Here is a 72089-nt window from a genome sequence, read left to right on the forward strand (position 1 = left end):
TCACTATCATAAGCTTCCACTTCAATTGGTGTAGGTGCCACAGGAACAACTTCCTGTGCCCTGCTACACACTAGTTGAAGTCATGGTTCAATAAACTCATCAAGTCTCCACCATCCTCCCACTCAATTCTTTCGAGAGAAACTTTTCCTCGAGAAAGGACCCGTTTCTAGAAACAATCACTTTTGCTTCCAGATCTGAAATAGGAGGTATACCCAACTGTTTTGGGTGTCCTATGAAGATGCATTTATCCGCTTTGGGTTCGAGCTTATCAGGCTAAACCCTTTTCACATAAGCGTCGCAGCCCCAAACTTTTAAGAAATGACAGCTTAGGTTTCTCTAAACCATAGTTCATACGGTATCATCTCAACGGAATTACGTGGTGCCCTATTTAAAGTGAATGCAGTTGTCTCTAATGCCTAACCCATAAAAAATAGTGGTAATTCGATAAGACACATCATGGTATGCACCATATTCAATAGGGTGCAGTTATGATGTTCGGACACACCATCACACTATGGTGTTCCAGGCGGTATTAGTTGTGAAACAATTTCCACAATTTCTTAATTGTGTGCCAAACTCGTAACTCAGATATTCATCTCTATGATCATATCATAGACATTTTTATCCTCTTGTCACGACGATCTTCAACTTCACTCTGAAATTACTTGAACCTTTCAATAATTCAGACTTGTGTTTCATCAAGTAAATATACTTAGCATCTACTCAAATCATCTGTGAAGTAAGAACATAATGATATCCACTGCATGCCTCAGCACTCATTGGACTGCACACATCAAAATGTATTACTTCCAACAAGTTGCTTTCTTGTTCCATCTTACTGAAAACGAGGCCTTTCAGTCATCTTGCCCATGTGGTATGATTTGCATGTCTCAAGTGATTCAAAATAAAGTGAGTCCAAACGATCCATCCGTATGGACTTTCTTCATGCATATATACTAATAGACATGGTTCGCATGTCTCAATCTTTTCAAAAATGAGTGAGTCCAAAGATCCATCAACATGGAGCTTCTTCATGCGTTTTATACCAATATGACTCAAGTGGCAGTGCCACAAGTATGTGGTACTATCATTACTATCTTATATCTTTTGGCATGAACATGTGTATCACTACGATCGAGATTCAATAAACCATTCATTTTAGGTGCAAGACCATTGAAGGTATTATTCAAATAGACAGAGTAACCATTATTCTCCTTAAATGAATAACCATATTGCGATAAACATAATCCAATCATGTCTATGCTCAACGTAAACACCAAATAACAATTATTCAGGTTTAACCCCAATCTCGATGGTAGAGGGAGCATGCGATGCTTGATCACATCAACCTTGGAAACACTTCCAACACATATCGTCATCTCACCTTTAGCTAGTCTCCGTTTATTCCGCAGCTTTTATTTCGAGTTACTAACACTTGGCAACCGAACCGGTATCTAATACCCTGGTGCTACTAGGAGTACTAGTAAAGTACACATTAATATAATGTATATCCAATATACTTCTGTCGACCTTGTCAGCCTTCTCATCTACGAAGTATCTAGGGTAGTTCTGCTTCAGTGACCGTTCCCATCATTTCAGAAGCACTTAGTCTCGGGTTTGGGTTCAACCTTGGGTTTCTTCACTAGAGCAGCAACTGATTTGTCGTTTCATGAAGTATCCCTTCTTGCCCTTGCCTTTCTTGAAACTAGTGGTTTTACTAACCATCAACAATTGATGCTCCTACTTGATTTCTACTTTCGCGGTGTCAAACATCGCGAATTGCTCAAGGATCATCATGTCTATCCCTGATATGTTATAGTTCATCACGAAGCTCTAATAGCTTGGTGGCAGTGACTATGGAGAACCATCACTATATCATCTGGAAGACAACTCCCACTCGATTCAAGCGATTGTAGTACTCAGACAATCTGAGCACATGCTCAACGATTGAGATTTTTCTCCCTTAGTTTGTAGGCTTAAGAAACTTGTCAGAGGTCTCATACCTCTTGACATGGGCACTAGTCTGAAATCCCAATTTCAGTCTTTGGAACATCTCATATGTTCTGCGATGTTTCAAAAACGTCTTCGGTGCCTCAATTCTATACCGTTTTAACATTACGCACTAAACTATAACATTGTCATCAAAACGTGTATGTCAGATGTTCGCAACATCCACAAACGACGCTCAAGGTTCAGCACACCGAGCGGTGCATTAAGGACATAAGCCTTCTGTACAACAATGAGGACAATCCTCCGTTTACGGACCAAGTCCGCATAATTGCTACTATCAACTTTTAACTAAATTTTCTCTAGGAACATATCTTAAACAGTAGAACTAAAGCGCAAGCTACGACATTATTTGCAAAGACCTTTTGACTATGTTCATGATAATTAAGTTCATCTAATTATTTAATGAACTCCCACTTAGATAGACATCCCTCTAGTCATCTAAGTGATACATGATCCGAATCGACTAGGCCATGTCCGGTCATCACGTGAGACGGACTAGTCATCATCGGTGAACATCTCCATGTTGATCGTATCTACTATACGACTCATGTTCGACCTTTCGGTCTCTTGTGTACCGAGGCCATGTCTGTACATGCTAGCCTCGTCAAGTCAACCTAAGTGTTTCGCATGTGTAAATCTGGCTTACACCCGTTGTATGCGAACGTTAGAATCTATCACACCCGATCATCACGTGGTGCTTCGAAACAACGAACCTTCACAACGGTGAATAGTTAGGAGGAACACATCTCTTGAAATTTTAGTGAGGGATCATCTTATTTATGCTACCGTCGTTCTAAGCAAATAAGATGTAAACATGACAAACATCACATGCAAATCATAAAGTGACATGATATGGCCAATATCATCTTGCGCCTTTTGATCTCCATCTTCGAGGCGCGGCATGATCACCTTCATCACCGGCATAACACCATGATCTCCATCATCGTGTCTTCATGAAGTTGTCTCGCCAACTATTACTTCTACTACTATGGCTAACGGTTAGCAATAAAGTAAAGTAATTACATGGCGTTTTCATTGACACGCACGTCATACAATAAATTAAGACAACTCCTATGGCTCCTGTCGTTGTCATACTCAAGAACATGATCAATCTCATACATCACATATATCATTCATCACATCCTTTTGGCCATATCACATCACATAGCATACCCTGCAAAAACAAGTTAGACGTCCTCTAATTGTTGTTGCATGTTTTACGTGGCTGCTATGGGTTTCTAGCAAGAACGTTTCTTACCTACGTAAAAGCCACAACGGTGATATGCCAATTGCTATTTACCCTTCATAAGGACCCTTTTCATCAAATCTGATCCAACTAAAGTGGGAGAGACAGACACCCGCTAGCCACCTTATGCATCAAGTGCATGTCAGTCGGTGGAACCTGTCTCACATAAGAGTACGTGTAAGGTCGGTCCGGGCCGCTTCATCCCACAATGCCGCCGAATCAAGATAAGACTAGTAACGGCAAGCAAATTGAACAAATCATCGCCCACAACTACTTTGTGTTCTACTCGTGCATAGAATCTACGCATAGACCTAGCTCATGATGCCACTGTTGGGGAACGTAGCAATAATTCAAAATTTTCCTACGTGTCACCAAGATCAATCTAGGAGATGCTAGCAATGAGAGAGAGGGAGTGCATCTTCATACCCTTGAAGATCGCTAAGCGGAAGCGTTACAAGAACGCGGTTGATGGAGTCGTACTCGCGGCGATTCAAATCGCGGAAGATCCGATATAGCGCCGAACGGACGGCGCCTCCGCGTTCAACACACGTATAGCCCGGGGACGTCTCCTCCTTCTTGATCCAACAAGGGGAGAGGAGAAGTTGAGGGAGAACTCCAGCAGCACGACGGCGTGGTGGCAATGGAGCTCGTGGTTCTCCGACAGAGCTTCGCTAAGCACTACGGAGGAGAAGGAGGAGGTGTATGAGGAGGGAGGGCTGCGCCAGGTAAGGGGTGCGGCTGCCCTCCCACCCCTCCACTATATATAAGGGCAAGGGAGAGGGGGGACGGCCCCTTAGATCCCATCTGGTGGGAGGGGCGGTGGCCAGGGAGGGTGGCTTGCCCCCCAAGTCAAGGGGGGCGCCCCCTCCAGGGTTTCCCCCAACCCTAGGCGCATGGGCCCTAGGGGGAGGTTGGTGCCCAGCCCACTCAGGGGCTGGTTCCCTTCCACTTACAGCCCATAAGGCCCTCCAGGGCAGGTGGACCCCCGGAACCCCTTCGGTGGCCCCGGTACAATACCGGCATACCCCCGAATACTTCCCGTGACCGTATGATGATTTCCCATATATAAATCTTTACCTCCGGACCATTCCGGAACTCCTCGTGACGTCCGGGATCCTATCCGGGACTCCGAACAACCTTCAGTAACCACATACTATTTCCCATAACAACTCTAGCGTCACCGAACCTTAAGTGTGTAGACCCTACGGGTTCGGGAACCATGCAGACATGACCGAGACATCTCTCCGGCCAATAACCAATAGCGGGATCTGGATACCCATATTGGCTCCCACATGTTCCACGATGATCTCATCGGATGAACCACGATGTCGGGGTTCAATCAATCCCGTATACAATTCCCTTTGTCAATCGGTATGTTACTTGCCCGAGATTCGATCGTCGGTATCCCAATACCTCGTTCCATCTCGTTACCGGCAAGTCACTTTACTCGTTCCGTAATGCATGATCCCATGACTAACTACTTAGTCACATTGAGCTCATTATGATGATGCATTACCGAGTGGGCCCAGAGATACCTCTCCGTCATACGGAGTGACAAATCCCAGTCTCGATTCGTGCCAACCCAACAGACACTTTCGGAGATACCTGTAATGCACCTTTATAGCCACCCAGTTACGTTGTGACGTTTGGTACACCCAAAGCATTCCTATGGTATCCGGGAGTTGCACAATCTCATGGTCTAAGGAAACGATACTTGACATTAGAAAAGCTCTTAGAAAATGAACTACACGATCTTGTGCTATGCTTAGGTTTGGGTCTTGTCTATCACATCATTCTCCTAATGATGTGATCCCGTTATCAATGACATCCAATGTCCATGGTCAGGAAACCATAACCATCTATTGATCAACGAGCTAGTCAACTAGAGGCTTACTAGGGACATGTTGTGGTCTATGTATTCACACATGTATTACGGTTTCCAGTTAATACAATTATAGCATGAACAATAGACAATTATCATGAACAAGGAAATACAATAATAACCATTTTATTATTGCCTCTAGGGCATATTTCCAACATCGTCTTGGGCCAACTCATGTCGTAGCCCTCCGAAGGTGTGTGAAGCCACCATGTGGACGCGTAGTCGTGGAAGTTCCTTGTGGCGTACTTCACTTGATCTTCGGGAGGTACTTGATGTAGCTTGAGGTAGTCGTGCATTAAGCACTCCCACTCGAGATACTCCTCGGGTTCTTGAGTCCCATAGAAAGGAATCGCATGGTCGGTGTCGAGGTCGTAGTAGCTCGTGGAGGTCGCAGACTTGAGCTTGGGGAGCTTCTCTTGAGCGTGGTCTTGAGGTGCTTGTTGGCGAAGATGTCGTATGTCCGTAGGTGAAGATGCCTTGAAGTCGCTTGGCGAAGATGCCAAGGGAGATGGTGAAGTCGTTGAGCGGTAGTTGGTGTTGAGCTCATGACCTTCACGTTCTTGTCGGTGGTGGTGTCGATGCCGATGTGATCTTGCCGGAGATGGTAGCTCGGAAGCATGTGCTCTTGAGCGTCTTCTCGAATATGAGGAAGATCTCTTGTAGGACTTGATGAGGGCCTTGATCTCCTCCATTTGAGCTTGCATCTTGGCAACGTTGGAGTTGTTCGTGGCATTGAACTTGTCGTTGTTGTTGTAGACCGAAGGTGAAATGCCTTGCCTATCCATCACAAGACTCGAGTAGAGGTGAGTAGGAAATGAGATAAACAATACCAAGTTACCTTTTCCCAAAGTTGAGGATGTATCCCGTTTCACTCAATGTGATATGAAAGAATAGTGGAATTGGTACCGGACTTGTTCACTCACACCTATCAAGTAAAGCTTATGGAGTAGCTCGGTGAGGATAGTGGCACAAAAATTTAATGCAAAATGTTAGCAAGAGTCAATAATGTTGAAAGAGATTCACAAATTCGCAAGTGAAACAAGTAGATCAATAGCAATATGTGGCACACGGAAACACACACATGGATACATAAATGGGGTCGTGCAACCAAGGAATAAGCACAAAATGTGGAATCCACGGAAAACGCTCGTGTTGCACAACTCAAGAGAGACGCTAGCACGATTGCTCAATAGGCGGATACGACACTTGTGCACAACCTATGATATGCAAAATGGATAAACTTTCTATCCCAAGTATGCTATATGTGTATGATGTTCCGGTGTTCCTCTTAAGATGATCCAAGATGATCGGATATGACAATCTTATGCAATGTGGTAAGATGCTATGGCTCTTGCTTACAAGCTTCTTTGCTCTCTCTTTTTGCTTAAAAGCTTATTCTTTTTTTGTATGGCCACTTTTGCACAATGCACAAACCAAGATAGCAAATGTGTATATGCGGGAACAATCTTGTGACACAAGAGATGGTATGATGATACCAAGATGATATGGTATGTATGCAATGGAAGGTGTAGATCAATGATCACTAATGTGCGCAAGTAACCTTGCCGACAATACTCAAATGGCTAGTCTCGATAGGAAAGTGACGCAAAATGGGCTAGGGGTTATCAATGCAATTGCAAGGGGAATGTACAATGGTGTCGTCGAGGTTACCGTCCTTGGCGATGATGAGTGGCATTGTTCTTGATGTCGTCCCGTCCCTAATTAGCCGAAACACCTTAGGAAACGAAAAAACCACAACTCAAAATCTCAAGGACAAGAGTCAAATGGTGGTAGCGGAAAGCGGTGGTAGTTTTGCACTTGGCAATGCGGAATGATGGGTTATGTGAGTCAATGTTGAAGTGACCGTCCCTAAGTAGCCGAAACACCTTAGGAGACGCAAGCCACAACTCAAACAAGCTCAAACAAATTCGGGTTAAGTTGGGGTGGAAGTGTATGGTGGGTAAGCCTATGCGGAAGTGGTGGTGGTGGTTGATGAAGAAGCAACCGTCCCTAAGTAGCCTAAACACCTTAGGAGACTCGAATCACTACTCAAGCAACCACTAATGCTATGGGGATCAAAATGGGTTAGGTTACGAAAGGTTAAGGTGGTTATGCGGATAATATGGTGGAGGGCCTAGGCAAACTTGCCAAGTTTCGGAAAATTTAATGGAGTCAAATGATTATGGTGGTATTTTTGTGGGAAGGAGGATGTCAGGAGCTTCAAAACAAGCTAAAGAACGTCAAAATCGGAGTTCGGATGAATTAGTTATGGCCGAAACAAAAATCAACCGAAGGTGATATCTACACGTGTCGGGCGTCCGGTCGGGCTAGGAAATCCGCTAATTTCGTTCTGTTGGCCGGTTCCGGTCGTCCGGTGGATGACGGACATCCGGTGCTTCGTGGGGGTCCAGACGTCCGTAAAAATGCCGGTCGTCAGTGGGTCGGGGTCAACCCAAAATTTCAGATCCGAGACGCGATTTTGGGCGGAAAATAGGGGATTTGGGGGTCAAAATTGACGAGATTTTGTGGATGAAAGATGGGGAAATTTGGGTAAATACTAGATCCACTCGAAACCAAACAAATCCATGGATCAAAATCAACAAAACTTCATCATACCAACAAATCACAAAAAAAATTGGGGCTATTTTTGGTGGGGATTTTCGAAATTTAGGACGAAGTCAAGCAAAAGAAGGCTAGAAAATGATGAGAGGGACTCCAAATACGTGATCAACGTGGCTCATGATACCATATGATACGGGGCTAACCCAGTGTAGGCCGATCTTTCACGATTGGAGTGGGATCCCTCTAAGAACACGAAGAACACGGGGAAGAACGGAGAGAAATCACAAGGGAAAACACTCAAGAACAAGTCCAATCACACATCTAGTAGACAATCAAACACACAAGATCCACAAGGTACATGAAAAACAAAGGGAAAGATACAAGGTAGAGTTCATCTCCGTGAGGAGGTCTTGAAGGGGGTCCTCCCGTGAGGGGGTCTTGATGATATCCCGCAGGATCTTCTCCTAGATGGAGGTCTTGGCCTCCAATGGAGTAGTAGTCTCTCTTTCTCTCAAGCGTAGAGGAAGGTAGGAGCAAAGCTCACATACAAATGAGCTATCACTTTGCTAACCCTAGAAAGGATGAGGGGGAGGCCTATTTATAGTCTAAGCCACGAAGGGGTAAGTGGGAGAGGGATACAAGGCCAAAGGCCCGGCTGCGCACAGGCAGTGTCGGACGTCCGGTCGGGGTCGGATGTCCGGTCGGGGTCGGACGTCCGGTCGCTCGCGGGGGTCCGAACGTCCGGAGGACGTCGGACTTCCGACGATTCTTCTCTGGTCCGGTGGCACCGGTTGTTCGGTCGGCGTCGGTCGTCCGGTCGCTGGTACTTGTCGGTCGTTTGGAGGTTGTCGGTCGTCCGACCGCTGTAGATCTCCTGGCTGGTCCTAGCGTGGTCGCGTCGGACGTCCGGTGGATGTCGGTCGTCCGGGCGCTGTAGAGTGTCGGACGTCCGGTGGCACGTCGGACGTCCGGCCGCTGTAGATTCTGCAGCTCCGTCTTCTTCCATCTTCGCTTCCACGCTTCCCTTGCGGATGGTGTAGTTGTACACTTGCGCTCGCACTCCTCCTCGTCGTCCGTACCATTCTGACAATACCTATGCATGCACGCGAGTGGAGTGTCAAATAGTATACCATCCTTGAAGGGGTCAAGTGGGCACGTATAAAGGAGATGATTCACCTTTATGTATGTGAAGTAGATGTTGCACGTGTCACTTGCCAAACGGACTCTTGACATGGTGATGTCCATAGGATGCTCCGCATCATCTACCCATTGGAGGAAGGAAAAAGTCCCATATAATCAAAGCCCCAAACATCAAGTGGTTCAATAACAAGTGAATAATTCATAGGCATTTCCTGGCGTCTACTAATATTATCAATTCTTTGACATTCATCACAAGATAAGACAAACTTAGGAGCATCCTTGAAGAGAGTAGGCCAATAAAAACCGGATTGTAATACCTTGTGTGCAGTTCTATCTCCAGCGTGGTGTCCTCCGTAGGCCTCGGAGTGACACTTTGCGTAGGATCTGTTCCTGTTCATGCTCAGGTACACAACGTCTAATAACACCATCTACTCCTTCTTTATAAAGGTGTGGGCCATCCCAAAAGTAATGTCTTCAATCATAGAATTTTTTTTTCTTTTGCTGATATGTGAAACTAGGTGGTATAAATTTAGCAACAATGTAATTAGCATAATCAACATACCATGGAGTATTACGAGAACCATTTATGACAACTAATTGCTCAACAGGAAAGCTATCATCAATAGGCAGTGGGTCATCAAGAACATTTTCTAACCCAGACAAGTTGTCTGCAATGGGGTTCTCAGCTCCCTTTCTATCAATAATATGCAAATCAAATTCTTGCAGCAAGAGAACCCATCTAATAAGTCTAGGTTTAGCATCTTTCTTTTCCATAAGATATTTAATAGCAGCATGATCAGTGTGAACAGTTACTTAGGAATCAACACTATAAGATCTGAACTTGTCACAAGCAAAAACAACTGCTAAAAAATTCTTTTTCAGTAGTAGCATAATTTCTTTGGGCACTGTCTAGAGTTTTTCTTGCATAATGAATAACATTCAATTTCTTATCAACTCTTTGCCCTGGAACAGCACCAACAACATAATCACCAGCATCACACATAATTTCAAAGGGTAAATTCCAATCAGGTGGTTGAACAATAGGTGCAGAAATCAAGGCTTTCTTAAGTATTTCAAATGCTTGTACACAATCATCATCAAAAACAAAAGGAACATCTTTTTGCAAGAGATTAGTGAGAGGCCTAGAAATTTTAGAGAAGTCTTTAATAAACCTCCTATAGAAACAGCGCGACCAAGGAAACTTCTTATACCTTTGATATCTTTAGTGTTGGGAATCGTAGCATAATTTTAAAATTTTCCTACGCTCACCAAGATCCATCTATGGAGTATACTAGCAATGAGGGGAAAGGAGTGCATCCACATACCCTTGTAGATCGCGAGCGGAAGCGTTCCAATGAACGTGGATGACGGAGTCGTACTCGCCGTGATCCAAATCACCGATGACCGAGTGCCGAACGGACGGCACCTCCGCGTTCAACACACGTACGGTGCAGCAACGTATCCTCCTTCTTGATCCAGCAAGGGGGAAGGAGAGGTTGATGGAGATCCAGCAGCACGACGGCGTGGTGGTGGATGTAGCGGGATGTCGGCAGGGCTTCGCCGAGCTTCTGCGAGAGAGAGAGAGGTGTAGCAGGGGAGGAGGGAGGCGCCCAAGGCTGTAATACTACTGCCCTCCCTCCCCCCCCCCTTTATATAGGCCCCCCCGGAAGGGGGGGGCGCCGGCCAGAACCCATCTGGATGGGGGGGCGGCGGCCAGGGGGGTAACTTACCCCCCAAGTCAAGTGGGGCGCCCCCCCACCCTAGGGTTTCCAACCCTAGGCGCAGGGGGGAGGCCCATGGGGGGCGCCCCAGCCCACTATGGGTTGGTTCCCTTCCTACTTCAGCCCATGGGGCCCTCCGGGACAGGTGGCCCCACCCGGTGGACCCCCGGGACCCTTCCGGTGGTCCCGGTACAATACCGATAACCCCCGAAACTTTCCCGGTGGCCGAAACTGGACTTCCTATATATAATTCTTCACCTCCGGACCATTCCGGAACTCCTCGTGACGTCCGGGATCTCATCCGGGACTCTGAACAACTTTCGGGTTTCCGCATACTCATATCTCTACAACCCTAGCGTCACCGAACCTTAAGTGTGTAGACCCTACGGGTTCGGGAGACATGCAGACATGACCGAGACGCCTCTCTGGTCAATAACCAACAGCGGGATCTGGATACCCATGTTGGCTCCCACATGTTCCACGATGATCTCATCGGATGAACCACGATGTCGAGGATTCAATCAATCCCGTATACAATTCCCTTTGTCAATCGGTATGTTACTTGCCCGAGATTCGATCGTCGGTATCCCAATACCTTGTTCAATCTCGTTACCGGCAAGTCTCTTTACTCGTACCGCAATGCATGATCCCGTGACTAACGCCTTAGTCACATTGAGCTCATTATGATGATGCATTACCGAGTGGGCCCAGAGATACCTCTCCGTCATACGGAGTGACAAATCCCAGTCTCGATCCGTGCCAACCCAACAGACACTTTCGGAGATACCCGTAGTGTACCTTTATAGTCACCCAGTTACGTTGTGACGTTTGGCACACCCAAAGCACTCCTACGGTATCCGGGAGTTGCACGATCTCATGGTCTAAGGAAAAGATACTTGACATTGGAAAAGCTCTAGCAAACGAAACTACACGATCTTTTATGCTATGCTTAGGATTGGGTCTTGTCCATCACATCATTCTCCTAATGATGTGATCCCGTTATCAATGACATCCAATGTCCATAGTCAGGAAACCGTGACTATCTGTTGATCAACGAGCTAGTCAACTAGAGGCTTACTAGGGACACGTTGTGGTCTATGTATTCACACATGTATTACGATTTCCGGATAACACAATTATAGCATGAACAATAGACAATTACCATGAACAAAGAAATATAATAATAACCATTTATTATTGCCTCTAGGGCATATTTCCAACAGTCTCCCACTTGCACTAGAGTCAATAATCTAGTTACATTGTGATGAATCGAACACCCATTGCGTCCTGGTGTTGATCATGTTTTGCTCTAGGGAGAGGTTTAGTCAACGGATCTGCTACATTCAGGTCCGTATGTACTTTACAAATATCTATGTCTCCATTTTGAACACTTTCACGAATGGAGTTGAAGCGACGCTTGATATGCCTGGTCTTCCTGTGAAACCTGGGCTCCTTCGCAAGGGCAATAGCTCCAGTGTTGTCACAGAAGAGAGTCATCGGGCCCGACGCATTGGGAATCACCCCTAGGTCGGTAATGAACTCCTTCATCCAGACTGCTTCCTGTGCTGCCTCCGAGGCTGCCATGTACTCCGCTTCACATGTAGATCCCGCCACGACGCTTTGCTTGCAACTGCACCAGCTTACTGCTCCTCCATTCAAAATATACACGTATCCGGTTTGTGACTTCGAGTCATCCAGATCTGTGTCGAAGCTAGCGTCGACGTAACCCTTTACGACGAGCTCTTCGTCACCTCCATAAACGAGAAACATATCCTTAGTCCTCTTCAGGTACTTCAGGATATTCTTGACCGCTGTCCAGTGTTCCATGCCGGGATTACTTTGGTACCTTCCTACCAAACTTACGGCAAGGTTTACATCAGGTCTGGTACACAGCATGGCATACATAATAGACCCTATGGCCGAGGCATAGGGGATGACACTCATCTTTTCTATATCTTCTGCCGTGGTCGGGCATTGAGCCGTGCTCAATTGCACACCTTGCAATACAGGCAAGAACCCCTTCTTGGACTGATCCATATTGAACTTCTTCAATATCTTGTCAAGGTATGTACTCTGTGAAAGACCAATGAGGCGTCTCGATCTATCTCTATAGATCTTGATGCCTAATATATAAGCAGCTTCTCCAAGGTCCTTCATTGAAAAACACTTATTCAAATAGGCCTTTATACTTTCCAAGAATTCTATATCATTTCCCATCAATAGTATGTCATCCACATATAATATGAGAAATGCTACAGAGCTCCCACTCACTTTCTTGTAAACACAGGCTTCTCCATAAGTCTGTGTAAACCCAAACGCTTTGATCATCTCATCAAAGCGAATATTCCAACTCCGAGATGCTTGCACCAGCCCATAGATTGAGCACTGGAGCTTGCATACTTTGTTAGCATTCTTAGGATCGACAAAACCTTTCGGCTGCATCATATACAACTCTTCCTTAAGGAAGCCGTTAAGGAATGCCGTTTTGACGTCCATCTGCCATATCTCATAATCATAGTATGCGGCAATTGCTAACATGATTCGGACGGACTTCAGCTTCGCTACGGGTGAGAAAGTCTCATCGTAGTCAACCCCTTGAACTTGTCGATAACCCTTAGCGACAAGTCGAGCTTTGTAGATGGTCACATTACCATCCATGTCCGTCTTTTTCTTAAAGATCCATTTGTTTTCTATGGCTCGCCGATCATCGGGCAAGTCAGTCAAAGTCCATACTTCGTTTTCATACATGGATCCTATCTCGGATTTCATGGCTTCTAGCCATTTGTCGAAATCCGGGCCCGCCATCACTTCTTCATAGTTCGAAGGTTCACCGTTGTCTAACAACATGATTTCCAGGACAGGGTTGCCGTACCACTCTGGTGCGGAACGTGTCCTTGTGGACCTACGAAGTTCAGTGGTAACTTGATCCGAAGCTTCATGATCATCATCATTAACTTCCTCCCCAGTCAGTGTAGGCACCACAGGAACATTTTCCCGCGCTGCGCTACTTTCCGGTTCGGAAGGGGTGACTATCACCTCATCAAGTTCCACTTTCCTCCCACTCAATTCTTTCGAGAGAAACTCCTTCTCCAGAAAGGACCCGTTCTTGGCAACGAAGATCTTGCCTTCGGATCTGAGGTAGAAGGTATACCCAATAGTTTCCTTAGGGTATCCTATGAAGACGCATTTCTCCGACTTGGGTTCGAGCTTTTCAGGTTGAAGTTTCTTGACATAAGCATCGCATCCCCAAACTTTTAGAAACGACAGCTTAGGTTTCTTCCCAAACCATAATTCATACGGTGTCGTCTCAACGGATTTCGACGGAGCCCTATTTAAAGTGAATGCGGCAGTCTCTAAAGCATAGCCCCAAAATGAGAGCGGTAAACCGGTAAGAGACATCATAGATCGCACCATATCCAATAGAGTGCGATTACGACGTTCGGACACACCGTTTCACTGAGGTGTTCCAGGCAGCGTGAGTTGTGAAACGATTCCACATTTCCTTAAGTGTGTACCAAACTCGTGACTTAAATATTCTCCACCATGATCTGATCGTAAGAATTTTATTTTTCCTGTCACGTTGATTCTCAACCTCACTCTGAAATTCCTTGAACTTTTCAAAGGTTTCAGACTTGTGTTTCATTAGGTAGACATACCCATATCTACTTAAATCATCAGTGAGAGTGAGAACATAACGATATCCTCCGCGAGCCTCAACACTCATTGGACCGCACACATCGGTATGTATGATTTCCAATAAGTTGGTTGCTCGCTCCATTGTTCCGGAGAACGGAGTCTTGGTCATCTTACCCATGAGGCATGGTTCGCACGTGTCAAATGATTCGTAATCAAGAGACTCCAAAAGTCCATCTGCATGGAGCTTCTTCATGCGCTTGACACCAATGTGACCAAGGCGGCAGTGCCACAAGTATGTGGGACTATCGTTATCAACTTTACATCTTTTGGTATTCACACTATGAATATGTGTAACATCACGTTCGAGATTCATCAAAATAAACCATTGACCAGCGGGGCATGACCATAAAACATATCTCTCATATAAATAGAACAACCATTATTCTCGGATTTAAATGAGTAGCCATCTCGAATTAAACGAGATCCAGATACAATGTTCATGCTCAAAGCTGGCACTAAATAACAATTATTGAGGTTTAAAACTAATCCCGTAGGTAGATGCAGAGGTAGCGTGCCGACGGCGATCACATCGACCTTGGAACCATTCCCGACGCGCATCGTCACCTCGTCCTTCGCCAGTCTCCGTTTATTCCGTAGTTCCTGTTTTGAGTTACAAATATGAGCAACCGCACCGGTATCAAATACCCAGGAGCTACTACGAGTACTGGTAAGGTACACATCAATTACATGTATATCACATATACCTTTGGTGTTGCCGGCCTTCTTGTCCGCTAAGTATTTGGGGCAGTTCCGCTTCCAGTGACCACTTCCCTTGCAATAAAAGCACTCAGTTTCAGGCTTGGGTCCATTCTTTGACTTCTTCCCGGCAACTGGCTTACCGGGCGCGGCAACTCCCTTGCCGTCCTTCTTGAAGTTCTTCTTACCCTTGCCCTTCTTGAACTTAGTGGTTTTATTCACCATCAACACTTGATGTTCTTTTCTGATCTCCACCTCCGCTGATTTCAGCATTGAATATACCTCAGGAATGGTCTTTTCCATCCCTTGCATATTGAAGTTCATCACAAAGCTCTTGTAGCTTGGTGGAAGCGACTGAAGGATTCTGTCAATGACCGCGTCATCCGGGAGATTAACTCCCAGCTGAGACAAGCGGTTGTGCAACCCAGACATTCTGAGTATGTGCTCACTAACAGAACTATTCTCCTCCATTTTACAGCTGAAGAACTTGTCGGAGACTTCATATCTCTCGACCCGGGCATGAGCTTGGAAAACCATTTTCAGCTCCTCGAACATCTCATATGCTCCATGTTTCTCAAAACGCTTTTGGAGACCCGGTTCTAGGCTGTAAAGCATGCCGCACTGAACGAGGGAGTAATCATCAGCACGCTGCTGCCAAGCGTTCATAACGTCTTGGTTCTCTGGGATTGGTGCTTCACCTAGCGGTGCTTCTAAGACATAATCTTTCTTGGCTGCTATGAGGATGATCCTCAGGTTCCGGACCCAGTCCGTATAGTTGCTGCCATCATCTTTCAGCTTGGTTTTCTCTAGGAACGCGTTGAAATTGAGGACAACGTGGGCCATTTGATCTACAAGACATAGTGTAAAGATTTTAGACTAAGTTCATGATAATTAAGTTCATCTAATCAAATTACTCAATGAACTCCCACTCAGATAGACATCCCTCTAGTCATCTAAGTGAAACATGATCCGAGTTAACTAGGCCGTGTCCGATCATCACGTGAGACGGACTAGTCAAGATCGGTGAACATCTCCATGTTGATCGTATCTTCTATACGACTCATGCTCGACCTTTCGGTCCTCCGTGTTCCGAGGCCATGTCTGTACATGCTAGGCTCGTCAAGTCAACCTAAGTGTATTGCGTGTGTTCCGAGGCCATGTCTGTACATGCTAGGCTCGTCAACACCCGTTGTATGCGAACGTTAGAATCTATCACACCCGATCATCACGTGGTGCTTCGAAACAACGAACCTTCGCAACGGTGCACAGTTAGGGGGAACACTTTCTTGAAATTATCATAAGGGATCATCTTACTTACTACCGTCGTTCTAAGCAAATAAGATGCAAAAACATGATAAACATCACATGCAATCAAATAGTGACATGATATGGCCAATATCATTTTGCTCCTTTGATCTCCATCTTCGGGGCACCATGATCATCTTCGTCACCGGCATGACACCATGATCTCCATCATCATGATCTCCATCATTGTGTCTTCATGAAGTCGTCACGCCAACGATTACTTCTACTTCTATGGCTAACGCGTTTAGCAACAAAGTAAAGTAATTTACATGGCGTTATTCAATGACACGCAGGTCATACAAAATAATAAAGACAACTCCTATGGCTCCTGCCGGTTGTCATACTCATCGACATGCAAGTCGTGATTCCTATTACAAGAATATGATCAATCTCATACATCACATATATCATTCATCACATCTTCTGGCCATATCACATCACATAGCACATGCTGCAAAAACAAGTTAGACGTCCTCTAATTGTTGTTGCAAGTTTTTACGTGGCTTGTAGGTTTCTAGCAAGAACGTTTCTTACCTACGTATGACCACAACGTGATTTGCCAATTTCTATTTACCCTTCATAAGGACCCTTTTCATCGAATCCGTTCCGACTAAAGTAGGAGAGACAGACACCCGCTAGCCACCTTATGCAACTAGTGCATGTCAGTCGGTGGAACCTGTCTCACGTAAGCGTACGTGTAAGGTCGGTCCGGGCCGCTTCATCCTCACAATACCGCCGAAACAAGATAAGACTAGTAGCGGCAAGAAGAATTGGCAACATCAACGCCCACAACTACTTTGTGTTCTACTCGTGCATAGTAACTACGCATAGGCCTGGCTCATGATGCCACTGTTGGGAATCGTAGCATAATTTTAAAATTTTCCTACGCTCACCAAGATCCATCTATGGAGTATACTAGCAACGAGGGGAAAGGAGTGCATCTACATACCCTTGTAGATCGCGAGCGGGAGCGTTCCAATGAACGTGGATGACGGAGTCGTACTCGCCGTGATCCAAATCACCGATGACCGAGTGCCGAACGGACGGCACCTCCGCGTTCAACACACGTACGGTGCAGCGACGTCTCCTCCTTCTTGATCCAGCAAGGGGGAAGGAGAGGTTGATGGAGATCCAGCAGCACGACGGCGTGGTGGTGGATGTAGCGGGATGTCGGCAGGGCTTCGCCGAGCTTCTGCGAGAGAGAGAGGTGTAGCAGGGGAGGAGGGAGGCGCCCAAGGCTGTAATACTACTGCCCTCCCTCCCCCCCCTTTATATAGGCCCCCTGAGAAGGGGGCGCCGGCCAGAACCCATCTGGATGGGGGGGGCGGCGGCCAGGGGGGTAACTTACCCCCCAAGTCAAGTGGGGCGCCCCCCCACCCTAGGGTTTCCAACCCTAGGCGCAGGGGGGAGGCCCATGGGGGGTGCCCCAGCCCACTATGGGCTGGTTCCCTTCCCACTTCAGCCCATGGGGCCCTCCGGGATAGGTGGCCCCACCCGGTGGACCCCCGGGACCCTTCCGGTGGTCCCGGTACAATACCGATAACCCCCGAACCTTTCCCGGTGGCCGAAACTGGACTTCCTATATATAATTCTTCACCTCCGGACCATTCCGGAACTCCTCGTGACGTCCGGGATCTCATCCGGGACTCCGAACAACTTTCGGGTTTCCGCATACTCATATCTCTACAACCCTAGCGTCACCGAACCTTAAGTGTGTAGACCCTACGGGTTCGGGAGACATGCAGACATGACCGAGACGCCTCTTCGGTCAATAACCAACAGTGGGATCTGGATACCCATGTTGGCTCCCACATGTTCCACGATGATCTCATCGGATGAACCACGATGTCGAGGATTCAATCAATCCCGTATACAATTCCCTTTGTCAATCGGTATGTTACTTGCCCGAGATTCGATCGTCGGTATCCCAATACCTTGTTCAATCTCGTTACCGGCAAGTCTCTTTACTCGTACCGCAATGCATGATCCCGTGACTAACGCCTTAGTCACATTGAGCTCATTATGATGATGCATTACCGAGTGGGCCCAGAGATACCTCTCCGTCATACGGAGTGACAAATCCCAGTCTCGATCCGTGCCAACCCAACAGACACTTTCGGAGATACCCGTAGTGTACCTTTATAGTCACCCAGTTACGTTGTGACGTTTGGCACACCCAAAGCACTCCTACGGTATCCGGGAGTTGCACGATCTCATGGTCTAAGGAAAAGATACTTGACATTGGAAAAGCTCTAGCAAACGAAACTACACGATCTTTTATGCTATGCTTAGGATTGGGTCTTGTCCATCACATCATTCTCCTAATGATGTGATCCCGTTACCAATGACATCCAATGTCCATAGTCAGGAAACCATGACTATCTGTTGATCAACGAGCTAGTCAACTAGAGGCTTACTAGGGACACGTTGTGGTCTATGTATTCACACATGTATTACGATTTCCGGATAGCACAATTATAGCATGAACAATAGACAATTACCATGAACAAAGAAATATAATAATAACCATTTATTATTGCCTCTAGGGCATATTTCCAACATTTAGGACACGACATCTTTTCAATAGCATCTATTTTAGCTTTGTCCACTTCAATACCTCTTTCAGAAATTTTATGCCTCAAGACAATACCTTCATTAACCATAAAGTGGCACTTCTCCCAATTTAAAAAAGATTAGTTTCTTCACATATCTGCAAAACTCGATCAAGGTTGCTTAAGCAATCATCAAAAGAAGTTCTGTAAGCGGAGAAATCATCCATAAAGACCTCAACAATCTTTTTACAAAAGTCAGAGAATATAGCAGTCATACATCTTTGAAAGGTAGCAGGTGCATTGCATAAACCAAAAGGCATACGTCTATAAGCAAAAGTACCGAAAGGGCAAGTAAAAGTGGTTTTTTCTTGATCCTCTTTCGACACGGGTATTTGAGAAAAACCAGAATAACCATCTAGAAAGCAAAAATGTGTATGTTTGGACAGTCTTTCTAGCATTTGATCAATAAAAGTTAGAGGGTAGTGATCTTTTCTAGTAGCTTTGTTTAATTTGCGAAAACCAATTACCATTCTATAACCTGTAACAATTCTTTGCAGAATCAATTCATTCTTATCATTAGGAACAACAGTAATACCTCCCTTCTTAGGGACACAATGAACGGGACTTACCCATCTACTATCAGCAATATGATAAATTATACCTGCTTCCATAAGCTTTAATATTTCATTTCTTACCACTTCTTTCATCTTGGGATTTAACCGTCATTGATGATCAACAACTGGTTTAGCATCAGGATCCATATTGATTTTGTGCTGACATAGAGTGAGACTAATGCCCTTAAGATCATCAAGAGTATATCCGATAGCGGCACGGTGCTTCTTCAGAGTTTTCAATAATTTATTTTCTTCATGCTCTAAAAGGTTAGCACTTATAATAACAGGATATATCTTCTTCTCATCAAGATAAGCATATTTCAAAGTATCAGGTAATTGTTTAAGCTCAAACACAGGGTCACCCTTGGGTGGAGGAGGATCCCCAAGGATTTCAACAGGCAAGTTGTGTTTCAAAACAGGCATTTGGTAAAACAATATTTCATCTAATTCCTTTCTTTGATTCATAAACATATCATTCTCATGGTCTAGCAAATATTGTTCTAAAGGATCGGTGGGATGTACGGCAATAGAAGCAAGACCAATAATTCCATCCTTACTAGGCAATTCTTTATCATGGGGTTGTCTACGAAATTTAGAGAAATGAAAATCATGAGACACGTCCCCAAAACTTACAGTAACAATTTCTTTCTCACAGTCTATCTTAGCATTGACAGTGTTCAAGAAAGGTCTACCAAATATAATGGGACAAAAATCATCTTGTGGGGAACCAAGAACAGGAAAATCAGTAGGGTATTTTATTTTCCCACACAAGACTTCAACATTTCTAACAATCCCAATTGGTGATACAATATCTCTATTGGTAAGCTTAATAGTAACATGAGTATCTTCTATCTCAGCAGGTGCAATATCATTCATAATTCTTGATATAAAGTAAAAGGAATTGCACTCACACTAGCACCCACATCACATAAGCCATGATAACAATGATCTCCTATTTTACCAGAAACAACAGGCATGCCAACAATAGGTCTATGTTTATCTTTAGTATCAGGTCTAGCAATTCTAACAGCTTCATCACAGAAATAAATAACATGCCCATCAATATTATCGACCAAGAGATCTTTAACCATAGCAACACTAGGTTCAAATTTAATTTGTTCAGGGGGTGTAGGTGTTCTAGTATAACTCTTGCGTACCACAGTTGAAGCTTTAGCATGATCCTTTATCTATCAGGAAAAGGTGGTTTCTCAATATAAGCAGTAGGAACAATAGGATCAACATTATAAGTAATAGTTTCTTCTTCAACTTTAATAGGTTCCACTACTTTTACTTTAGTGGGAGGATGATATTTAAACCACTTATCCTTGGGGAGATCAACATGAGTAGCAAATGATTCACAGAAAGAAGCTACTATCTCAGAGTCAAGTCCATATTTAGTGCTAAATTCACGAAAAGCATCGGTATCCATAAAAGATTTAACACAATCAAACTTGAGGTTTGTACCTGACTCCTTACCTTCGTCGAGTTCCCAATCTTCAGAGTTGATTTTAATTCTTTCCAATAAATCCCATTTGAATTCAATAGTCTTCTTCGTAAAAGAACCAGTACAAGAATTATCGAGCATGGATTGATCATTACGAGAAAGCCGAGCATAAAAATTCTGAATAATAATTTTCCTTGAGAGCTCACTATTGGGGCATGAATATAACATTGACTTAAGCCTCCCCCAAGCTTGAGCGATACTTTCTCCTTCACGCGGCCAAAAATTATATATATAATTCCGATCATGATGAACCAGATGCATAGGATAAAACTTCAGTTGAAATTCCAATTTTAATCGGTTGTAGTTCCATGATCCAATATCATCACATAGCCTATACCATGTCAATGCCTTTCCCTTCAAAGATAAAGGGAATACCTTCTTCTTGACTTCATCCTCGGGCAAACCTACAAGCTTAAATAATCTACAAACTTCATCCACATAGATTAGATGCATATCAGGATGTAATGTTCCATCTCCAGCGTAAGGATTAGCCAGCAGTTTCTCTATCATACCCGAAGGAATTTCATAATAAATATTTTCAGTAGGTTGAGGAGCAACTCTTTGCTCTACCGGTCGAGGTGAAGATACCCCGAACAAGCCCCTCAAAGAATTATTTTCCATAGCAACAAGTGACAGTAAATTTCAGCACACTATATAAATGTTTTCTTACCAAATTCCACTTACCAAAAGCGCTTCACTCCCCGGCAATGACGCTAGAAAAGAGTCTTGATGACCCACAAGTATAGGGGATCTATCGTAGTCCTTTAGATAAGTAAGAGTGTCGAACCCAATGAGGAGCAGAAGGAAATGACAAGCGGTTTTCAGCAAGGTATTCTCTGCAAGCACTGAAATTATCGGTAACAGATAGTTTTGTGATAAGATAATTCGTAACGGGTAACAAGCAACAAAAGTAACTAAGGTGCAGCAACGTGGCCCAATCCTTTTTGTAGCAAAGGACAAGCCTGGACAAACTCTTATATAATGCAAAGCGCTCCCAAGGACACATGGGAATTACTGTCAAGTTAGTTTTCATCATGCTCATATGATTCGCGTTCGTTACTTTGATAATTTGATATGTCGGTGGACTGGTGCTTGGGTGTTGTCCTTACTTAGACAAACCTCCCACTTATGATTAACCCCTCTCGCAAGCATCCGCAACTACGAAAGAAGAATTAGGATAAATCTAACCATAGCATGAAACATATGGATCCAAATCAACCTCTTACGAAGCAACGCATAAACTAGGGTTTAAGCTTCTGTCACTCTAGCAACCCATCATCTACTTATTACTTCCCAATGCCTTCCCCTAGGCCCAAATCATGGTGAAGTGTCATGTAGTCGACGTTCACATAACACCACTAGAGGAGAGACAACATACATCTCATCAAAATATCGAACGAATACCAAATTCACATGATTACTTATAACAAGACTTCTCCCATGTCCTCGAGAACAAACGTAACTACTCACAAAGCATATTCATATTCATAATCAGAGGAGTATTGATTATCATTAAGGATCCGAACATACGATCTTCCACCAAATAAACCAACTAGCATCAACTACAAGGAGTAATCAACACTACTAGCAACCGACAGGTACCAATCTGAGGTTTTGAGACAAAGATCGGATACAAGAGATGAACTAGCGTTTGAGAGGAGATAGTGCTGGTGAATATGTTGATGGAGATTGACACCCTCTCGATGAGAGGATCGTTGGTGATGACGATGGCTTCAATTTTCCCCTCCCGGAGGGAAGTTTCCCCGGCAGAACAGCTCCGCCGGAGCCCTAGATTGCTTCTGCCCAGGTTCCGCCTCGAGACAGTGGCGCTTCATCCCGAAAGATTGCTCTTTATTTTTTCCAGGTCAAAACACATCATATAGCAGAAGATGGGCACTGGAGGTCTGCCAGGAGGCCCACAAGGCAGGGGGCGCGCCCAGGGGGGTAGGGCGCGCCCCCACCCTTGTGGCTTCCTGGTGGGGCCCCTCTGGTATTTTCTTGCCCAATATTTTTTATTAATTCCAAAATAATTCTCCGTAAATTTTTAGGACTTTTGGAGTTGTGCAGAATAGGTCTCTCAGATTTGCTCCTTTTCCAGTTCAGAATTCCAGCTGCCGCCATTCTCCCTCTTCATTTAAACCTTGTAAAATAAGAGAGAAAAGGTATAAGTATTGTGCTATAATGTGTAATAACATCCAATAATACAATAAATATCAATATAAAAAGCATGATGCAAAATGGACGTATCAGTCGGCGGGGGCTGGGGTAATGGCGAAGAGGCCGGAACTGGGTGGCGACGACGAGGGCGATGAGGCCAGGGTGTTTGGGGGGGGGGGCAATGGTCGTTGTACCATGGACGGGCGGTCAGGGAGAACAAGGGAGGGCGTCGCGTTGTGTCCGCGCGGACGCAAACTCGACCCAAATTAGGGCCGAAAATGGATTGAGGTGGACAAAAAATGGACATATGTCTGTTTAATCAGCGCATTAGACCGTGTTTTTTTATCAGCGCAGATCCAAATAGACATGGGCAGACGAAATGCATCCTTAGGTTGGAGTTCGCCTTAGCTCCTGCACACTTTCCTGAGTTGCTCTCGTTATGTGATGCATCCAAATCCAACTGAAATCCCTGTTTTTACCGTTTTCGGTAACTTTAGCACAAAATGAACTATTTCAAATTTTATTTCATGATCTGACCCTTTTGATAAATGATAATGCTAAAATTATGGTATTTATGTCCTACCTAGACACGTCAAACTTACCACTGTTTCTTCTTTGACTAGATAAGTGATCGTGGGCACGCGTTAAACGCCACAAGACGTGACGTTTGTTCTTACTGCAGAAACGCCATTGGCTATAGTGTTTTCGACCTAAACTAGGGATTAAAAGTTGCTTTTTGGAACTAAATGAAGAAGATTCTCAAAGAGTCTTTTTTGGGACTTTTTCAACAATGCCCCTCCCTGCACCCATTGCCCCGCCGCCTCATGGTGTTGTTTGGTTGTTATTTTTCTGTATACTAAAGGTAACATGGTCTTTTACATGTTATTTAATAACCTTAGGAAGGAACTAGAGACGTTTTAGTCTCTGAAAACCAATAAGGAGGGACCTTTTAAAGACTAGGGACTTTTTAATTAGGAATAGGAAAAATCATAGGACTTGAACCAAACAGAGCCTTACCTGCGTTGCGTTGTGTGGCACAAACGCCCTGACGTTTGGCGTTTAAAAAAAAGGTTAAATTGTGCTAAAGTTACCATATTTGATTAGATTTGATTTTTACCGCCGGCTTTCCCTTCCTACGCCGCCGGCCTCCTCTCGCCGGCTTCCGGCTAGCATATGTGGACGGGCTCCCCGTACTCCTTCGCCGTCCTCGAACGCCTCCTCCAAGATCACTTCTCCGCCCCTCGCCGCCTCCTCCAGGTCCATGCCCTCCTCCTCACCTCCGGCGCGCTCTCCACCTCCCACGCCGCCGCCACCTTCCCCTACAATTGCCTCATCCATGCCCACCTCCGCCTCCCCGCTTCCACCATTACCCCGCTATGCGCCCCCCTCCGCCTCTTCTCGGCCATGCTCGCCGCTGGCGCGCGCCCCAACGGCCACACGTTCCCTTCCCTCCTCAGGTCCGCCTCCGCCTCCGGACCAGCCACCAGGGCTCTCCACACGCAGTGCCTCCGCCGCGGGCTTACGGCCGATCGCTTCGTTGCATGCTCGCTCGTCAGCTCCTATGGCCAAGCTGGCCGTCTCGCGTGTGACGCTTCTAAGGTGTTTGATGAAATGGCCAGCCCGGATCTGGCCTCCTCTAACGCCATGCTTGATGTGCTGTGCCTCGCCGGGGACGTGGCTGCGGCTAGAGAATTCTTTGAGCGGATGGTGGTGAGGGATGTGGTGTCATGGACGACACTCATCTCTGGGTCATCGAGGAATGGGTGCCACTGGGATGCTGTCGAGATCTTCAGGGGATTTTTGGTACACAACAGGGGACTGCTCGGGGAGGCCACACTGGTCAGCGTGCTCTCGGCTTGTGCCAACTTGGATGGTGCCGAGGGGCTTGCTGTCGGGACGGCCGTTCACGCGTATGTCATTCGGCATGAGGTTGTCTTCACAGCGTTCTTGGGCACGGCATTGATCGACATGTATGGGAAGTATGGGAAGCTTGCCTGTTGCAGGAGAGCTTTTGAGATTGTATGCGAGAAGGAGGTCTGTACGTGGAATTCACTGCTCTCTGCACTGGCTAATCATGGGAAAGAGACTGAAGCACTGGTTAAGTTCAACATGATGATAGTTGGAGGGTTCTTGCCGAATCAGATCACATTTCTTGCTCTACTGACAGGTTGTGCTCGAGCAGGATTGGTGGAGATTGGGTTATACTGGTTCGAGACGATGGTGACTGAATACAAGGTGACTCCGATGATGGCCCATTATGGATGTGTTGTGGACCTGTTAAGCCGTGCTGGCCGTTTTATGGAGGCCATCGAGAAGATAGAGCGGATGCCCTTTTTGCCTGATGCTTCTGTGTGGGGCGCGCTTCTTGGTGCTTGCAAGCTCCATGGAAATGTGGAGCTTGTTGCTGAGATTGGGCGAAAACTAGTGGCTCTTGGTCCTCAGCAATCCGACCGGTATGTGACTATCAGGAATATTTATCTAGAAAATGGGAATTGGTGTGCTGCGACGAGAATGGGTGAGGTGATGCATGAGGCCGGGATCAAGAAGACAGCAGGGCAAAGTAGTGTTGTGTTTCACAGCTCTGCCATTACTTGACTAGAGTTTGTCTGTTGCAAATATTGCTCTTCTGGGACTACCGTTTGTTTCTGATGACTTGTACCTTTAGGAAAATACTAAACCACATCTTGTTGTTCAAGCTTATAACAAATATTTGACGTAATGAAGAATCAGATTTTTATTCACTGAATCGGGCGGGTTACCTTTGATTTGCAAGATTGCAAAAAGGCAGTATTAGGAAAATCACAGAATTGTAGTGGCATGTCTACTCAAAATCTATAGAATTTTGTTTGCACCAAAGTAGTGTATTTGATTATACCACTGGTAAAACAAAAAGATTCTTTGCAAGAGGTTTGAGTGAATGAAAAATCCCTAAAAACTCTAAGCTCCCGGGAATTGGAGGTCTGGGAGCACTCCGTGTATTTTTCGCTGGCGGGTCCCGGTTGTAAGGGGGAGATGTGTGTGTGGGACACGGGTGTCAGGGAGGGCATGGGGTGTCTCCCGGTTGAACCGACGTTCAGTGTAGCGTGTTCGTTTCATGGTGGTTTGGGTTGCGGTCGTGTCTTCTTTCCGCCGGCCCTTGTGAGTCTGGTCAAAGGGGATTCTTCATTCAGAGAGGGGGTGAAGTGGTTGGCGGCTGTAGTTTCGGCAGGGTTGTATGAGCGGCTGGAAGACGAGGGTGGGGTCACTGGGTGATTGGCGGCGGAGGTTCTCACCGCTCCCTGCGGACGGCTGCTACGATAGGGTGGACGGTGCGGTCGTCGTCGCTCTTTGATTCGGCCGCGTTGGGGTTTGTTTTGTTTCGGCTGCTGCGGGTGTTTCCCCATGGATTGATGCGTGTATTTGCTCCCTTCTTCGCTATTATTTCTTTCTTTCTTTGTGCCTTTGTGGTGTTGTTTCCTTGCCGGTGCCGATTGATATTTGACAGGCTTGTTTCGGCTGCGGTGGGTGTCCTCCCCGTTTTTTTCTTTCTCCCCATGGATTACATGGTAGGGGCCGTAGTGGTGGATGCTTCCTGTGTATCATCACGTGTTGCTGTTGGTGCGGTCCATTGGGGGTTTGGATTAAGTGCTTTGTGGCTGCCGGGATGTGGTGCTGTCGATGGGTTTGTTTTTTTAGAAGAAAAGGGCTCCCGCCCCGGCTCCATTTGATTGAATAAAATGAAGCCAAATTTCTGTCGATGGGTTTGTTTGGTGTGGGTTAGTGTCTCAGTGTGGTGTTCATTGCTTTCGTGGGTGTTTTGTTTTATAGGATGTACCATCGTTTGATTTTTGCTGTAGGTTTGGTTGAGGTGTTTACTAATCTGGTACATTGTTGTCTGCTGGCTGCTTATGTATAGGATCTGTACCTATAATCTTCACGACCGGCCAGATAGCTTCTTTGCTAATTAAGAAGCCTGTTAAATATCCGCGAACCTCTGACTTGTTTAAGCTCTCTTTGACATGGATCAATCAATAAATACCTGTATGTCTAGCATCTTCACGGGGCCAAATCAACTTCTTATCTAGGCACACTATTGTAAATTCCATTCACAGTTGTAGATTTGATAGAATCATTCTGAATTGGTTTGTTTAAGTACAAAACAGCAAAAGATGTCGTTTTAAATTTCGAAGAAACTGTTGTCAATTTGTCTTCTGAATACAAAAGGGCATAGGGGAAGGTAAAATTAAGAATCGCTGATCACATAGGTGCACTGGCACAATAAAGGGATTTGCCTTGATTTCTATCTATTCTCGGTTCTTAATTTGTCTAAAAGATGTGTTGAGAAATGGAGATGTAGGCACATGAAAAGAAGGGACATGGAGCCTTAGCTAATGTAATTATTTATTGTAGGGATGCTTCTGTTATAACATAATTATGTATCCCGTGATGCTCATGTTTTAGGATTTTTAATTACTTCATGTTCCATTGATTTGACTGGCAACCTCTATATGTCATCTCTGATGCATCGAGTGGGCTCCGTGGATTTGGATACTGAGTTCTAATTTGATGACTTGTTTTGGCAATTTCAGGTTACTGTTGCTCCCACGCTCCGTGGTATTATTTGATTTGATGTACAAATTTTATTGGGCAATACTCACATGTGAAATTAGGATATTCCTTCAACTCATCCCATTTTTAATCTGAAACTGAACATCATTTTCCTTATATTTTGGCCGATGTAGGCTAGATGATGGTAAGTTGGTATTTATCTGCTGTCTGCCTTGCTGGACGAATTAACATCTACTATTTTATTTCAGCTATGTAAGAGCATCCGAATTTACTATACATTCCGAAGAACTTAGTAATTGGTTTGCCTGCAGAGTCCGTCAGCAGGACACGATTGTAAACATAGGTCCTAGGCTCAGATATATGGATTCAGAATTTACATGCCGAGTTGAGTGCTGAGGATTTGAAGTTGTGATGCATTAAGGTAAGGATCCTTATTTTTCATTTGTCAGCCATTCCTGTGCTATTTCCGTATTTTTTTTCTTGCAATTTTCTCATCTAGATAATTTGCTCAGATCTCATGAGTTTTGGAAATTAGCATCTTTCCATAGCTTAGTACAGAAGCGTTTTTTATGGCTGAATAAATCTTGGTACTTCTAGGTTTGCTGAGCGGTTTGAGGCATCCTCTTTGAGGCCAATGCTGGTAGTGCCGTTTGTGTTTAGGTGTGCGGTTGTGTCAAATTTGGTCTTTCGATTTGCTATTGTTTTTTTTTGCGGGCGTTCGATTTGCTATTGTCACTGTCTTTGTGTCACCTAGGCAGAGTTCGTCCTATGGCCCCGCTGATTTTTATTTTAGTTGGTCTTGCTGTCGTGTGGTCATGTCGTTGTGTTTGGTTGAGCTCTAGGCTAGATGGAGAGCAGTGCGGCTGGTCATGTCTGGCACTGTCAGAAGCGTGCTGGTATACTTGATTGTGGCCATAAGGCCTTTTATGTTTCATCACTTTTGTATTCCTGTCAATAAAAAAGGTGGAGCCACACCTTAAATTGTCATGGTGATGTCGGATGGCAGTTGGCCAGCCAGTCAGGTTGATTATTTGAGAAATCAATGTTTGTATATCTGACAAAGTGATAATCACAGTAAACTAAAAAGCTTAGAAGTTGAGTTTAAAAGAAAGTTCATAAGGACTGGAGGCTCATGCTTCTACGGTCATATTTAAAGCTCCAGTTCTGAGTGGTGTTTCTAGAAAAGAGAATATCGACATCTGCATATATATCGTGTGTTCATAATAGCATTCATGTCTCATTCTTTGTTTGTCATATTATTTTTCTCTCTATATATTTTAGAGCTCCGGTTCAAATTACTGATATTTTCATATAAATTTTATAACTTACTCCCTCCGTCTCATAATATAAGAGCGTTTATGACACTAGTGTAGTGTCAAAAATGCTCTTATATTATGGGACTGAGGGAGTAGCAAAAAAGGTCCTAATAAAGTAGAGCCACAAGTTTCAGAAGTAAGATGTTTATAACTACGCAGACAAGGTTCTGAACTTCTGATAAATAAGATCCAAAAGTTTCAGAAATAAAGGTAGGGAAATCAAAGGTAAAATATGCAGGCAAATGACTTTGCATATCAAAGAACAAGAACTATGAATATGAGTAACTTATACATGCACAATGGTATGAATGTCGCAATTAGACTTTCCTTCTGCTATTACCCCGTGTGTTGCTTCAGTAAATGAAGTTTATATGCTTAGCTTGGTCTACATAATTCGAGGTTACTATTTTTAGCCCCGTGAGCAAATTTGCAGGTCAACAATAGGTATGTATAACAGAATCCAGTGTTATTCAGATTCACTCCATGAACAAGATGAATGTAGCTCCGTGGCACAAAATGCAGTCGTGAAAAACACAATTTGTATGCATACATGTGGTTTAATAGTGCATTGGTGAACTTCTCATGCTACATGTGCTGTTTTGAAAATTGATTGAGATAGTTTAGTGGCCTCACCATGTTGGACGATCTCTAACTCATGAAGGGAAGTCATGCTTACAATAGTGTTGATTGTAAGGTCGATGAAAATCGGTCATGTATGCTGGACTATGCTACATGTTATTCGTCATTTTGGCATCAACATGCTATAAAAGTTTACTATATAGAGTTGCTATTCTAAGTTCTAGCAGAGAAATGATGACATCTGGTGCAGACGTGCTCATCAGTGAAGCTGTGAATACATATGTCTCCTTTCTGACTGCTTAAATACTAAGGCTAATTTTATTGACCTCCAAATATCTGCAATGTTGGGATGGTAGCAGCAAGCAAGTCCTGTATTTCTGCGATTTAGGCATATAGTTGGTCGTACAGAAAAGCTGGTGAGCAACTTCCCTATATACATTCATTGTAAGTGTTTCACCATATTTGACTGTTTCTAGCAGGGTGGTTAGGTCCTGCAAAAATAGAATCATTAGATGTGTTGTTTACTGGTAATGTGCTATGAACATTTTGGCATTGTTAATTATTGCATGTCACCATGAATCTATGAACTGGTTCTTATGTAGCCTTATGAAACACAATGGTGTGGTAAACAAATCTATATTATACGGTACATGAGAACCCAATGACAACACATTCAATAAAATTGAGGTGGCTACGCTACAAAACAAGCAGCACAGTAAAGCGCGCCTTACCTTCTAGTTTCCTATTAAATGTACTGCAATTGATTTCTTAGAAAAAATATCCATAGGATTCATCATACAAATCAAAAAACGAATATAGGAAAATTTTCTAAAATCTTTTAAATCAAAGAGTCCCTAAAACTGATTATAAAAAGATTGTCTAGTTTAACAAAAAGAAAAGAAATCCAAGCAGATAGGGTGATATGCGTGCAGTTCTCCATTGTTTAGCTCCAATCCCTATGGGCATCTCAAACATTGTCCATCAAAATGCCGCTAGCCATTCGGGCGTTTGGTTGGACCCTTTGTGTGATCCATCGTCATACGTCAAACGCCCATAGACCAGTCTGCATGTTTGAATTCCCGCAAACTGGAAGCAAAGCTGGCAGAGCTTCGTGGATGTCCGAACAGCCGCCACGTAGGTGTCTAACACTCCGGATCCAGCCAAAAACCCACCCAGAGCCCTGCTTTTCTCACTCCGTCCCTTCCTCCTTCCTCTCTATCTGCATAGTCTGAGACCGATGTCGTCGCTGCACCAGCCACTTTGCCATCCATGCCTTGCCGGACCTCCGCCGCTCCCTGGACGTAGACCAACCACATGTCTCGAAGCCATCGTCAAGTTTGCTACTGGGGTGGTCAAGGTGTTTGGACCAAAGTAATTGACAGAACCAACTGCCGAAGACACAACACGGCTCATGGCACTGTCAAAAGTCAGAGGATAGCTAGGTATGTTCGAATCCTTGGATTACATGCACTGCATGGCAATGAAAGAACTTCCCATATGCTCTAAAGGGCAATATTAGGACCATTGCAAGAAGCCCATCATGATTCTTGAAACAATTGCATCACAGGACCTCTGGAGTTGACACTTCGGGATTTCCGGGTCTCACAATGACATCAACGTGCCACATCCATCTCCATTGTTTGCAAGGTTATGTGCGGGAAAAGCTCCTCCGTGTAACTATAGTACTATATACCATCAATGGTCATGGCTACAACATGAGCTATTATCTTTGTGATGGTATCAATCCTCGTGGGTGACCTTTATCAGGACCATCTATGATTCAAGGGGTGATAAAAGGTCTTATTTTTCCCAAAGAAAATAAGGAGCAGGATGACGAGAGGGCATTTTGGAGTGCTCCAAGCTCATTTTACAGTTGTTCGAGGCCTGCAAAAATATGGGATGCATAACGTTGTGGGAGGTGATGGCAGTTTGTGTGATACACAACATTATTGTGGAGGATGAGGGTGACGGAGTTCGCCACGGTTTGGAATTTGAGCGCATGGGTGATCTTATCCAACTTTCAGATCAAAATCCGACGAAGTTTGATGATTTTATCCAAATGCATCAGAAGATTCACTATCGAGCAATTCATGAACAACTTCGAAATGATCTGGTTTGGGTATTTGTGGGTGCTTCGAGGAAAGAATTAAAAAGATGTGTCTGGATAAGTTGAACTATTTTATTGAATTTGAATCTATTTTGTATAGGAATATTACACAACATGATTATGAGGAAAGGATGATATTTATCTTTAACTAGAAGAACGCCCGTGCGTTGCAACGGGTCCACATTAACTTTAAGAGTTCAATATTAATAATATTCTCATACATATCAAGTGACATTGGCGACCTTTTTTATCATCAAATCCTCACACACACTCTCTCTCTCCCTCCCTCTTCCTCACTCTCTCTCCCCTCTCCCTCTCTCTCTAACACACACACACATATCCATCTTATTGGGTACAGGACCATAATTCATCTATTTCACACACACACGCTAGTGCATAACAATATGGATTATGTGTATTATATTTGCCACCACAACTGAGGGAATTAATTTCATGTAAATCGGCCAGCCACAGCTCCAAGAATACGCGGAGGAGGTGGCCCGGGTCGGCGTCGGCACCGTCCGGCGCGGGCCACGGGCCCGCTTCCAAGTGCGTCTGCGCGCCGGCGCCCACGCCGGGTCCTTCAAGTGCCGCTTCCACCGCACCAACTCCCAGGGCCACGGCCACAGCCAGGGCCAGGGAAGCCGCCCTTCTTCGCCCCCTTCACCGGCCGCGGCCAACGCGGTGCCGCGGCACCCGGCCTCGCCGTCCTCGTCCTCCAGCACCGTCGCGACCCAGTGACGCAGCCCAAGCATCGGCCTCAAGAATCAAAAACGCCTCGACAACGGAGAGGGAAGGGAATATCATATATTTGTCATAAGAAGGGGAGTTTATTTACTGCTCCCTCGATGTATTGTTTCCTTTGTTTGGAGATTGATTACCATCCGTGAGTTAAGGTAAGGTCAACGTGATTGAGCGATTTTTCTGAAAATCAATTATTTGTTTTCTAATTAATGTGATTGAGTGATTTAAGGTAAGGTTAATTAATTTAGATTTGATCTTTATAGATTGTTCATGATTGATTCTACATTACTAAATAACTTGCGCCAGTATGGAAAGTTCTGATTTGTTTAGTTTTTTTTTTGTTGTGTGAGAGGATGACGCGGAAATAAACCGATGAAGTGGGGGAGAGGATGAAAAAAAATCTACGAAAAAAAACCAGCGAAGATGGGAGGAGGTACCAAAAAAAACCATGAAATGTGGGACGAAAAAAAACCTGAAAGCGAGACTACCAACTGCTCCATTAGGAGTAGAGATTTTTTATTACTCAGTGTTTAGATAGGCGGTTTGGTCAAAACAGTGTTGGAGATGACCTAACCCTCAGAAATCCCCACCGCCTCTCCACTTCCTCTTCCTCCCTCGCTCACTCACCAAGCATTCCAGGTCCCAGAAGCATCTAGACCTAAGAGTTTACGCAGCCCGGTCCACCGTCGAGGGTTTTCTGGCCAGCCGGCGATGGCCGGATGCTGACGGTTCTCCTGGGAGGAAGCTCGGCTTCAAAATCTGGCGACGGCAGCTCGCTAGGGTGCCACGCAATTCCACCCCTACTCCAACCCCACAAGATCTACAGGTAAACGATCCACGAGCTCATAATTTTCACTCCGAGGCAGCAGTTGATGCACCGAAGGGTCCGTCCCTGATCTTTGTTGGGTTTTGCTTTTCAGCGGCCAGAGCCGGCGCTCCCCAGCTGTTCGGCGTAATGCCTAAGGAGCAAGCGACCGGCTCCCGCAGGCGGAAGGCGGCGCCCGAGGCGCGTGGCGGCGAGGGGATCGACGCTCTGCCGGGCGAGGTCCTGCAGCATGTACTGTCCTTCTTGCCGGTGGCGGAGGCCGTGCAGACCTGCGTGCTGGCTCGGCGCTGGCGCAACCTCTGGAAGTCCATGCCGGTCCTGCGCATCACCTGCGAGGGCAGGATTCTGAACCGGCGGGGCGTCAGGAGGCTCAACAAGTTTGTGAACCACCTGCTGCTCCTCCGCGACCGCAGCGCACCTCTGCATGCGTGTGAGATAGAGCTCAGTACTTTCCATAGCCAGGATGAACCGCAGGTCAACTTATGGACCCGACATGCTCTCTTGTGCCAAGCTCGAGTCCTCAGTGTTCATTTAGGCCGTGATAACAATAGCTTCGAGCTGCTGGAGGACCTGCCTCTCGTCTCTCCGCACTTGACAAGGTTGGAACTTTGCAACGTAGTGTTAAATGATAGCATTCTGAATTTTTCGAGCTGCCCAGCGCTGGAAGAACTATGGATGAGGGGTTGCTACATCCAAGCTGATATGATCATGTCCCTGTCCCTAAAACGCCTCACCATCCTTGACTGCATATTTTATCCAAATGAACGGACTCGGATTTCTGTCCCGAATCTAGTTGCACTGGAATTAATTGAATGTTGGGGGAGGACTCCTTTGCTTGAAAGCATGCCATCATTAGTAACAGGATCTATTAAGCTTGCCGACTGTGATGATTGTTGTGGTAAAGAAGCTGGTGGTTCGTGTGTCGATGATACCTGTGAAAATTGTAGTTCCATTGATGATGACAGTGGAGATTGTGTGCTTCTCAATGGTTTATCAGAGGCTAAAAGCTTGGAGTTGATAGCTGAACCTTGTGTGGTATGTTTGCATCTACTTCTTTTCTCAGCTTTTATTGTTATTTGTGAACTGTGATACATTATGTCTCTTACATTATATCATCATTTGACATTTGTGAAGTAGCAGCTATGCAAGTGGTTTGCTTGCACCTTCACATTATATGGATTTAATTTCCCGTGACTGTATTCATATTGTGTATTGTATTACTTCTGAAACTGCAAGCACAGGTTTAATGTTTGTATTGGAATAAATCTGTGAAATCTATTTTTATATGGCCAATTATACATATTCACATTCGAGAAATATTATGTACATCTTTATATGTTATGCAAGGGGGTAAAAGTGAACTTATAAAATCTGATATGGGTTACAAGCCTCTTTTTTCGCTTTGGCCAAATCAGATTTTGCTTTTCAATACTTGTGGGAGCTTCATTTACTTCAGTAGCATCACACCTTGTACTACAATAAAGTCTTGAGATATTCTTACCCATTTGCATTTTCTGTAGTTTATCCTCAAAAGAGATTTGATGTGGTGCCCAACCTTTAGCAAGTTAAAAACCTTGTTACTCAATGATTGGTGTATGAAGGCCAATCTTGGTGCACTCATGTGCTTTGTCCAACACACACCTGTTCTCGAGAAGCTTACCATCCAGCTTTGTCAGGTATATGCTTCGCAAATCTGATAGATGTTCCTGTTTAAGTTATCATGAATGAAAAAATTAGTAATTTTGCTCCATACACATACAGGCACCCAGCAGTCGGATGGGGACTGAAGGAAGCTACAATCTGACGGGGCAACCGTTTTCATCTAACAAGCTTAAGGTACTTGAAATCAAGTGTGAGAAGATTGATGAGAGGGTTCACAGAATTTTAACGTTCTTGAGTACCTATAGCATACATGTTGAGCAAATCAATATCCAGCAGAGTATTGGATCTTCTGAAGGTTAGTAGGTTCTTGACGCTCATACCATCTAGGCCCCAATTGCACTTCTATTGATTAGTAACTAGAACGATCATGTTGAGCCTACAGAGCCCAAGGATTTTCCTCAGGAACCCAGAGCTGGACCTTCTCAAGCGCGAACTCCGCGTGTGTTGCCCTCGCAGAATGCTCAGTTGAGGAGCATGGCTGAGCAGATTGTAGTCAGGCAGGAGCAGATCGAAGTTGAGCAACAGCAGATCCTAGCGCATCTGGGGCAGATCCAAGTTGAACAGCAGCAGATCATAGCGCATCAGGAGGAGATCCAAGTTGAGCAGCAGCAGATCATAGCTGGGCAGCAGCAGCAGAGGCACCTCTTGACTCGGATCTTAGCCTGGCTCCAGGAACATTCAGCTCGGAAGACTCCACCAGCTGCTCCTTGTGCTGCTGGCTCAGCTCACACAGAGGGTCTTGAGTGACATGGTGCATTTGCAGAGACTTTGATCATCCATTGTCACTACATGTCAGCTATATGCATGTCAGTTTATCTTGTTAGGTACTTAACTGTTGGAAGCTGGAGAAAACGTTGCATGTTGGATGACCTTTGGTGAATGGGATTATGCTATGTTTGTTGGGACATACTGTGTCATACATCTATATCTATACCACTATATAGTGTGGGAATAACGGTGAATGTAGGCCGTCCGATCTGCACATCCAATGGCCAGGATGTGGCAAATCCCTACAATGTGAGCCGTTGATTTTGGCATCTAACGGCTGAAAATCGTTTCACCTGTCTCGCTCTCCCAGCGTGCTCGCCTTCCTTCTGGCTCTACGGCCTCTCCTCCTCGCCCACTAGCCACCGCCATTTCTTCTTCCATGGCATCATTGTCATCCAGCCTCGCCTGAATAAATCAACCATAATGACACATATGCTTCGCTACCTCTGGATCTTTGGACTGCGTTACCTTGCTTTGTTGCCAAGCTTTACTCCCCACTGCTATTGCACGAGCAAAATTTAACACTGGTCGGCCGCCCGCTTGCCCACAGCGTGCACATCTCCCGTCTTCTCATCAGCCATAGGCCAAATCCATGGTAGCCGGCAGGTGGCCGGAGACGGCGTCCTGGGAGGCCCAGTCCTTTGAACGGTGGCCAGGTCACATCGACATAGTGATAGGAGGATGTGAAGAACATGTGCTAAGATCTACAGTAATATACAGAACGAGAGACGAGAAGCAGCGAGGACAGAAGAAGAAACGGGAGACTTCGAGGGGAGCAACTAGTTAACGAGCGCTCCTTCGGGAGCCTCGCAACGATCAGCGCCACTTGGCGCGCTCTCAGCCATTCGCCACGTGTCGCGCTCTGGATGTTCCCTCCAGATTTTGTTTTTTTTTTCTATTTTTCCGCACGCGTTTTCGGCTTTTTAAACGGTTCTTTTCGACGTTTTGGTTTTCCCCGGTCTTCCTTAGCGTTTCGACCAAAAAAATTTTAGAAATTTTTTTTGCACGAAAAAACGTGTTTACTTTTTTTTTTCTTTCGTGAAAAGTCGTTTTTTTTCCGCGAGAGTCACGGCCGTGCCTTTCGGAAACGAAAAAAACGCGTTTTCTGTTTTTTTTCTTTCGCGAGAGTCACGGTTTTACTTCCGCGAGAGGCACGGTTGTGCTTTCGTGAGAGTCACGGCCGTGCCTCTCGGAAAGGGAAAAACAAAACGCGTTTTCTGTTTTTTTTTCTTTCGCGAGAGTCACGGTTTTGCTTCCGCGAGAGGCACGGTTGTGCTTTTGCGAGAGTCACGGCCGTGCCTCTTGGAAAGGGAAAAAATACGCGTTTTCTGTTTTTTTTCTTTCGCGAGAGTCACGGTTTTGCTTTTGCCAAAGGCACGGTTGTGCTTTCGCGAGAGTCACGGGCTTGCCTCTTTTGGAAAGGGAAAAAACACGTTTTTTGTTTTTTTTTCTTTCCACGAGAGTCACGGTTTTGCTTCCACGAGAGGCACGGTTGTGATTTCGCGAGAGGCACGGGCGTGCCTCTTTCGGAATGGGAAAAAACCGTGCTCCCGGTTTGGTTTTTTCGTCCGGTTTTTTCATTCGGTTTTTTTGTGAAAAATAAGTTCGTCAAAACCTATCAACATGGGATCTAGTTTTGAAGATCTCGCCGCGAGGAATCCAATGGTGAAAACGGTTTGAGATTTGGACGCACGGTTTAAGAGATAAAACGTTTTGAATAAACGAATCTACGAAAAAGGGAAAACTCCTAGGTTGCGACAAGTGGCGCGCTGCATGTGCGCCACTTGTCGTGACCTGGGAAGATGGAGTGTTCTTTGCAACGAGTGCTCCTTAATTAGTGATTTCGGACTTCGAGAGATGCGTAGAAGAAGACCAGGGCGCTCATGGGCCTGCTCGGATGGGCAAGTGGGCCATAATGGAATTGCTTCTTCCAAAAATCATGACGTGGCCGCGAAGGATAGAAGAACGGCTCAATATGTGCGCTCCTGCGACCTGCCTCATCCCCTCCGCCTACCACCGCCACCATCACCGCCTCCACCGCTCGCCGCGCCGCTCGCCGTCGTCGCCGCCACACCTTCTACCCCGCATCGAGAGAGAGTGCCTCCGACTGCGCCCACCCTATGGCGCGGGAGAGGGCACTCCGAGATCTCGAGAGGGAAGAGGAGTGGAGGCGAGGCATCGAGAGCGCATGGAGCGGTCGATGCGCCGCCCGCTGAGGGGCGATTCGACCCAGAAGCTCATCAACAGGATCTGTGTAGAGGCCACTCCGGAGGAATTAGAGCAGCTGTTACCAGGGAGATCGACCTCGCCGGAGAAAATCGTCAGATGGGCGCGTGCGGAGATGAATTCGTCAGATCCGGAGCAGCGGGCGAGATGGAGGGCATTCTGGTCCCTCCAGCCGCCGTCCCGCTGAACCTACACGGCGCTCCGAGGGGATCGACCGGGGAGGCTCGCCGTGGATGCGTGCCAGAGTATCCGCTGGAGTCGGGTTTGGATTCCCCTCTCCGTAGAGCTGCACACCAGTCCCCGTCGCAGCTGAGGAATCTGACTAGCAAGAGAGCTGCCGCCCGCCACTTCCGAGCTCGCCAGACAGTGCAGATCACCGTCGTCGGTGAGATCCCCTACTTCATCAATGATGGAAAAAGTTCAGAGGACCTGCTGGATTTTGGGAGTGCAGAGCAGCTGGAAAAGAGGAGGGAAAATTCAAATCAGGCTGAGCTGGAAAGCGTGCCAGGAGAAGATGAGGAAGAGGGCCTGAGTGAGATTTTTGGACAATTGTGGATCGATGAGGAAATTGTTAACCCTAACGCAGCTACAAAATCCCACCCCGTCCTCGTGTGGGTAAGAAGAGATCTCATCCCCACGCGTAGCTTCACCACCGCCGACTGCTACCCTGCCCAGAACCAAATCGAGGAAGGGATTGATCGCAGCAGAGTGAGATTCATCTCAATTTCTCGGGGCGGGTGGGCAGGATCACCCCCAGATCTTGCCAAACTCAGAGCTATGGCAGATCGCGGGAGAGGGAGAGGGAGAGGGCAAGGGCATGAGAAGAGATCGGGGGACAGATCCCAGAACAGCAACGCGGAGGGTGGCAATCAGGGGCAATGAATGCCGCAGTTCGATCCTCAATTCGGGCCACCGCCGCCCCAATTCGCCTTTGGGTATGGATTCCAGGGAGGGCCACCTCCCCCGTGGTACCAGGGACCGTTCTTCCCTCCCCCTCTGAATCAATGGAACAATCCCCATGCTTGGAGCGGGGGGAATTCGTCCAATATGCCTCCAGGAGGGAATCCACCCCAACAGACGCAACTCGGTCCAACAGGCGGCCAATCTGGGTAGAATCAACCTCATGGAGGTGCTTAGAACTTGCAAGGATCTGGTATGATAAGCAATCAACAGAGCAGAGCAGGCCCTGTCCTGCAACCACAACAACACAACTCAGGACAGAATGAAGGGGGGAACAGCAACAATGCAGGAAATCAGCAAAGGAAGAGCAAGCCTGTCAACAAGAACAAGGCAGTGTACAAGAACAAAGAGGCACCACAGGAGTATGCAGATGTGATATGCTACAGCTGTGGTGAGCCTGGACACCACAAACCCAATGCCAACAAGCCCCAGCATGTTTCATTTGCAAAATGGTGAACCACAAGGTGGAGGAATGCCCAGTCAGGAAAAAGCCAAGGAACACTGCCAAGTTTGTGGGCAGTGCTGCTACAGGTTTAGGGTTCTTCCAAATTGAGGTACCAGATGTCAATGATCAGCATTTGGGGACAGGCAAGAATGTAGGGATTGTTTACATAGAAGCTGGGCAAGTTACTAAAGAGGAACTGGCACACAACTTCTCTTTGATCTATAAGACCAATTGGCCTTGGCAGGTCAGGAAATTAGACAACTGGACATACCTAGTGAAGTTCCCCCCACATATTCCAGTAGCTCAAGTAGCTGGCTACCCAAACTTTGGACTGCCAGAGATGGAAGGGGTTACTGTTAATGTTGAAGAATGGAAGGGGGAACTAGAGCACCTTGTTGAATTGCAAACAGTCAGGCTGCAGCTGACAGGAGTAGCCCCAAAATGGGCTAAATGGTCTGTACTAGAACAGTTCATCTCTGTAGTGGGCACTTTGGTTGATGTAGACTGGCAAGGGAATTTCAAATCCTTTTTTGAGGTAGTCAGAGTTCAGATCAGGTGCAAGGATTACACCAAAATACCAACCAGCAGGGTCTTTGGCATTGGTAAGAAACTTTACAAGATAGGTATCACTGTGGAGCCTCCTGTGGAAGAAGAGCTTAGTGATGATCTGCTAGATGACATTACTGAGAAAGATGATGACACTGTAACCAACAAAGACACTTCTGCTGCTGGTGGGACAAGCAACAATGGTGGATCTGTTAGTAAAAGTAGCTCTGCTGGGGCAACACATGAATAAGGGTAACAACAGTAGCTCCCAGTACACCAAGCAAGCTGCCACCACCTTCATGCAGACCATGTTGGATTCAGGAGGGGATGAACATAGCTGCCAGCTGCTCCAAGCAATGGAACTGGAAGATGATGAAGAGGAGGAAATCTACAACAACCTGATAGAGGAAAGTGGAGAAATTACCAATGATGGAGATGAAGTGATATTCAGCCCCAGCCAAGATGTCACTGAACAAGTAGTGGATACTCAAAAAGACCCAACTAATAAATGGGGACCAGTGCAAGCACAAAGAAAAAGTGCCAGGGTTGATGTACGAGGGAAGACCATGTTGGAGATAGCTGTCAACAAGAAGAAGATCTAAAATCTAGAGAAGGGGAAAGACACATATAAAGGTACACTACTCAAAAACTCCTTTATGAATTTCTCTGACCCTGAATTTATTGCTATTGCTCAAAAAGTAGGCATAGAGGTAGATGTATTTGAGTTAAACAAAGCTGAGATAGCTAAGAATAGTAAGTACTCTAAGGGACCTGTGGGGTCCTATAGAGCTGACACTCATATAGATGCATCATTAGATTTAGGGGAAAAATAGCCAGTACCAATCATGGGGCCCCAAGCCTGATTGGAGAGACTAACAGAGTTTCAGAGTTGCCTAATAGTTTAGATACACTCACAAACTCTCCACACACACCTGAAGGGTGTCATGGGGACACATGTGATGAAGTAGATTATAGTGGAATTTGGACCAAAGTATGGACGGGGCCAGCACCCTAAGAAAAACCTTTTTAGATGAATTGCCTCTTCTGGAATATAAGGGGTATAACTGCCCCAGGGAGGAAAACTTGCATAGTAGAGGTGCTTAGCAAGACCAAAGCTAGTATTGTTGCCTTTCAAGAAACAAAAAAAGAAGAACTCTCTTCTGCTTTCTTGAAATCTATTAGCAATAACAGGAATTTTGTTTGGCACCACCTACCTGCCGAGGGCTCTGCTGGAGGCATCCTAGTAGGAGTGGATGCAGATATCTATGAAGTAAATAATTGGAGTTCCTTTAACTTCTCTATCTCATGCAATCTCACTGTTAGATCCGGTGGGGTCAAGTTTAGGTTGATTAGTGTTTATGTCTCACCTTATGATGATGAAAAAGATGCTTTCATCTCTGAGCTTCATAGCTTGTTTATAGATGATCACCAGCCTACCCTGATTGGGGGAGATTTTAATCTGGTTAGATACCATCATGATAAAAGTAATGGCAATATCAATCACCATTGGTGTGATAAGTTTAATGCCTGGATTGAAATATGGAGTCTCTTAGAGATTAAAATGTCTGGCAGGAAATTCACTTGGGGCAATAATCAAAGTAATTTGGTTATGACCACCATTGATAGAATTTTCTGCAATACAGAGCTGGATGCTTTGTTCCCTTTAAGTAGCTCCCAAGCCCTGCCCAGAGTGGGGAGTGACCACACCCCACTCCTATGGGATTCTGGCTTGAACTGCCCCCCCAAACCCACCGGTTTCAAATTTGAAAAGTGGTGGTTGTTGAGAGCAGACTTTAGTGAATTAGTTGCTAAGAATTGGACAGCCCCTGTTAAGGAGAAGAAAGCTATAGATATATGGCAGGTGAAAGCTAGGAGGTTTAGAAAGTTTGCTAAAGGATGGAGTAGGAATATTGAAGCTGAGCTTAGGAAGCATAAAGCCAGCCTCACACAAGAGTTTGACTCTCTAGATATTAGGGCTGAAACTGAGCAGTTGTCTGACCCTGAGGTTGATAAGATGAAAAAGATACAACAGGAACTTTAGCAAATTTGGCTGAAAGATGAGATTAAAGCCAAGCAAAGATCTAGGGATAAGGATATTTTAGAAGGAGATAGGAATACTAAATATTTTCAAACTGTAGCCAACCAGAGGAGAAGAAAAACCCTGATCCATTCATTAGAAGGCCCTAATGGCACTGTCAGTGATACTAAAGATATGCTAGATATTGCCACCTCTTTTTATAAAGAGCTTTTTAAGAAAGAAGATAGAAAAGGTTTTAGACTCAGTGATGATTTTTTCTCTGAGGGAGAAAAAGTCAAGTATGAAGATAATCTATCCCTTCAAGCCCCCTTTACTGAGGAGGAGGTAAAAGAGGCTATCTTTGGATCCTACTCAGATGGAACCCCTGGTCCTGATGGCCTCTCTTTCCTCTTTCTCCAATAGTTCTGGGAGATTTTGAAGGGAGATGTTATGGCCCTCTTCAAAGATTTCTATGAGGGGGAGCTTGACATATATAGACTTAATTTTGCTATGATCACTCTAGTCCCTAAGGAGAAAGATGCTACTAGTATGAAAAAGTTTAGACCAATTAGTCTCTTGAATTGTATTTTCAAAACTTTTACAAAAGTTTTGACTAATAGATTAGCCAAGTTAATGGACATCCTTACCTCTAGCAACCAGTCTGCCTTCATAAAAGGCAGGTTTATTTTGGAAAGTGTAGTTACAGCACATGAGGTGTTGCATTCTACTGTCCATTCTAATAATTATGGTGTAGTGATTAAACTAGATTATGAGAAAGCCTTTGACAAAGTTAATCTAGACTTCTTGTATGAGGTACTGGAAAAAAGAAACTTTGGCCCTAGATGGATTAATTGGATTAAGAAAATTACTCAACTAGGTTCTATTGGTGTGAAAATTAATGGAGTAGAAGGGAACTTCTTTACTACTAGTAAAGGGCTTAGACAGGGTGACCCTGCCTCCCCTTTGTTGTTTAATCTTGTAATAGATGTGCTGACCAGAATGCTAATTAAGGCTGCATCACATGACCTTGTGAGAGGTTTGTGCTCTGATCTCATCCCTGGGGGGGTCATCTGCTTGCAATATGCAGATGACACTATCCTTTTCCTAGATAATGATATTGAAAAAGCAGCTAAGCTCAAGACTATTCTAACCTGCTTTGAGAATGTTTCTGGTATGAAGATTAACTATTCTAAGAGTGAAATCATACCATTAGGCCTTTCTGAAGGGGAGATTGAACCCTTCCAATACATCATGGGTTGTACTATGGGTACATTCCCCATAAAATACCTAGGTATCCCACTTCACTATGACAAGCTTAGAAGAGAGGACATACAACCTCTTATTGATAAAATCCTCAAAAGAATGGCAGGGTGGAGGGGCAAGCTACTCTCATATTCTGCTAGGATTGTCTTGATCAAAACCTGCCTTGCAAGTATCCATGTTTACCTGCTCTCATTCTTTAAATTCCCTAGATGGGCACTTGATTTGATCAATAGTCAACTAGCTCATTGCCTTTGGAGTGACTTTGAGGGGAACAGGAAGTTACATCTTGCTAACTGGCATCTAGTTTGTATGAGGAAAGAGTATGGTGGTCTGGGTATCCCAAACATCAAGGATGTTAACATGTCCCTCTTGGGCACCTGGGTGAGAAGGTACACCCAGGATGGAGGGAAGATCTGGAGAGATATAGTTGATAGTAAGTACATTAAAAAGAGCCCAAACATCTTTGCTGCTAGCACCCAAAATACCTCCAAATTTTGGCAGGGTGTTATGTGGGCTGCTAAAGCTTTGAAGTTTGGATATAGATGGCAAATAGGAGATGGTACTAAAATTAGACTTTGGGAGATATTTGGTTTGGCACATCCCCTTGCCAGTACAGTTTTGGCCACTGTACACTATCTGTCATCAGCAGGGGGTGACTGTGGCTGAAACCTGGGATGGCACAAATATAAAATTGACCTTTAGAAGGACTTTCTCAGCTGCCATGATGGAGGATTGGTACTGTCTAGGACAGATAGTTTTTCTCTGGTTATTATCTCATAATAAGCTGATGACTAAAGATAATCTTTTAAAGAGAGGCATTGTAAAACCTCCAGAGTGCTTATTTTGCAATGAGCATGAAACAGTTGATCATCTGCTTTTCCACTGTGTGGTTGCTAAACAGCTCTAGGCAGGTATCTCTGATGTTTTCTCTCTTGAGTTAGGTACCATTTACTTGTCAGTTGCCAGATATTGGCCATCACAAAAGAAACACTTAGTCTTAAATTCAGTATGTGCTTGTGTAATGTGGTGCATTTGGAAGTATATAAACTCCATGATTTTCAATAATGTGATGTGGTCTGACCTTAAACAAATTTGGTGGCAGATCCATCTAACTCTCAAGAAGTGGATGATCCTTTTCAAGGACTCCCAGCTGGAAAATCTGAAACTCGTCTTGCAGAAGATAGCATCAATACTCACTTCCCCTTCCCTGCTGACAATGGGATGACTGATGGCATGGACACTGAGGGTGTCCTGAGCCTAAGTTCACTCACAGAAATGTCGCTGGGAATGGGAGGAGAGGGATCTGGTAAACTGTCACTAGGGCGCTGCTCGTCTCCTAGAAGCCCTGGGAGGAACTTCAAGACCATGCTTGCGCTCAGTCCCATCACTCCACTGGAGCTGCCGCTGTCACCGATCCAAGCAATCAAGAGAATCAAAAGTGGCGAGTATCACAAAGCGATGGAGATGGAGGCACTGATGAACAGCAGTGGGACGACGCTGGGGTTTTAGAACCCGGTCCCTGGTCATGGTCGAAGTGGTGGAAGGAAAAAGGCTATGGAGTGAGCTTTCGTTTCTTCTTAGTTTGTAAGGAGTTGTGGTCTGTAATAATTTGCACTTTGGGGCTGTTGGCTTCGCCAGTTTTCTATTTCCTTAGTCTGGTAGAACTTAAGAGTCGTGTAAACAGATTCTGCTCTGGTTTCGTTTTGAATGAAAAATGGAACCGGGGGGGTGTTTTGCCCTCCTGACAGTCTAAAAAAATCATGACGTGCTACTCCCTCCGTTCCTAAATATAAGTCTTTGTAGAGATTCCACTATGGATCACATACGGATGTATATAGATGCATTTCAAGTGTAGATTCACTCATTTTGCTTCGTATGTAGTCAATAATGAAATCTCTACAAAGACTTATATTTAGGAACAGAGGGAGTACAATATTGACGTGAATGAATGCTCACGGACCCATCTCACGCCTCTAATAAAAAACAAAAAAAATTACGATAGGCTAACTTACAGCCTCAGAAAACGTTACATAATTAACTTGAATATATAAAATGTAACATAATTGGAACCAATCTCTGGTTGGATGGTTAGAGTAACTGTGGTATCACTAGCCCATCAGGGTTCAAATCCTGGTGCTCGCATATCTTCCTTGATTTATTTCAGGATTTCCGGCGATGCGTATTCAGTGGGAGGAGATGTTTCCGTCGACAACGAGGTGCCTACGGTGACTTCATAAATTTTAAGATGATATGCCGGCTCAGTCTTTCGGAGGTGCTCATAGGGGTAGGGTGTGCGTGTATGCGTTCATAGGGGTGAGTATATGCCCATGTATATGAGCATTTGCGTCTGTACTATATTAAAAAAACATAATTGAAACACATGACATACCTTTATTCTTCTTTTTTATGAAAATGACATAATTGTTTTCACAATATACACTAAAAAAGGAAAGTGAAACGTAAGAATGTCTATATAAGCGGACATGGAGTTTTGGCTCTAGAGAGCATATGCTCCATAAATTTAAAATAAATATTAAATAAAATTTAAAAATTATGGATTTTTTAAATGTCCATGTTAGTGTGAAAGGTGTGCTTGCCAATTTTCTTGCGAAACGGGTTGGTAGTGCTTCGTCGGTGAAGAAAACAAAATTAAGTGTGACATTTGAAGGTGATATTTGTCGTTTGACTTATTTTTTTACACATGCAAAATACACACCCCCTAAAATTTACCGATAGCATTTGTGTGTGACAATGAATACATCTATTTTTTTAAAATGTTTTTGACCTTTGCAAAATACAATTTTGGCGCACATGAGGTTATACTCCCTAGAGCCAAAAGCAATATCCGTATATAAGCATACATAATATTTTTAATCAATTGTTACATAATTTTTTATATGGTGATACATGTCTTATTTATATAGTAAACATCATAGTATAAGCTACGTAAACATGGACCTGGCAAAATTGAAAGAACAACTAAGCACCAGCCTTTGCACAAAGTAGTACATCAAGGCCAAAGAAATCTCTAAACTTGACACGAATGCCCGTCACCTGTCTCTGGCACCAACACAACAACCACAAAGGAAAAAAATGATGGATCACCTCCTCACCTGAACTCAATGTGGCTCCATCGCTAATATGCAGTTTTGCGGACCCACAAGGTGTCTCACCAAAGATGAAACCATTCCCGTTGAACGAATCAGCTCGAGGCAACACCACGGACACACCATCGAACTCGAAATCTGGCACCCCCGCACGACTAACACGTCGAAGGAAGAAACCACACCTCCCATCCACGAACCATATACCCAGCACACGATCCACCATCTTTCAGATGCCGTTGATGCAGACCACAATCTGCATTCGCTCCCAGACTACCTCCAAAGCTCCACGTCGGTGTTGGAGCAAACGCCGACGCAACGGCGGAGCCCGAGGACACAAGTCCATCACGAAGATGTTGCATCCTTGCTTGAACAGACTGGTTTCCAAATCCATCCCCAACCATAGTGCCAATCGCCTGTTCAGAGAAGGATCTGAAGAATCTTTATTAAATGCCGCCTTCGCCGTCGTCGAAGCCAAGACGATGATTAACTTAAAAAAGAAGCTACTTTGACCTAAAACTATCCACACACGTGTCCAGCGACCCCCTCACCACGATGACCGAGGTCGTCAGTGGATGGGAGCCACCGGAGGACGGCGGTGGAGCAACTCTCCTGAGGAGAGGCGCTCGTGAGATCGCCTTTCTCCTTCAAGAGGAACAAAAAAAATAACACGTCACATAACATGAATCGTTGACATGCATGCTATGAACGTGCAAAGCACGTGCCACTTACTAGTAGCATATGTTTTCTTACATTTTTTTTGAAGCTCTTCTTACATATTTGTGTGATGATGCACTTTTATCTACACATAGTTTTGATTTTTTTATGTGATGATATTAACTGTTGCACACTGTATTTTCAAGCTGAAGCTCTGTCCTTGATAGAAAACACAACCGCCGGGGGGCCAAAACTTAATGTTTCATGTCAGATTCTCCTAGGGTATAAAGGTTGATGCTTCAAACAAGTGTCTTCGTTGGAGCATCAGACCAGATTATATTGGAAATAGTCTCTTGCCATAGCACATAGGTGGTCTCTAGGAGTATTACACAATCTACACTTGTCTTCCGGGAAGCATAATGTTAAAACTTTCTTTTCGCCAAACACAAAATATCTAGAATGCACATGATAGATAATAAAAGAAATAGGTATTCTTAGTCCGTCATGCTATTTTGTAAAAAAAACCCTGATGTTTCTGACATTAAACCCGCAGTCCATATCAAATGTTTTTTAAAATACTCATATCTTCTAAACCGTAACTCCAAATTTAACATGTTATATATGAAATTTGATTAGAAAAATATGTAGAATCTGAATATGGTGTTATTTTATCTGTTAACAATTTAAAAAATACTATCTAGGCTGCAATGTTAATCACTAATGCATTATCCGGGTTTTTTTTCATACCGGTACTGATTCAGATCGGGGACGAACACCTCAGCAATATCAGGATTGGACATGAAATTGAAGATAAACTTGTTAGAGACACCCAATAAGTAAGGACATGCATGACAAGAAATAAAAGAAGGACCTAATAAAGATGGAATGTCCGCTATAAAAGAAGGTACCAATAAAGATGGGATGTCCTTTATAAAATAAATAAAAGAGAAAATGCAGAGGAGATCCGATAAAAATGAGATGTTGCGTTATTCTCCTCTATATATAAGAAGAAGAAAAAAGGTCATGCATGAAAAAGGTAAAAAGGAGGCATGCATGACAAAAAATAAAATAAAAGACAAGTTTGATAAGATATAAATAGTGATAAAACAAGGACAAATACCTATGACATATATGGCAAGAAATAGTGATGAAATAGGGGCGCAAGTATCTGAGTCAACAGAAGACCATACAAAAATGTTCTTTTCCAGACAAAAAAAATCCTTTTTAGATTAAAAAATCATGTATCTTTCTAACAACCTTTTTAACAACTCTTCATTTATTTAAGAAATAGCTACAAATTTTTAGATTATAGAACATTTTTGTAAATCAAGAGCGTTTGGTATTTTTTCTTCCGTTGCAACGCAGGGGTCTTTTTGCTAGTATATACAAATTAATCCCCAAAATCAACCAAAAAATCGTTTGTTTCTAGCAGATCAATCAATCGGTCCCTCTGGCGCTGTCCTGTAATCAACTATCCTTTCCTTGTTTCAGGTAGGCGAACTCGATCGTCATGATCAAACTATATCCTCCAAAGATTCCCACTCCGGTTCCCCCATGACCGTCTTCGCCGGCTGCTGCTGGCACTAACCAAGAACGGCCGCCGGCACTGCGGCCCCCATGAAGCAGCGCCCATGCCGCCGCCGCTGCTGGTACTGACCAAGAACGCCCGCCGGCGATGCGGCCCCCGTGGAGTTCTGCCCCTGCTGGCCGTCGTGATGAAGAAGACACGCCGGCTGCGGCGGAGGCGGCGCCTGCGACACCTCAACGCGCTCTTGACCGAGACCACGGACGCTCCCCGGCGGCAGCAGCGCCACGACGGCGTCGAAACAGCCTGCTGGGACGGCGGCCCGGACATGCTTCTTGTTCCCGTCGGGCCCCACCGTGACGCCGTCCTCCCCGTAGATCCCCCTCAGCTCGTCGTCGGTGGCGCGCGGGGAGACGTAGAGCATGTAGAGCGCGGGCACGCCCTTCTTGCCGGCGCCGTCGTCGTTGGCGCTGGTGAATTCCTGCACCAGCCACGGCGTCTTCTCCTTCCTGGACGGGCCGAGGAAGAAGACGAAGTGGCTCTCGACCCCGCCCCCCTCGGCCTCGCTCCGCTCCGCCCGCCAGTGCCCGCCGGTGTCGACTTTGCGGCCGGCGCGCTTGGCCGCCGAGCCGGGGCACTGGAACCTGGTCTCGCAGAGGAACCACCAGGTGTGCTGGCCCGCGCGGGCGCTCGCCGGCGGGTGCCGCCGCCGCAGCGCGTCGGGGCTCTCGCCGTAGATGTCGGCGTGGCAGACGAACCCCCGCGCGTCGGCGGGCACCTCCTTGCCGCCGGCGATCCAGCGGTCGAGGAGCGCCACGCTCTCCTCCCGCGTCGGGCTGAAGTAGACGCCGGGGGGCAGCCGCGGCGGGCTGAGGCTGTGCGCGCCGCCGCGCCCGAGCGGACCGGGCATCTCCGCCGCGCCCGTGGAGCCGCTGCCTCCAGCGTCGGCGGCGGACGTTGGGTTCTTGGGTGCTACCGCTTTTCTTGCTTTCTTGAGGGCCATGGGATTGGGATGGGAGTCGGCGGCGCGTGTTGTGTGTGAGGAGGGAATGGGGCGGGCGTGCCGCTTGTTTATTGGGGGACGCGCCTCTGTTCTGTCTCCTTGTCCCGAGACCGGTCCCAATGTTGGGGCGATCTACGGCGCGTGACGGCGTGAGCGCCTCCAGCCTCCAGAGCCTTGCATGTACTATAAATCTAGTTTCTCCTTTTTCGGATATTCCCTTCTGCTCCTACGTGCATATACACGCATTGTCGAAATACACATTTCGAAAAGTTAAAAAATTCGGAACAAAAATCCCGCGTGTATATCTGGACATTTTATGTCCGTTCACAAGGTTTCGGTGAAAAACGACGTTTTTTGTGGCTTGTGTAAAAAAAGACAATTTCTGATGCTTCATTCTAACTATTCACGAGGCATTTCTTTATTTTTTTTACACAAGCCACAAAAAACGTCGTTTTTCACCGAAACCTTGTGAACGGACATAAAATGTCCGGATATACACGCGGGATTTTTGTTCCGAATTTTTCAACTTTTCAAAATGTGTGTTTTCGACAATGATGCATATGCACCTAGGAGCAAAAAAGCCGCGTCGGAACTTTCCAAAGCAACGGAACAACTTGACTTGGTCGGCCGTGCGCTCTTCCGACTTGGGACCGAGTAGGGCGCAGGCTAGCGGCGGGCGACCCAGTGGGGCCTCTGTTCGCGGCGGCGGCGGAGCGAAGATTCCGGCCGGCGACGTGAACCCAAGCCGCTTGGCTATTCATGCTTGTTTGCAGTACACTTGCAAGTAAAAGTTCTTGGGTTTTCCTTTTCTTTGAAAGCATGATCACTCTTTATTAAGCTGTGATGATGGTTTACGTAAGATAACTCAGTACAGGAATCAACTCGCTAGAAGGTTCTTCTATCCAATCACAGGTAACAGAAAATTTAGCCTTGGGTCGGGTCTATGAAAATCTTTTGTGACAATACTGGTGCAATTGCCTTGGCAAAGGAATTCAGATTTCACAAGAGGACCAAGCACATCAAGAGGCGCTTCAATTCCATCCGGGATCAAGTCCAGGTGGGAGACATAGAGATTTGCAAGATACATACGGATCTGAATGTTGCAGACCCGTTGACTAAGCCTCTTCCACGAGCAAAACATGATCAACACCAAGACTCCATGGGTGTTAGAATCATTACTATGTAATCTAGATTATTGACTCTAGTGCAAGTGGGAGACTGAAGGAAATATGCCCTAGAGGCAATAATAAAGTTATTATTTCTTTCCTCATATCATGATAAATGTTTATTACTAATGCTAGAATGGTATTAACCGGAAACATAATACATGTGTGAATACATAGACAAACATAGTGTCACTAGTATGCCTTTACTTGACTAGCTCGTTGATCAAAGATGATTGAGTTTCCTAGCCATAGACATGGGTTGTCATTTGATTAACAAGGTCACATCATTAGGAGAATGATGTAATTGACTTGACCCATTTTGTTAGCTTAGCACTTGATCGTTTAGTTTACTGCTATTGCTTTCTTCATGACTTATACATGTTCCTATGACTATGAGATTATGCAACTCCCGAATACCGGAGGAACACTTTGTGTGCTACCAAACGTCACAACGTAACTGGGTGATTATAAAGGTGCTCTACAGGTGTCTCCGATGGTGTTTGTAGAGTTGGCATAGATCGAGATTAGGATTTGTCAGTCCGATTGTCGGAGAGGTATCTCTGGGCCCTCTCGGTAATGCACATCACTATAAGCCTTACAGGCAATGTGACTAATGAGTTAGTTACGGGATGATGCATTACGGAACGAGTAAAGAGACTTGCTGGTAACGAGATTGAGCTAGTTATTGAGATACCGACGATCGAATCTCGGGCAAGTAACATACCGATGACAAAGGGAACAACATATGTTGTTATGCGGTTTGACCGATAAAGATCTTCGTAGAATATGTGGGAACCAATATGAGCATCTAGGTTCCGCTATTGGTTATTGATCGGAGACATGTCTCGGTCATGTCTACATAGTTCTCGAACCCGTAGGGTCCGCACGCTTAAAGTTCTGTGGCGATCGGTATTATGAGTTTTTGTGTTTTGATGTACCGAAGGTAGTTCGGAGTCCCGGATATGATCACGGACATGACGAGGAGTCTCGAAATGGTCGAGACGTAAAGATCGATATATTGGACGACTATGTTCGGACACCGGAAATGTTTCGGGAGGTTTCGGACATATACCGGAGTACCGGGGGGTTACCAGAACCCCCCGGGGAGTATAATGGGCCTATTGGGCCTTAGTGGAGAAGAGGAGGGGCGGCCAGGGCAGGCCGCGCGCCCCCCTTTCCTTCCTCTTCTCTCCTTTCCTTCCCCCTTCTCCTACTCCTACTAGGAAAGAAGGAGTTCTACTCCCGGTGGGAGTAGGACTCCCCCTTGGCGCGCCCTCCTCATTGGCCAGCCGCCTCCCACCTAGCTCCTTTATATACGGGGGCAGGGGGCACCCCAAGACACAACAATTGATCATCGATCTCTTAGCCGTGTGCGGTGCACCCCTCCACCATAATCCACCTCGGTCATATCGTAGCAGTGCTTAGGCGAAGCCCTGCGTCGGTAACTTCATCAACACCGTCACCACGCCGTTGTGCTGACGAAGCTCTTCCCCAAAGCTCTACTGGATCGTGAGTTCGAGGGACGTCACCGAGCTGAACGTGTGCTGAACGCTGCCGTATGTTCGGTACTGAAGATCGGTCAATCGTGAAGACGTACGACTACATCAACCTCGTTGTCATAACGCTTCCGCTTACGGTCTACGAGGATACGTAGACGACACTCTCCCCTCTCGTTGCTATGCATCACCATGATCTTGCGTGTGCGTAGGAATTTTTTTGAAATTACTACGTTCCCTAGCAGTGGCATCCGAGCCAGGTTTATGCGTAGATGTTATATGCACGAGTAGAACACAAGTGAGTTGTGGGCGATACAAGTCATACTGCTTACCAGCATGTCACACTTTGATTCGGCGGTATTGTTGGATGAAGCGGCCCGGACCGACATTACGCGTACGCTGACGCGAGACTACTTCTACCAACGTGCTTTGCACACAGGTGGCTGGCGGGTGTCAGTTTCTCCAACTTTAGTTGAACCAAGTGTGACTACGCCCGGTCCTTGAGAAGGTTAAAACATCATTAACTTGACGAACTATCATTGCGGTTTTGATGCGTAGGTAAGAACGGTTCTTGCTCAGCCTGTAGCAGGCACGTAAAACTTGCAACAACAAAGTAGAGGACGTCTAACTTGTTTTTGCAAGGCATGTTGTGATGTGATATGATCAAGACATGATGCTATATTTTATTTTATGAGATTATCATATTTTGTAACAGAGTTATCGGCAACTGGCAGGAGCCATATGGTTGTCGCTTTATTGTATGCAATGCAATCGCCCTGTAATTGCTTTACTTTATCACTAAGCGGTAGCGATAGTCGTAGAAGCAATAGTTGGCGCGAGGACAACGATGCTACGATGGAGATCAAGGTGTCACGCCGGTGACGATGGTGATCATGACGGTGTTTTGGAGATGGAGATCAAAGGCACAAGATGATGATGGCCATATCATATCACTTATATTGATTGCATGTGATGTTTATCCTTTATGCATCTTATTCTGCTTTGATTGATGGTAGCATTATAAGATGATCTCTCACCAAATTTCAAGGTACAAGTGTTCTCCCTGAGTATGCACCGTTGCCAAAGTTCGTCGTGCCGAGACACCACGTGATGATCGGGTGTGATAAGCTCTACGTTCACATACAACGGGTGCAAGCCAGTTTTGTACACGCAGGAATACTCGGGTTAAACTTGACGAGCCTAGCATATGCAGATATGGCCTCGGAACACTGAGACCGAAAGGTCGAACGTGAATCATATAGTAGATATGATCAACATAGTGATGTTCACCATTGAAAACTACTCCATTTCACGTGATGATCGATTATGGTTTAGTTGATTTGGATCACGTGATCACTTGGATGATAAGAGAGATGTCTATCTAAGTGGGAGTTCTTAAGTAATATGATTAATTGGACTTAAGTTTATCATGAAATTAGTACCTGATAGTATTTTGCTTGTCTATGTTGTTGTAGATAGATGGCCCGTGTTGTAGTTCCGTTGAATTTTAATGCGTTCCTTGAGAAATAAAAGTTGAAAGATGATGGTAGCAAGTACACGGATTGGGTCCGTAACTTGAGGATTATCCTCATTGCTGCACAGAAGAATTACGTCCTGGAAGCACCGCTGGGTGCCAGGCCTGCTGCAGATGCAACTGACGACGTTAAGAACGTATGGCAGAACAAAGCTGATGACTACTCGATTGTTCAGTGTGCCATGCTTTACGGCTTAGAACCGGGACTTCAACGATGTTTTCAACATCATGGAGCATATGAGATGTTCCAGGAGTTGAAGTTAATATTTCAAGCAAATGCACGGATTGAGAGATATGAAGTCTCCAATAAGTTCTACAGCTGCAAGATGGAGGAGAATAGTTCTGTCAGTGAACATATACTCAAAATGTCTGGGTATAATAACCACTTGATTCAACTGGGAGTTAATCTTCCGGATGATAGTGTCATTGACAGAATTCTTCAATCACTGCCACCAAGCTACAAGAGCTTCGTGATGAACTATAATATGTGATGTCTACTACGCAACCTTCTTCTTGTAGAAGTTGTTGGGCCTCCAAGTGCAGAGGTTTGTAGGACAGTAGCAGATTTCCCTCAAGTGGATGACCTAAGGTTTATCAATCCGTGGGAGGCGTAGGATGAAGATGGTCTCTCTCAAACAACCCTGCAACCAAATAACAAAGAGTCTCTTGTGTCCCCAACACACCCAATACAATGGTAAATTGTATAGGTGCACGAGTTCGGCGAAGAGATGGTGATACAAGTGCAATATGGATGGTAGATATAGGTTTTTGTAATCTGAAAATATAAAGCAGCAAGGTAACAAGTGGTAAAAGTGAGCACAAATGGTATTGCAATTCTTTGAAACAAGGCCTAGGGTTCATACTTTCACTAGTGAAAGTTCTCTCAACAATAATAACATAATTGGATCATATAACTATCCCTCAACATGCAACAAAGAGTCACTCCAAAGTCACTAATAGTGGAGAACAAACGAAGAGATTATGGTAGGGTACGAAACCACCTCAAAGTTATTCTTTCCAATCAATCCGTTGGGCTATTCCTATAAGTGTCACAAACAGCCCTAGAGTTCGTACTAGAATAACACCTTAAGAGACAAATCAACCAAAACCATAATGTCACCTCAAGTATCCGTGGGTATGATTATACAATATGCATCACACAATCTCAGATTCATCTATTCAACCAACACATAGAACCTCAAAGAGTGCCCCAAAGACCAAAACATAGATCAAGTGAATCACGTGATATCCCATTGTCACCACAGATACGCACGGCAAGACATACATCAAGTTTTCTCAAATCATTAAAGACTCAATCCGATAAGATTACTTCAAAGGGAAAACTCAATCCATTACAAGAGAGTAGAGGGGGAGAAGCAACATAAGATCCAACTATAATAGCAAAACTCGCGATACATCAAGATTGTATCACCTCAAGAACACGAGAGAGAGAGAGAGAGATCAAACACATAGCTACTGGTACATACCCTCAGCCCCGAGGGTGAACTACTCCCTCCTCGTCATGGAGAGTGCCGGGATGATGAAGATGGCCACCGGTGAGGGATCCCCCCTCCGGCAGGGTGCCGGAACAGGGTCCCGATTGGTTTTTGGTCGCTACAGAGGCTTGTGGCGGCGGAACTCCCGATCTATTCTGTTCCCCGATCGTTTTAGGGTATATGGATATATATAGGCGGAAGAAATACGTCAGGGGAGCCACGAGGGGCCCACGAGGGTGGAGGGCGCGCCCAGGGGGGTGGGGGGGCGCGCCCCCTACCTCGTGCCTTCCTCGTTGCTTTCTTGACGTGGACTCCAAGTCTCCCGGGTTGCTTTCCTTCCAAAAATAACTTCTCCAGAAGGTTTCATTCCGTTTCGACTCCGTTTGATATTCCTTTTCTTCGAAACACTGAAACAAGGGAAAAAACAGGAACTGGCACTGGGCTCTGGGTCAATAGGTTAGTCCCAAAAGTAATATAAAAGTGCATAGTAAAGCCCATAAACATCCAAGATGGATAATATAATAGCATGAATACTTCATAAATTATAGATACGTTGGAGACGTATCAGCATCCCCAAGCTTAATTCCTGCTCGTCCTCGAGTAGGTAAATGATAAAAGAAAGAATTTATGAAGTGTGAATGCTAGCAGGTGCATAAGTTTGATCAATGATAATTTCAATCACCTTTTCTAGCATCATTATATGTCATAACAGTAGCTCAACTCATAAAACTTTGCATGATCAAGTAACAAACTATTCACATGTTAAAGTATAGATCATAAACTTTCTTGAAAACTAACAAACCGTGTTATTAGTCATCAAACAATTACAATTCATCTTATTTTCAGGAAGAGTCTATGTCAGAGCTTTGATTCAGCAAACTTCACATACTCAACTATCATTTAGTCTTCCATGATTGCTACCACTCAAAGCATATTTTTAGAACAAATAGTATTCATCGAACACAGAGAAAGATAGGGGCTTAATGTTTCGCCTCCCAACCTTTTACCTCAAGGGTAATGTCAACAATAATAATTCATGATCAGTTATATTTGAATGGCCATATATGCTTAGATCTTTCCATCACATGATGCTTGCCAACTAAAGAGTAGGTTGGAATGAGAAGGAATACTACTGACTCTTGCATAAAAGTAAAAGATAGGCCCTTCGCAGAGGGAAGCAGGGATTTGCAGAGGTGCCAGAGCTCGAAGCAAAAACAGAGATGAAAATAATTTTGAGAGGTATGCTTTCATTGTCAACATAACGACCAAGAGTTCCCAATATCTTCCATACTACATACATTATAGGCGGTTCCCAAACAGAAAGGTAAAGATTTTTACTCCCCCTCCACCAACAATCATCAATCCATGGCTTGCCCGAAACAACGGGTGCCTCCAACTAACATCAAACCTGGGGGAGTTTTGTTTGCAATTATTTTTGATTTGATTTCGATCTTTTGATCATGGGACTGGGCATCCCAGTTACCAGCCATTTTCTCGTGAATGATGAGCGGAGTCCACTCATCGTGAGAATAACCCACCTAGCATGGAAGATACTGCTAGCCCCTAGTCGCTACATGAGCGATTCGGGCATACAAAACAGATTATTATTTGAAGGTTTAGAGTTTGGCACATGCAAATTTACTTGGAACGGCAGGTAAATACCGCATATAGGTAGATATGGTGGACACTCATGGAAGAAACTTGGTTCAAGGATTTGGATGCACAAGCAGTATTCCCGCTTAGTACAGATATTTTGGCTAGCAAAGGATTCTAAATAGCAAGCACCACATGTTAGAGGATCCAAAACAATATAACTTTATACAAATATACCCAAGCATAACTCATTATGTTGTCTTCCTTGTCCAACTTCAACTAATTTGCTCAGGTTTGAAAATAATTAATGGGGCTCACAATCATAGAAGATGTCCAAGATAGTATATTTATATGTGAAATCTCTCTTCCTTCAATATTCTTTCATGAATTGTTCAAGTGACCAATACAATGTTTGCTAACCTTCAATAAATTTACCACCTCTACTTCTTATATGTGAAGGCATTACTCCCCATGGGAAAGGCATATGAAACATATATAATTTCAGATTTATGACATTCAAATCATTCAACCATTTACTCATAGGATATAAGTGAAGCACACGAGTAAATGACAAACTACTCCAAAAAGATATAAGTGAAGATCAATGAGTAGTTAAATAATTATGTAGCTATGTGAAGACTCTCTCTCATTTAAGAATTTCAGATCTTGGTATTTTATTCAAACAGCAAGCAAAGCTAAAGAAAATAAAATGACGCTCCAAGCAAAACACATATCATGTGGTGAATAAAAATATAGCTCCAAGTAAAGTTACCGATGAACGAAGACGAAAGAGGGGATGCCATCCGGGGCATCCCCAAGCTTAGGCTCTTGGTTGTCCTTGAATATTACCTTGGGGTTCCTTGGTCATCCCCAAGCTTAGGCTCTTGCCACTCCTTATTCCATAGTCCATCGAATCTTTACCCAAAACTTGAAAACATCACAACACAAAACTTAACAGAAAATCTCGTGAGCTCCGTTAGTGAAAGAAAACAAAACACCACTTCATGGTACTGTAATGAACTCATTATTTATTTATATTGGTGTTAAACCTACTGTATTCCAACTTCTCTATGGTTTATAAACTATTTTACTAGCCATAGATTCATCAAAATAAGCAAGCAACACAATGAAAACAGAATCTGTCAAAAACAGAACAGTCTGTAGTAATCTGTAACTAACGCAAACTTCTGGAACTCCAAAAATTCTAAAATAAATTGGTGGACCTGAGGAATTTGTCTAGTAATCATCTGCAAAACGAATCAACTAAATAGCACTCTCCAGTAAAAATTTGAAGCTAATCTCGTGAGCGCTAAAGTTTCTGTTATTTTTACAGCATGATCATAAAGACTTCACCCAAGTCTTCCCAAAGGTTCTACTTGGCACAAACACTAATTAAAACATAAAACCACATCTAAACAAAAGATAGATGGATTATTTATTCCTAAACAGAACCAAAAATCAAGAAACTAAAATAAAATTGGGTTGCCTCCCAACAAGCGCTAACGTTTAACGCCCCTAGCTAGGCGTGATGATTTCAATGATGCTCGCATAAGACATAAGAATTGAAACATAAAGAGAGCATCATGAAGAATATGACTAGCACATTTAAGTCTAACCCACTTCCTATGCATAGGTATTTTGTGAGCAAACAACTTATGTGAACAATAATCAACTACCATAGGAAGACAAAACAAGCATAACTTCAAAACTTTAAGCACATAGAGAGGAAACTTGATATTATTGCAATTCCTACAAGCATATATTCCTCCCTCATAATAATTTTCAGTAGCATCATGAATGAATTCAACAATATAACCAGCACCTAAAGAATTCTTTTCATGATCTACTAGCATAGAAATTTTATTACTCTCCACATAAGCAAAATTCTTCTCATTCAGAATAGTGGGAGTATCATAAGAGACTTGAATACTATAAATTGTTTCTACATTAAAAGAGTAACGTTCAGAGAAAGGGTACTCATAATCATGACAAGTTTTATAAATATAATCATCACTACTCTTTATAGCATAAGTTTCATCACGATAATCATCATAAGTAGCAACTTTGTTCTCATCATAATCAATTGAAACCTCTTCCGAAATAGTGGATACATCACTAAATAAAGTCATGACCTCTCCAAATCCACTTTCATAAATATTATAAGATTCAACATCCTCCAAAATAGTGGGATCATTACTTCCCTTTCATCAATATAATCATCATAGGTAGAAGGCATGCTATCATCATAACAACTTTGCATATCAAAACTTGGGAGGCTAAAAATATCATCTTCATTAAACGTAGCCTCTCCAAGCTTGGGACAAACATTAATTGCAGCAAATATATTCTCAGAAACATCATCTTCATCAAACATAGCATCCCCAAGCTTGGGCCTTTTCATATCATAAGCATAATCACTCTCATCATTAATAGTATGGATAGCACCAATAGTATAGCAAATTATCATATTCTTCCAAGCAAGTGCCAAAAAGATTTTCAAGATCATAAGAAGTATCATTATATTCCCAATCATAATCATCACAACAAGCAATAGGCATAACGAGATCGTCATCAAGTGCATCATCTTCATTTTCATGAGGCACAACGATAATAGGAGCAACATTATTTGGGAGAGATATCTTTTTACCTCTCTTCCTTTTTCTTTTCTTCTTCTTCACCACATCATGTGTGGGTTCAATCCTCTTTTTGGAGCTCCTTATTAATGAAATTGGTTGAATAGAAGGCTCCTCCTCGTTACCTGATTCATCATAAGAAATAATAGGAGGATATTGGGAAGTCTCTTCCCTTTCATTAGTATTTTCTTCATCTTCTATTTGTTTTGTTTTCTTTATGTAATTGGCAATATAAGGATTTTCAATGCAATTCATCGCGCAATACATATAAACTTCCTCTAGATCAAAATGAAGAACTCTATCAAGGGCAAATTCTGGAATATCCTTAGTTATACGTTTCATTTCTTCATAACCCAAGAGCAAACTAAGTTCATTATGATGTGCAAGGGAAATCAAGTCATCACAATTTTTGGACACGATATGATCATGAAACAATTTGCATTGGGTACTGAAATGATCATGTTCATTGCAAAGTTCACAAGTACGGCTAAGACAATTTAAATTTTCAGCACAAGCATCTAGCCTTTCTTGCAACCATTTAGTTTCGAAGTACTTATGCCTCTTGCAATATCTATCTTCCCTATTTGGTGTGTACTTGCAAACCCAATATACTCCACAAAAATCAACATGCTTATAAGAGACATTTTCATCATGACTAGTGAAATCATCATTAGTACTATGGATATTCAAGGAGTTCATACTAACAACATTGCAATCATGCTCATCATTCAAAGATTCAATGCCAAACATTTGAATGCATTCTTCTTCTAACACTTTGGCACAATTTTCCTTTCCATCATTCTCACGAAAGATATTAAAAAGATGAAGCGTATGAGACAAACTCAATTCCATTTTTTTGTAGTTTTCTTTTATAAACTAAACTAGTGCTAAAACAAGAAACTAAAAGATTTGACTGCAAGATCTAAAGATATACCTTCAAGCACTCACCTCCCCAACAACGGCGCCAGAAACTGCTTGATGTCTACTACGCAACCTTCTTCTTGTAGACGTTGTTGGGCCTCCAAGTGCAGAGGTTTGTAGGACAGTAGCAAATTTCCCTCAAGTGGATTACCTAAGGTTTATCAATCCGTGGGAGGCGTAGGATGAAGATGGTCTCTCTCAAACAACCCTGCAACCAAATAACAAAGAGTCTCTTGTGTCCCCAACACACCCAATACAATGGTAAATTGTATAGGTGCACTAGTTCAGCGAAGAGATGGTGATACAAGTGCAATATGGATGGTAGATATAGGTTTTTGTAATCTGAAAATATAAAAACAGCAAGGTAACAAGTGGTAAAAGTGAGCACAAATGGTATTGCAATGCTTTGAAACAAGGCCTAGGGTTCATACTTTCACTAGTGCAAGTTCTCTCAACAATAATAACATAATTGGATCATATAACTATCCCTCAACATGCAACAAAGAGTCACTCCAAAGTCACTAATAGTGGAGAACAAACGAAGAGATTGTGGTAGGGTACGAAACCACCTCAAAGTTATTCTTTCCAGTCAATCCGTTGGGCTATTCCTATAAGTGTCACAAACAGCCCTAGAGTTCGTACTAGAATAACACCTTAAGACACAAATCAACCAAAAGCCTAATGTCACCTAGATACTCCAATGTCACCTCAAGTATTCGTGGGTATGATTATACGATATGCATCACACAATCTCAGATTCATCTATTCAACCCACATAGAACCTCAAAGAGTGCCCCAAAGTTTCTACCGGAGAATCAAGACGAAAACGTGTGCCAACCCCTATGCATAGGTTCATGGGCGGAACCCGCAAGTTGATCAACAAAACATACATCAAGTGAATCACGTGGTATCCCATTGTCACCACAGATACGCATGGCAAGACATACATCAAGTGTTCTCAAATCATTAAAGACTCAATCCGATAAGATTACTTCAAAGGGAAACTCAATCCATTACAAGGGAGTAGAGGGGGAGAAGCAACATAAGATCCAACTATAATAGCAAAGCTCGTGATACATCAAGATCGTATCACCTCAAGAACACGAGAGAGAGAGAGAGAGATCAAACACATAGCTACTGGTACATACCCTCAGCCCTGAGGGTGAACTACTCCCTCCTCGTCATGGAGAGCGTCGGGATGATGAAGATGGCCACCGGTGAGGGACCCCCCTCTGGCAGGGTGCTGGAACAGGGTCCCGATTGGTTTTTGGTCGCTACAGAGGCTTGCGGCGGCGGAACTCCCGATCTATTATGTTCCCCGATCGTTTTAGGGTATATGGATATATATATATAGGCAGAAGAAATACGTCAGGGGAGCCATGAGGGGCCCACGAGGGTGAAGGGAGCGCCCAGGGGGGTGGGCGCGCCCCCCTGCCTCATACCTTCCTCGTTGCTTTCTTGACGTGGACTCCAAGTCTCCCGGGTTGCTTTCCTTCCAAAAATAACTTCTCCAGAAGGTTTCATTCCGTTTCGACTCCGTTTGATATTCCTTTTCTTCGAAACACTGAAACAAGGGAAAAAACAGGAACTGGCACTGGGCTCTGGGTCAATAGGTTAGTCCCAAAAGTAATATAAAAGCGCATAGTAAAGCCCATTAAACATCCAAGATGGATAATATAATAGCATGAATACTTCATAAATTATAGATACGTTGGAGACGTATCAATATGCAAGGGATGGATAAGACAATTCCCGAGCTCTTCGCAATGCTAAAGGCTGCGGAAGTAGAAATCAAGAAGGAGCATCAAGTGTTGATGGTCAACAAGACCACCAGATTCAAGAAAAAGGGTAAAGGGAAGAAGAAGGGGAACTTTAAGAAGAACAACAAACAAGTTGCTCTCAGGAGAAGAAACCTAAGTCTAGACCTAAGCCTGAGACTGAGTGCTTCTACTGCAAACAGACTGGTCACTAGAAGCGGAACTTCCCCAAGTATTTGGCGGATAAGAAGGATGGCAAGGTGAACAAAGGTATATGTGATATACATGTTATTGATGTGTACCTTACTAAAGCTCGTAGTAGCACTTGGGTATTTGATACTGGTTCTGTTGCTAATATTTGCAACTCAAAACAGGGACTACGGATTGAGTGAAGATTGGCTAAGGACGAGGTGACGATGCGCGTGGGAAATGGTTCCAAAGTCGATGTGATCGCCGTCGGCACGCTACCTCTACATCTACCTTCGGGATTAGTTTTAGACCTGAATAATTATTATTTGGTGCCAGTGTTGAGCATGAACATTATATCTGGATCTTGTTTGATGCGAGACAGTTATTCATTTAAATCTGAGAATAATGGTTGTTCTATTTATATGAGTAATATCTTTTATGGTCATGCACCTCTGAAGAGTGGTCTATTTTTGTTGAATCTTGATAGTAGTGATACACATATTCATAATGTTGAAGCCAAAAGATGCAGAGTTAATAATGATAGTGCAACTTATGTGTGGCACTGCCGTTTGGGTCATATTGGTGTAAAGCGCATGAATAAACTCCATACCGATGGACTTTTGGAATCACTTGATTATGCATCACTTGGTCCTTGCGAACCATGCCTCATGGGCAAGATGACTAAAACGCCGTTCTCCGGAACAATGGAGCGAGCAACAAATTTGTTGGAAATCATCCATACTGATGTATGTGGTCCGATGAATATTGAGGCTCGCAGCGGGTATCGTTATTTTCTCACCTTCACAGATGATTTGAGCAGATATGGGTATATCTACTTAATGAAACATAAGTCTAAAACATTTGAAAAGTTCAAAGAATTTCAGAGTGAAGTGAAAAATCATCGTAACAAGAAAATAAAGTTTCTACGATCTGATTGTGCAGGAGAATATTTGAGTTATGAGTTTCGTCTTCATTTGAAACAATGCGGAATAGTTTCGCAACTCACGGCACCCGGAACACCACAGCGTAATGGTGTGTACGAACGTCGTAATCGTACTTTACTAGATATGGTGCGATCTATGATGTCTCTTACTGATTTACCGCTATCGTTTTGGGGTTATGCTTTAGAGACGGCTGCATTCACGTCAAATAGGGCACCATCGAAATCCGTTGAGACGACGCCTTATGAACTGTGGTTTGGCAAGAAACCAAAGTTGTCGTTTCTTAAAGTTTGGGGCTGTGATGCTTATGTGAAAAAGCTTCAACCTAATAAGCTCGAACCCAAATCGGAGAAATGTGTCTTCATAGGATACCCAAAGGAAACTGTTGGGTACACCTTCTATCACAGATCCGAAGGCAAAACATTCGTTGCTAAGAATGGATCCTTTCTAGAGAAGGAGTTTCTCTCGAAAGAAGTGAGTGGGAGGAAAGTAGAACTTGATGAGGTAACTGTACCTGCTCCCTTATTGGAAAGTAGTTCATCACAGAAACCGGTTCCTGTGACACCTACACCAATTAGTGAGGAAGCTAATGATATTGATCATGAAACTTCAGATCAAGTTACTACCTAACCTCGTAGGTCAACCAGAGTAAGATCCGCACCAGAGTGGTATGGTAATCCTGTTCTGGAAGTCATGTTACTTGACCATGGCGAACCTACGAACTATGAAGAAGCGATGGTGAGCCCAGATTCCGCAAAATGGCTAGAGGCCATGAAATCTTACATGGGACCCATGTATGAGAACAAAGTGTGGACTTTGGTTGACTTGCCCGATGATCGGCAAGCCATAGAGAATAAATGGATCTTCAAGAAGAAGACTGACGCTGACGGTAATGTTACTGTCTACAAAGCTCGACTTGTTGCAAAAGGTTTTCGACAAGTTCAAGGGGTTGACTACGATGAGACTTTCTCACCCGTAGCGATGCTTAAGTCTGTCCGAATCATGTTAGCAATTGCCGCATTTTATGATTATGAAATTCGGCAAATGGATGTCAAAACCGCATTCCTGAATGGATTTCTGGAAGAAGAGTTGTATATGATGCAACCAGAAGGTTTTGTCGATCCAAAGGGTGCTAACAAAGTGTACAAGCTCCAGCGATCCATTTATGGACGGGTGCAAGCCTCTCAGAGTTGGAATAAACGTTTTGATAGTGTGATCAAAGCATATGGTTTTATACAGACTTTTGGAGAAGCCTGTATTTACAAGAAAGTGAGTGGGAGCTCTGTAGCATTTCTAATATTATATGTAGATGACATATTGTTGACTGGAAATGATATGGAGTTTCTGGATAGCATAAAAGGATACTTGAATAAGAGTTTTTCAATGAAAGACCTTGGTGAAGCTGCTTATATATTAGGCATCAAGATCTATAGAGATAGATCAAGACGCTTAATTGGACTTTCACAAAGCACATACCTTGATAAAGTTTTGAAAAAGTTCAAGATGGATCAAGCAAAGAAAGGGTTCTTGCCTGTGTTACAAGGTGTGAAGTTGAGTCAGACTCAACGCCCGACCACTGCAGAAGATAGAGAGAAAATGAAAGATGTTCCCTATGCTTCAGCCATAGGCTCTATCATGTATGCAATGCTGTGTACCAGACCTGGTGTGTGCCTTGCTATTAGTTTAGCAGGAAGGTACCAAAGTAATCCAGGAGTGGATCACTGGACAACGGTCAAGAACATCCTGAAATACCTGAAAAGGACTAAGGATATGTTTCTCGTTTATGGAGGTGACAAAGAGCTCATCGTAAATGGTTACCTTGATACAAGCTTTGACACTGATCCGGACGATTCTAAATCGCAAGCCGGATACGTGTTTATATTGAACGGTGGAGCTGTTAGTTGGTGCAGTTCTAAACAAAGCGTCGTGGCGGGATCTACATGTGAAGCGGAGTACATAGCTGCTTCGGAAGCAGCAAATGAAGGAGTCTGGATGAATGAGTTCATATCTGATCTAGGTGTCATACCTAGTGCATCGGGTCCAATGAAAATCTTTTGTGACAATACTGGTGCAATTGCCTTGGCAAAGGAATCCAGATTTCACAAGAGGACCAAGCACATCAAGAGACGCTTCAATTCCAGCCGGGACCAAGTCCAGGTGGGAGACGAAATTTGCAAGATACATACGGATCTGAATGTTGCAGACCCATTGACTAAGCCTCTTCCACGAGCAAAACATGATCAGCACCAAGGCTCCATGGGTGTTAGAATCATTACTGTGTAATCTAGATTATTGACTCTAGTGCAAGTGGGAGACTGAAGGAAATATGCCCTAGAGGCAATAATAAAGTTATTATTTATTTCCTTATATCATGATAAATGTTTATTATTCATCCTAGAATTGTATTAACCGGAAACATGATACATGTGTGAATACATAGACAAACAGAGTGTCACTAGTATGCCTCTACTTGACTAGCTCGTTAATCAAAGATGGTTATGTTTCCTAGCCATAGACATGAGTTGTCAATTGATTAACGGGATCACATCATTAGGAGAATGATGTGATTAACTTGACCCATTCCGTTAGCTTAGCACTTGATCGTTTAGTATTCTGCTATTGCTTTCTTCATGACTTATACATGTTCCTATGACTATGAGATTATGCAACTCCTGTTTACCGGAGGAACACTTTGTGTGCTACCAAACGTCACAACATAACTGGGTGATTATAAAGGTGCTCTATAGGTGTCTCCGAAGGTACTTGTTGGGTTGGTGTATTTCGAGATTAGGATTTGTCACTCCGATTGTCGGAGAGGTATCTTAGGGCCCACTCGGTAATGCACATCACTATAAGCCTTGCAAGCATTGTAACTAATGAGTTAGTTGCGGGATGATGTATTACGGAACGAGTAAATAGACTTGCCGGTAACGAGATTGAGCTAGCTATTGAGATACCGACGATCGAATCTCGGGCAAGTAACATACCGATGACAAAGGGAACAACGTATGTTGTTATGCGGTTTGACCGATAAAGATCTTCGTAGAATATGTAGGAGCCAATATGAGCATCCAGGTTCCACTATTGGTTATTGACCGGAGACATGTCTCGGTCATGTCTACATAGTTCTCGAACCCGTAGGGTCCGCACGCTTAAAGTTTGTGACGATCGGTATTATGAGTTTTTGTGCTTTGATGTACCGAAGGTAGTTCGGAGTCCCGGATATGATCACGGACATGACGAGGAGTCTCGAAATGGTCGAGACGTAAAGATCGACATATTGGACGACTATGTTTGGACACCGGAAATGTTTCGGGAGGTTTCAGACATATACCAGAGTACCGGGTGGTTACCAGAACCCCCCGGGGAGTATAATGGGCCTATTGGGCCTTAGTGGAGAAGAGGAGGGGCGGCCAGGGCAGGCCGCGCGCCCCCTCCCCCTCTAGTCCGAATTGGACGAGGGGGTGGCGGCGCCCCCCCTTTCCTTCCTCTTCTCTCCTTCCCTTCCCCCTTCTCCTACTCCTACTAGGAAAGGAGTCCTACTCCCGGTGGGAGTAGGACTCCCCCTTGGCGTGCCCTCCTCCTTGGCCGTCCGCCTCCTCCCTAGCTCCTTTATATACGGGGGCAGGGGGGCACCCCAAGACACAACAATTGATCATTGATCTCTTAGCCGTGTGCGGTGCCCCCCTCCACCATAATCCACCTCGGTCATATCGTGGCAGTGCTTAGGCGAAGCCCTGCGTCGGTAACTTCATGAACACCGTCACCATGCCGTCGTGCTGACGAAGCTCTTCCCCAAAGCTCTACTGGATCGTGAGTTCGTGGGACGTCACCGAGCTAAACGTGTGCTGAACGCGGAGGTGCCGTATGTTCGGTACTGAAGATCGGTCGATCGTGAAGACGTACGACTACATCAACCGCGTTGTCATAACGCTTCCACTTACGGTCTACGAGGGTACGTAGATGACACTCTCCCCTCTCGTTGCTATGCATCACCATGATCTTGCGTGTGCGTAGGAATTTTTTTGAAATTACTACGTTCCCCAACACACACCGCAACCACCTTTGGCGCCTTTGTACATCCCCTGCCAAGCAAATGGGCAGTTCTTCCATTTCCAATGCATGCAGTCGATGCTTCCAAGCATCCCAAGAAATCCTCTTGCTGCATTCTGTGCTAGTGTCTTCCGCATTGGGTGTCCGAGCAGTGTCTTCCGCATTGGGTGTTCGCAAGTATTGCGGTCCAAACACTGCCACCACTGCCCGACAGAACTTGTAGAAACACTCAATGGTGGTGGACTCGTCCATGCGCCCATAGTCGTCGAGTGAATCACTGGGAGCTCCGTATGCAAGCATCCTCATTGCTGTCGTGCACTTCTGGATTGAGGTGAATCCAAGTTTGCCGGTGTAATCCTTCTTGCACTTGAAGTAGCTGTCGAACTCCCGGATGGAATTCACAATCCTGAGGAAAAGCTTTCGGCTCATCAGATAACGGCACCGAAATGTTTTGTCGCCGTGCAGTGGAGCATCGGCGTGAAGGAAATATGCCCTAGAGGCAATAATAAAGTTATTATTTATTTCCTTATATCATGATAAATGTTTATTATTCATGCTAGAATTGTATTAACTCGAAACAAGATACATGTGTGAATACATAGACAAGCAGAGTGTCACTAGTATGCCTCTACTTGACTAGCTCATTAATCAAAGATGGTTATGTTTCTTAGCCATAGACATGAGTTGTCATTTGATTAACGGGATCACATCATTAGGAGAGTGATGTGCTTGACTTGACCCATTCCGTTAGCTTAGAAATTGATCGTTTAGTATTCTGCTATTGCTTTCTTCATGACTTATACATGTTCCTATGCCTATGAGATTATGCAACTCCCATTTACCGGAGGAACACTTTGTGTGCTACCAAATGTCACAACGTAACTGGGTGATTATAAAGGTGCTCTACAGGTGTCTCCGAAGGTACTTGTTGGATTGGCGTATTTCAAGATTAGGATTTGTCACTCCGATTGTCGGAGAGGTATCTCAGGGCCCACTTGGTAATGCACATCACTATAAGCCTTGCAAGCATTGTAACTAATGAGTTAGTTGCGGGATGATGTATTACGGAACGAGTAAAGAGACTTGCCGGTAACGAGATTGAACTAGGTATTGAGATACCGACGATCGAATCTCGGGCAAGTAACATACCGATGACAAAGGGAACAACGTATGTTGTTATGCAGTTTGACCGATAAAGATCTTCGTAGAATATGTAGGAGCCAATATGAGGATCCAGGTTCCGCTATTGGTTATTGGCCGGAGATGAGTCTCGGTCATGTCTACATAGTTCTCGAACCCGTAGGGTCCGCACGCTTAAAGTTTCGATGACGATTGTATTATGAGTTTTTGTGTTTTGATGTACCGAAGGTAGTTCGGAGTCCCGGATGGGATCACGGACATGACGAGGAGTCTCGAAATGGTCGAGACATAAAGATCAATATATTGGACGACTATGTTCGGACACCGGAATGGTTTCGAGGAGTTTCTGACATATACCGGAGTACCGGGGGGTTACCGGAACCCCCCGGGGAGTTTAATGGGCCAAGATGGGCCTTAGTGGAGAAGAGGAGGGGCGGCTAGGGCTGGCCGCACGCCCCCTCCCCCTCTAGTCCGAATTGGACAAGGAGGGGGGGGGGAGGGGCGGCGCCCCCTTTCCTTCCCCCTCTCTCCTTCCCTTCCTTGCCCCCTCCTACTCCAACTAGGAAAAGAGGGAGTCCTACTCCCGGTGGGAGTAGGACTCCTCCCTGGCGTGCCCTCCTCCTGGCCGCCGGCCTCCTCCCCCTGATCCTTTATATACGGGGGCAGGGGGGCACCTCTAGACACAATAATTGATCTCTTGATCTCTTAGCCGCGTGCGGTGCCCCCCTCCACCATATTCCACCTCGATCATATCGTAGCAGTGCTTAGGTGAAGCCCTGCATCGGTAGCATCGTCATCACCATCACCACGCCGTCGTGCTGACGGAACTCTCCCGTGAAGCTCTGCTGGATCGGAGTTCGCGGGACGTCATCGAGCTGAACGTGTGCTGAACTCTGAGGTGCTGTACGTTCGGTACTTGGATCGGTCGGATCATGAAGATGTACGAGTACATCAACCGCATTGTGCTAACGCTTCCGCTTTCGGTCTACGAGGGTACATGGACAACACTCTCCCCTCTCGTTGCTATGGATCACCATGATCCTGTGTGTGCGTAGGAATTTTTTTGAAATTACTACGTTCCCCAACAGTGGCATCCGAGCCAGGTTTTATGCGTAGATGTTATATGCACGAGTAGAACACAAGTGAGTTGTGGGCGATACAAGTCATACTTCTTACCAGCATGTCATACTTTGGTTCGGTGGTATTGTTGGATGAAGCGGCCCGGACCGACATTACGCGTACGCTTACGCGAGGCTGGTTCTACCGAAGTGCTTTGCACACAGGTGGCTGGCGGGTGTCAGTTTCTCCAACTTTAGTTGAACCGAGTGTGGCTACGCCCGGTCCTTGAGAAGGTTAAAACAACACTAACTTGATGAACTATCATTGTGGTTTTGATGCGTAGGTAAGAACGGTTCATGCTCAGCCCGTAGCAGCCACGTAAAACTTGCAACAACAAAGTAGAGGACGTCTAACTTGTTTTTGCAACCGAGTTATCGGCAAGGCATGATGCTAAATTTTATTGTATGAGATGATCATGTTTTGTAACCGAGTTATCGGCAACTGGCAGGAGCCATATGGTTGTCGCTTTATTGTATGCAATGCAATCGCCCTGTAATTGCTTTACTTTATCACTAAGCGGTAGCGATAGTCGTAGAAGCAATAGTTGGCGAGACGACAACGATGCTACGATGGAGATCAAGGTATCGCGCCGGTGACGATGGTGATCATGACGGTGCTCCGGAGATGGAGATCACAAGCACAAGATGATGATGGCCATATCATATCACTTATATTGATTGCATGTGATGTTTATCCTTTATGCATCTTATTCTGCTTTGATTGACGGTAGCATTATAAGATGATCTCTCACTAAATTTCAAGATAAAAGTGTTCTCCCTGAGTATGCACCGTTGCCAAAGTTCGTCGTGCCGAGACACCACGTGATGACCGGGTGTGATAAGCTCTACGTTCATCTACAACGGGTGCAAGCCAGTTTTGCACACGCAGAATACTCGGGTTAAACTTGACGAGCCTAGCATATGCAGCTATGGCCTCGGAACACTGAGACCGAAAGGTCGAGCGTGAATCATATAGTAGATATGATCAACATAGTGATGTTCACCATTGAAAACTACTCCATCTCATGTGATGATTGGACATGGTTTAGTTGATTTGGATCACGTGATCACTTAGATGATTAGAGGGATGTCTATCTAAGTGGGAGTTCTTAAGTAATATGATTAATTGAACTTAAATTTATCATGAACTTAGTACCTGATAGTATTTTGCTTGTCTATGTTGTTTGTAGATAGATGGCCCATGCTGTTGTTCCGTTAAATTTTAATACGTTCCTTGAGAAAGCAAAGTTGAAAGATGATGGTAGCAATTACACGGATTGGGTCCGTAACTTGAGGATTATCCTCATTGCTGCACAGAAGAATTACGTCCTGGAAGCACCGCTGGGTGCCAGGCCTGCTGCAGATGCAACTGACGACGTTAAGAACGTCTGGCAGAGCAAAGCTGATGACTACTCGATAGTTCAGTGTGCCATGCTTTACGGCTTAGAACCGGGACTTCAACGACGTTTTGAACGTCATGGAGTATATGAGATGTTCCAGGAGTTGAAGTTAATATTTCAAGCAAATGCCCGGATTGAGAGATATGAAGTCTCCAATAAGTTCTGTAGCTGCAAGATGGAGGAGAATAGTTCTGTCAGTGAACATATACTCAAAATGTCTGGGTATAACAATCACTTGATTCAACTGGGATTAATCTTCCGGATGATAGTGTCATTGACAGAATTCATCAATCACTGCCACCAAGCTACAAGAGCTTTGTGATGAACTATAATATGCAAGGGATGGATAAGACAATTCCCGAGCTCTTCGCAATGCTAAAGGTTGCGGAGGTAGACATCAAGAAAGAGCATCAAGTGTTGATGGTCAATAAGACCACCAGTTTCAAGAAAAAGGGTAAAGGGAAGAAGAAGGGGAACTTCAAGAAGAACAGCAAACAAGTTGCTGCTCAAGAGAAGAAACCCAAGTCTGGACCTAAGCCTGAGACTGAGTGCTTCTACTGCATGCAGACTGGTCACTGGAAGCGGAACTGCCCCAAGTATTTGGCGGATAAGAAGGATGGCAAGGTGAACAAAGGTATATGTGATATACATGTTATTGATGTGTACCTTACCAGAGCTCGTAGTAGCACCTGGGTACTTGATACTGGTTCCGTTGCTAATATTTGCAACTCGAAACATGGACTATGGATTAAGCCAAGACTGGCTAAGGATGAGGTGACGATGCGCGTGGGAAATGGTTCCAAAGTCGATGTGATCGCCGTCGGCACGCTACCTCTACATCTACCTTTGGGATTAGTTTTAGACCTAAATAATTGTTATTTGGTGCCAGCGTTGAGCATGAACATTATATCTGGATCTTGTTTGATGCATGGATGGTTATTCATTTAAATCTGAGAATAATGGTTGTTCTATTTATATGAGTAATATCTTTTATGGTCATGCACCCTTGAAGAGTGGTATATTTTTGTTGAATCTCGAAAGTAGTGATACACATATTCATAATGTTGAAGCCAAACGATGGAGAGTTGATAATGATAGTGCAACTTATTTGTGGCACTACCGTTTGGGTCATATTGGTGTAAAGCTCATGAAGAAACTCCATACTGATGGACTTTTGGAATCACTTGATTATGAATCACTTGGTACTTGCGAACCGTGCCTCATGGGAAAGATGACTAAAATGCCGTTCTCAGGAACTATGGAGCGAGCAA

The 72089-nt window shown here is 44.5% G+C and overlaps 3 protein-coding genes across 4 annotated transcripts; 2 read left to right on the top strand and 1 right to left on the bottom strand.

Moving 5' to 3' along the window:
* The first annotated feature begins 24176 nt into the window (after positions 1 to 24176).
* LOC123096318 (putative pentatricopeptide repeat-containing protein At1g10330) lies at positions 24177 to 28684 on the top strand. Its single transcript, XM_044518017.1, has one exon. The coding sequence runs from the start codon at positions 24259 to 24261 to the stop codon at positions 25678 to 25680; it is 1422 nt and encodes a 473-aa protein (XP_044373952.1). The 5' UTR covers positions 24177 to 24258; the 3' UTR covers positions 25681 to 28684.
* Positions 28685 to 32932: 4248 nt separating this feature from the next.
* LOC123096319 (F-box/LRR-repeat protein At3g03360) lies at positions 32933 to 35774 on the top strand. 2 transcript variants are annotated; one of them, XM_044518019.1, is made up of 5 exons: positions 32933 to 33205; positions 33300 to 34240; positions 34726 to 34881; positions 34967 to 35162; positions 35270 to 35521. In XM_044518019.1, exons 2-5 carry the CDS (start codon positions 33335 to 33337, stop codon positions 35347 to 35349), a joined length of 1338 nt encoding a protein of 445 aa, XP_044373954.1. In that variant the 5' UTR covers positions 32933 to 33205; positions 33300 to 33334; the 3' UTR covers positions 35350 to 35521. The 2 variants fall into 2 exon arrangements, with proteins under 2 accessions (XP_044373954.1, XP_044373953.1); XM_044518018.1 differs by having other exon boundaries at positions 32936 to 33205; positions 35250 to 35774.
* Positions 35775 to 48169: 12395 nt separating this feature from the next.
* On the bottom strand, positions 48170 to 49500 carry LOC123099674 (uncharacterized). The gene has a single exon (XM_044521786.1). The coding sequence runs from the start codon at positions 49379 to 49381 to the stop codon at positions 48437 to 48439; it is 945 nt and encodes a 314-aa protein (XP_044377721.1). The 5' UTR covers positions 49382 to 49500; the 3' UTR covers positions 48170 to 48436.
* Between the last annotated feature and the right edge of the window lie 22589 nt (positions 49501 to 72089).

This window comes from Triticum aestivum, chromosome 4D, assembly GCF_018294505.1.
Source record: "Triticum aestivum cultivar Chinese Spring chromosome 4D, IWGSC CS RefSeq v2.1, whole genome shotgun sequence".
In the NCBI taxonomy this organism is placed as follows: Eukaryota; Viridiplantae; Streptophyta; class Magnoliopsida; order Poales; family Poaceae; genus Triticum; species Triticum aestivum.

What these genes read in the sequence shown, in the direction of transcription:
- LOC123096318 (XM_044518017.1), top strand. Translation starts at nt 24,259, where the DNA reads ATGTGGACGGGCTCCCCGTACTCCTTCGCCGTCCTCGAACGCCTCCTC.
- LOC123096319 (XM_044518018.1), top strand. Translation starts at nt 33,335, where the DNA reads ATGCCTAAGGAGCAAGCGACCGGCTCCCGCAGGCGGAAGGCGGCGCCC. An exon ending in TTACCATCCAGCTTTGTCAG is followed by an intron (nt 34,882 to 34,966) that starts GTATATGCTTCG and finishes ATACACATACAG; the next exon opens with GCACCCAGCAGTCGGATGGG. An exon ending in GAGTATTGGATCTTCTGAAG is followed by an intron (nt 35,163 to 35,249) that starts GTTAGTAGGTTC and finishes TTGAGCCTACAG; the next exon opens with AGCCCAAGGATTTTCCTCAG.
- LOC123099674 (XM_044521786.1), bottom strand. Translation starts at nt 49,381, where the DNA reads ATGGCCCTCAAGAAAGCAAGAAAAGCGGTAGCACCCAAGAACCCAACG.